The 61,246-nt window shown below is 42.4% G+C and overlaps 2 protein-coding genes across 2 annotated transcripts; one reads left to right on the forward strand and one right to left on the reverse strand.

Moving 5' to 3' along the window:
- The first annotated feature begins 29,556 nt into the window (after positions 1 to 29,556).
- eral1 (Era-like 12S mitochondrial rRNA chaperone 1) lies at positions 29,557 to 35,626 on the forward strand. Its single transcript, XM_080040551.1, has 11 exons — positions 29,557 to 29,770; positions 30,577 to 30,735; positions 31,278 to 31,405; positions 31,512 to 31,589; positions 31,688 to 31,734; positions 31,820 to 31,881; positions 31,999 to 32,111; positions 32,511 to 32,810; positions 32,912 to 33,061; positions 33,462 to 33,542; positions 34,865 to 35,626. Exons 1-11 carry the CDS (start codon positions 29,665 to 29,667, stop codon positions 34,985 to 34,987), a joined length of 1,347 nt encoding a protein of 448 aa, XP_079896677.1. The 5' UTR covers positions 29,557 to 29,664; the 3' UTR covers positions 34,988 to 35,626.
- A 5,580-nt stretch (positions 35,627 to 41,206) lies between these two features.
- LOC307260800 (flotillin-2a) lies at positions 41,207 to 60,423 on the reverse strand. Its single transcript, XM_080041122.1, has 11 exons — positions 60,232 to 60,423; positions 56,099 to 56,180; positions 52,772 to 52,862; positions 49,064 to 49,187; positions 48,111 to 48,229; positions 46,626 to 46,739; positions 46,379 to 46,498; positions 46,082 to 46,296; positions 45,233 to 45,416; positions 44,969 to 45,118; positions 41,207 to 44,200 (listed from the first exon to the last, which is right to left on the reverse strand). Exons 1-11 carry the CDS (start codon positions 60,278 to 60,280, stop codon positions 44,150 to 44,152), a joined length of 1,299 nt encoding a protein of 432 aa, XP_079897248.1. The 5' UTR covers positions 60,281 to 60,423; the 3' UTR covers positions 41,207 to 44,149.
- Between the last annotated feature and the right edge of the window lie 823 nt (positions 60,424 to 61,246).

The raw sequence follows: 61,246 nt of genomic DNA on the forward strand, positions 1-61,246 counted from the left end.
GAAGGGTGGCTATTATTGGTCACTGATTTTTTTTTTTTTACATGTCGGACATTTTTATTTGTAAATGTTGAGTTGTTTTATTATTTTCACTGTAACAGATGAAAATAAACAAGTGAGATGGGAACATTTTCGTTGTTTTATTTAGTTGCAGAATAATTCTGCATACTAATAGTTGCCTAATAATAGCAAAACATATATATATTCTCGTAAGAAAGACAAAATCTCACCTTTACTTTCGTAAACATTCAGGTTTAGGTTCTTTAACATGTTGGATTGACCGAGAGCACTGTAGTTGTTCAATAATAAAATGAATCCTCAAAAATACAACTTGCCTAAAAAATTTGCACACAGTGTAAGAGATCACTGTAAAGGCAACCTGCAAACCAATCATTACCACCTTTTCAACCAATTACAGAACTGTATCAATTGGTTTACATTTACTGATTGATCGAGTAACAAGAACAGTTTAATAAATTTAGAAAATATGTGTTAGGTGCAGCATATAATATTTTAATTAGGCTAAATTAAAAATGGGATATTTTGGGGGAAGAATAATCCGAATGTTCTTCATATTTTAATTCCTTATTCAATAAATAACAAACTTAGTCCATTAACTTTAGTTTTCAGAACTTATGGCAGAGACTATTTAAAAATTGGTTCCACAGGTCAAGGGAGGTTTTTGCAATTTCAAAATCGTATGTTGGCCAACTGTACATTTACATCCATGCTCACGAGACCTGCGGTAATTTGCGCAAAGTAATTTTTTCTTCATACAGTATTGTTGCAGGCGTTCTGGTTAATAAACCGCGGGTATTAAGAGTTGTACCGATTGGCAAAGGAAACGTAGGCTACTATCTGCGATTGATGGGAGGATCGGCAATAGTTTTTATCTAGCTGTCAGAAAGGGAGTGCAGTGTGGAGAGAAAGAAAGTGACAGAAAGAGACCCGCGTCTCACTCCATGAGCTCACGCTAAGTCAACGCGACCTGAATGAGCTGAATGAACGTCTGATGAGCAGCTATTTATAAATATAGATACATAAACATTGTTTACTAAACACAATCAACGTGTTGTGTGATTTGCGACAGTAGCCTACCTATATCAGCGGACGGGTGGTTGCGCACCTACAAGCAGCGGCAGTGTGTGGTGAAAAAAGCCAGCCAGTCGTCCTCCCTCCACCTCTCACCGAATTTATAATAGCTGGGCATGCATTTCGCTGGGTCGTTCTCTCCTTTTTTGCTCTACCGCGGCCGACTTCAAATTCGAAAGAGGGGAACACACATTCTTCTTCTACGTTTTAAATGCGGTACCCAGCCTCACACGGCCGTACTGCCTCTAGCGTAGGTGTCGGACTTGCCGGATATCTTTGAAGTAGCCTATAAACACCGATAAAATAAAAACATAGAAATCTAACAATTAAACTAGAAAACTAGAATGAAACCAATAAGGCAAGCTCATTAATTCTGCCCCCGAGTAAATTTAATGCCGCCCACCCAATAATTCCAGACTTTTTAAGACATTTAAGGCCTTGAATATTGAAACTTAAATTTAATGACTTTTAATGCTTTTCAAGATCCGCGGCAACCCTGTGAATGTGTTCGACCAGCTGAACTTGTATTTGTTAACCTCTTCTGGGGAGGGGATTGAATGTCTTTTATATTTTTTGTAGGACTAACAAATTAACATCTACTAAATATTGAGGGGGACATATCGCCTGCATACACATTGCCCCGAAATCTACGCATATGCTACTTGGGCTGTGGTGAGAAGAAATGGCTAAACAGGGCTACAGCCCCATTAAAGGACGGCCAATAACTGCAATAACCCGACAGAAAAGAGAGAGAGAGAGAAAAATGTTAGCCATGCTCCACTTGGCTTACTTCTGTATTCAGAAACACCACAGATGCTTGCTTAATCAGCACCGGAGAACAGTCAGGGAGCAAATTAAGTCTACAGCTTCCGTGCCCTCCCCCTTTCGCTGTGTGGCATCAGAGGAGGGCGGTGAGAGCGTGTGCGCACAGACAAACAGCGTCTATGAGAGAGGCAATTACCCACAACACAACCTTGGCATGCCTGTCTGCCGCAGGGTGACGGCTTAAAAGTGTCTTCCAACCCCCTGCAGCGAGAAGAGAGAGACTAGTGGAAGGAAAGAGTGACAAAGCGAGAGAGAAAGGTGGGAAAAGAGAAAGACAGGGTTCGGTGGTGGGGAGCTGAACTTGCTTTAAAAAAAAGCGTGAGCTCAAAAAGGTCAGGGTGACAGCTCATTTAAATCCTCCCAGCAAGAGGAGGGAAAAAAAACAAGCCTTAATGAAGCTGCCACTTTCTGCACAGATACCTGAAGAGTGTTGCCCCTTGGGGTGCTGCAGGGGGCAAGGCGACAGCGTGGGGAGAAAGGCTAGAGAGAGATTGGAAGGACTGGTGGGTTGGCTGAGCAGCAGTCTTAAAGCTATTAGTGCGTAACTTCTGTTGCCCCCATGAGTCATTCGGAGTGATTACAACAACACCGTAAGCGCACCTACATGAGGTAAGCCTTCGGTGATCCCACATGGATTTTGTAACTTATGCTGCACGTCCAGGTTTTGTTATTAGCAGTAGAATCAACAACTGAAAAATACTGCTTGAGCTCCTGCGCCGGTGTCTGAGAAATACAGAAAGAGGTTTGTTTAGCTGATAGGCTTAATAAAGTTTGCGTCAACTCATTTGGCAATGGCTCAAATGTAACCAACATTCATATCTATGGAAAGGTTACGCACTATAGCTTTAAGACAGATCTGAGGTTTTGGGTGGTGTTTTGTACCGCTAATGCTGCGTCACCCTTTCTGTTGCCCAGCCTTCCCACTCATCTCTTCCTCCTCCCTTTTCCCCTTGCCTTTCTGATTTACAGGCTGGACCGCCATATGGCAGCAATCCCTGCCCTCGATTCAGCGTGTCACCATGCATTAACTTTAATTGGCCTGATATGTTATTCTTTTCCCTCGGCTTTGGAAGGGATTTTAGGTACATAGCGCCTTGATGTCAGCGGGCAAGGCTTCCGGCACTCTCTCATTTATTAGGGTGCCAAGATTTTTCAACAAAGATAACAGCAATCTCTTTGACAGCAGGCAGGTTACGGGGTTGGACGAATAAAACGGAATATCAAATACACAACAGAGTGTGTTCTTCTTGGGATTTCAAAAGTGAAACAGTGGCAAAAAGAATGAAATGACGTGGCAGGGCATGGGGGTGGGAAAACAACAAGACACCAGCAGAAACTGTCAGTTCATTTGTTATAAGAACACCACACTCATCAACGCACACCAGGCACAAAAACAGCCAACAGGCCATCAGCTCGCCCCCCCTTCCTGCCTCCCCCACGGCGGCCCTGAATGTCAGAAAGCGGTGCAGTGAGTGGGGAGTGCTGCGGCAAAGGTCAGCCTATGGTAATGCCCCAGCTGACACACTCTGCTTTGCGGGCGCAGAGCAGGAGGAGATGAAACTCAACAGACAGAAAGCCCTGACGTCTACCGACTCGCCTATCAGCACCGCTGCCAGAGCGACTTCAAATATACATCACACGCCAAAACGCTGGCGCTCACTACAAAGGCGCCTGCCCCCACACACACAGGCTTTTTAAGCACATGGGACTATTTGTACCAGAGGAGCAGGATGACTCCACCTGATAGAGTGTCCAAGTCCATACAGGGACTGAGCTCTCTAAAGTTGGATGGTGGCACACCTCCCAGGTCTTAAAAGGTGCAGTCAGCGATTTCGGAGAATGATTGTTGTCAAAATCACTTTGGCAAAATCAGTGAATTTGTCCTTACGATCCGCTACTTGTCCGTACTGTGTTCGCTAAAAAACTGCGGTGATTATACAGAGCCTAGGCTCTGTGCAACTAGTATGTTGCTAGCTACTGTGGGTCCCCATGGTTAACACACCCTTTGTTGACATACCCAGTTTACAGAGCCTAGACTGTGTAGAAACACCAGCACACACACAGTACAGAGATATGCACAGATTTTGACAAAATTATTTTGACAACCAGCGTTCTCCAGAATCGCTGACTCGACCTTTAATGTCTGCCCGTGGCTGGCTCGGCTGCTGACTTCAGAGTCCTAATTGCCCTCTGACACCACCATACAGGGGGGCTTAAGTCTGCTCTGGACTAGGGGCTTGACTCTCCAGCCATCCATCCAGGCAAAAAGGTGTCCATCCCCATGGCTTAGTAGCCTTTGTGATAGAGCGACACACAACCCCTCCTGTCCTGAGTGGAAACAGTGGAGGCAGAGGGCGATTGGAGCCGAGGCCAGCTGAGCTGGCCTGTGGAGCAGGGATTGGCATTGGTGGAGTTTAGCCAGGCGTCTCACACACTATCAGCCCCATGCAGACAGACACCGCGGGGTTCTCAGAGTATTAGAGGGGGGCCCCTGTGACTCGGCAAGTCTCCATCTGCTACTTATAGAACTGCAATAAAAGTGTGTACGAATAACTGTGGCTTTCATTATAAGTGAATAGAGACGAGGCACACAATGGAGGGACTTGAGCGAGTGATGCACACGGCTTGTGTCATGTGTCAAACTGCTCCCATAAAAGATGACCTATATTTTCTTTTCATTTCTCTGTGGAGAAGGAGTAGAAAGCTATCTAAAAGTTAAAAAAAAGGAAGCTTAATCTTTCTATCAATATCCACCCTACAGTAGTTAGTTCATTTGTTAGAAATATGGGATTTTGCATCAGGCTAATAACGTAGGAAATCCTCTATTAAAATATCCACAGGCGGAGGAAAAGTGTGGGGATTGCACACCAAAAATAAGCTCATTAAAATGAGACGTATACAACAATATTAGTGGAGAAAAACAATAAAGTATCTTTCTATTTTTGTTAACAAGGTGAAAATAGCATGTTTGGTTGCTGGTTTGGATATTAGCAGCTTCTCTTATACCAATTAAAAGCACAAAGCAATTAGGAGAACCAAGTCACCATGTTGTACATTGCTTGTGCTAACGGCAGAGGGAGAGGAGGGGGGGGGGAAAGCAGGCTGCTCCTGTTATTTTAATTGCATGTTTACCCCCAGGTTATGGGTCTGACATAAAGCCGGGGAAAGAAATGTTGCACTAGGAAATTCAATGCAACTTCACTTTGTTGATTCTCTCAGGGACAGGGAGTGAAATTACTTTTTCTTTTGCGAGTCGAATCTCTGAATGGGAGGTAAAGAAAGAGAAAAAAGGAAGAAGGAGAGCAGCTTTTTACCCTTGAATGCCAAGGCGGAGCGTTCTGTCAAAAGAAAGAAAGGGGGGGAGGAGGAGGGGAAGCCTTGGCTCTTGAGTAGGTAAAGAAAGAAATGACAGATCAGTATGGCCTTCGTTAGCCCATCATGGCTTTACAAACAACATCGGTAGAAAATATTTTTTTGTTGTTGCTAGAGGAGTGCCACGGGCATGTTAGGCTACAATAAGACAGGCTGGTTTCACAGTCCCACACAGAAGTGACAGACTCTAGCACACCCCCGAGGCGTTTTGGGACGTTTTGCTTCTTTGTCGGCGAGTAGAGAGACCCCCCCCCCCCCCCCCCATCAACACAAATTCAGAGTTGGTGACGGCCCACGATAGTTAGCGGATGGCGAAAACAAAGTGAAGACAACCGACCCAAGCCCAAGTGGCACACAAAATTGAGAGTCTGTTAAAATAGTGGCTTCCCAAGTTGCGAGACACTCGGCGGTGTCAGGGATAAAACTGTCAAAAGAAACTGCTGCAGTACAGTGTGGGGGAGAGAGAGGAAGACAGCTACTTGAAAACTACTCTTCTCTTAGAGGCATGGGGAGGGGTCGGCAGGAACAACTGGGAGGCTGTATGAACGCTCAGTAACTAACTGATGAAAAAGTGACAGCTCCCCCGAGGTGACGTGGTGGATATGGAGCGGAGAGAGAGAGAGAGAGAGAGAGAGAGAGAGAGAGAGAGAGAGAGAGAGAGAGAGAGAGAGAGAGAGAGAGAGAGAGAGAGAGAGAGCAATGCCCATAGAATAATGCAAAGTCCACACACAGCTGGACACGCTGAAGCTTCACACACGTGTGTCAGATACGGGAGAGTTGGTCTTAAAATAAGGACACAGGCTCTTAGGAGTAGCTGCGTAACCATGAAAGTAAAAGGAGAAAGAAAAGGAAATATACTTCCAAAGCCCTTTTCGGAGTGACCTCATTCCTACACCCGTATTCACATCAAAAGCCCGGTCTCTTGGATGATGCCCACTGTTCCTCGCATTGGAGAAAGATGACAGTGAGATGAGAGGATGTCGGGGCCAGTGAGTGAGCGTCTGGGCATGGCCCGGCTATCTCTGACAGAGCTATGTCATGGCCATTACCCGTCCAACCACGTCAGAGTCGCGGGGAGACAGCCAGCCAAGGGCCCATTCTTCAACTTGGGGTCAGTTTCTCTAACAGCCACTTAAGCCCACTTGGCTTACCCCGAAGAGCTCTTACAAAATGTGGAAGGTAAGAGAGCTAAGTGTGCTCAGGCATATAGAGCCCCGGCCAAGGTCAGGAGGGGCCAGTTGGAGAAGGGCTGGCAGAGTGGCATGCGTGGTGTCATGAATGCCAAAAACCATGGAGGGCCCCTCCCTGGCTGTGCCGTTTGACAGACATGTTTACACCTGATAGAAAATGCAGTGTGGATGGCCTGCCAAAACGGTGGGGGTATCCAAAGTGAGGGGTGCCAGCCTAGTTATTTATTTATCCGCTGTAAATCCATGCGCAGAGTGCAGCCAGAAGTCGGGCACGCCTCAATGAGGAATATGCCAGCCTGCTCTCAGACATGACAGTCTTAAACCACTGAAAAAAAGGAAGATCTGTCATATAATAAAAGAAAAGGGAGAGCAAAGTTGTCCCGAAGAAACTCCTGAAGAGATTTGATTTGATTTACAGACTTTTAAAGGTCAGCCATTCTGGAGAAGGCTTGTGGTCAAGATCACTTTTTTTGTCAAAATCAGTGAATATCTGCTCACGATCCGCTACCTGTCTGTACTGTGTGTGTCATAGTAGTTGATTTTTTTTCAGTCCGGACTAAAAGAGTGACATTGCCATCCATAGCCACCACGACACCACACTAGCTTGGTGAATTGGATATTCCACATGAAACACAGGAATGCGAGTGAGCCCCATAGAAGAGACTTCTTCATAGGCTTTCTTCACTCAAATCAAGAGACGTCACTCATGCATACGGGAGCAAAACTACTCCTTTCATCTCCTCTGTGGTGCCACCACATCTGTGTTATCTTCTGACCAGTATCACACCAGACAACAATGTGCGTAGTCACATGCTGCCATGTCAGATGCCTGGCTGCAGGGTTTGGTACAGGACCAAGACTGCATGGTAAGAACAACAGAGATATGCAGATACCAGGCTGCGAGTGTGTGTGTGTGTGTGTGTGTGTGTGTGTGTGTGTGTGTGTGTGTGTGTGTGTGTGTGTGCATGCGTGCGTGTGTGTGTGTGTGCTGCGATAGAAATCGTCAGATTGCAGGCAGCTGGTTTGTCAAGTTGCTTGCTTGTGTGAATGTTCGGTTATGGATCGCATAGTTTCTGGAACAGGCAAGATGAAGAAAACATAAACAAACAGATGAGTCTGTGCTGATCTGATCAACCTTTCAAAAGGACAAGGAAATATTATGTATCCACACTTATGAACTAAATGTCCTGCTCTGTTTTCATAAAAGACTAGGGCAGAGTATTTCTGACAACAAAATTCCCCTGCTTGTACAAAATAATTGTTCTGAAAATACACTGTGGCTAAGAGGACATTATTTAATTAGCCTTTTACATTAAATTCCTTTCAGGTCGGAGACAGAAACGGGCCCAGTTGTCCATCGAAGGTTTAAATGCCGACTTGTGAGCCTGTTCTCAGTATTTGACTGTAGAGTCAGCCAGGCCTTCTCCCTGGTTAGTGGGGAAATAACTCAATGTTCTGAGAGCTAAAGCGCCGCAGCATTGTTCCAGCTGGCGGGGCCAAAAAATGGGAGAAATGAAGATGGAGTGGTTTGATTTCACTTGTTAGCAGGTGCATCCATTTTGTGTTCTTCCCCCACACACCCACCTCGCCTCTCTCAGTCAAAGCGCTTATCAGAAATTGGACACCCCAGTGACAAATTGAGCCTGCGATTAAAGGGAGAAAGAGGAAAGCTTTGTTAAGTGCTGCTGATTGGGATCCCAGGCTGCCCTCGCACATCAGAGATGTGTGTGTGTGTGTGTGTGTGTGTGTTCATGTATGCTTGGTACAGAGCCAATAGCAGAGCTGACACCACCTCCTCCTCCTCCTCCTCTCCCATGTCCCCCTCTCTCCAGGTGTTCCCACGGCTTACATTTCTGCTCAGAGTACTCAGCAAACAAAACCAAATCAATGCAGCTGTTCTACCATCCATCTCACTTTCCCTCACATACAGACGCATATATGTTAACATTTATAATATACATATACTTTACTATACATATACTAGTGCATGGCAATTCATTTATACCGACATTGAGATCCTCTAACCGAACGTAATCTGGCCCTATTTAGGTTTCTAATTATGTTAATGCTTTTCCCACTGTGTGTTCATGTACTGTCCCCTTAAAGACATCCTGCTGCATGTGTAGTTATTTGCAAATGTTCACATGGCAATTTTTAAGATTATTCATTTAACATGTATATATAAATACGCACAGTACATGAATAGGAAACTTCACACTATACACCAGTGATTTCGCTCTGCGGGAATAATGACCTCCATTTCCAGTATCTTCTTATTGACTTTGTACGCGGTGTTTAACAGAAAGAAAAAAAAAAGTAAAGTCCCAGTGCGTTTGTCCCACACAGACCCATATTATTGACCCAGCATTAACCAGCCCTGGCCTGTTTGCGAGCGCAGCTAGGCTGATTTAAGAGGCCGGTCAGAGGGGCTCTGCTAGGCAGAACTGCGCGAGCGCTGACTCTCACAAATCATCCTAAAAGGGCTTAACGCACAAAAACAGCTTCCAGTGTTACACAGGGCTGCAGCTAGAGATTTATCCACTGTACCATTATACTAACTGGCCTCTCTCCCATATGAGCTCTATACATATGCACCAATTCACACACACACAAAGAGAGAGAGAGAGAGAGAGAGAGAGAAAAAAAACTAATTCGACTTATGCCTGGTCCAACTCTGCAGGGGGGGGTTCACTCACACACAAAATCAACCTTTTACTATTCTACATTAAAAAACACAATCATTTACCCTTCCTCTTAGTCTTCATTGTTAACCGATGCTCAAATACTGTTGGTTTAAACACCTTAAAGTCTTAACTGTGACTTGTGATAAAATAAAAGTGTGAGTTACTACATCTATAAAAGTACTATCGACTTATAGAATTTAGATGCTGTGATAAACTCTGGGCCATTCAATCACTTATGAACATTTTAGTGAAAAACAGCTTCATCTTTAACTATGCCATTTAATGCAGTTATCACTATGTTATTTAATGCAGTTATCACTTTTTATGAGAGTTCATGACACTCCTCCTGCAGCATGATTTTCAGATGCCATGTGTGGACCTTCACAATACAGGTCGAAGAAAAGCCTCTCATTTAGATTCTATATGGAGGCAGATTGGTTCAGTAAGAGTGGATTACTGAGATACGCGTCTGGTGGTGTTTATTTTTTTCTTTTGCTCGGGGAAAAATATCCTGCCGCATTGAGAAGTGCGGCTGCACAAGTCTAAAACAAATGCCTACTTGCTGATTCTAAACCCCGCTGTGTGCATGTTCGATAAAAAAGCTGATCCGGTGTCTGTGAAAAGGTTGGTAAGGTCAGCCGCCTCCGTGGCAGCTCTGACATTCAGTCCAGGGCCTCCAGCGAGACCAAAAGACCAGACCCCCCCCCCCCCCCCCTCCTCTTCCCCCTACCTCACATCTACAGAGCGGGCCGAGGAATAAAGGGGATCTTTCTCTGTGAGATGTGCTCCCTTTTGCCCCTGGCGACACGCGAGACATTTGTGGTCGTCTCCCTTCATCTCCTGTGTGTGTGTGTCAGAGCTTCTCTGGCCACAGCTCTTTCCCCCAGGCAGACGCCGGCTCAGGGGGCCAGGCGCCGGGCAGCAGAGCATGGTGACTGTGTGGAGAGAGCCAGGCAAACACAGGCCCGGCATGGCAAACATCTCACCTCCGTGTCTGCATGGGAACATCTGGCCCTCCAAGGCTCACAGGGCCCTCTGTCTGTCTGAGTGCCTGTCTGTGGGCCTACAAATACTGTTACTGTGTTGGACTGCTGTTGTCATGGCACCAGAATTTTATTTGACTCCTACACAGGTACTAGGTTAATATACAAAAACAATCGCTGCTGCAGTACCAAAGCAAACAAGCCACTTCTCTCCTGTGTTCAACATGTATTGAATGGTAATAATGAAATAAAAGAACCTTGAACATCACAAGCACTTCTATGAAAATCAAACTACTGATTTAGGAGTGTTACTCGCATCTTTAGTGCAGGCGTTCTGATATGTTCCAATGTCTATAGCTCACTTTAAATCGAACATACAATCATTTATCGCTGAAAGGGTTTTTTGTACAATTCTTTAAGGTTAGGCAAAGTGTTACATTTGGAAACTTGGAGGGTTAGGGGTTAGGGGTTAGGTTTGTTTTTCTGTTGCTTATTCATAGTAACACAACTAGTATTATGTGTGGCTAGTGCTGGATGCAAAAAGCCTAATACAGACCGTTCAATCTATTCTTCTTCTAGCCTTGTACCGGAGCCATAGAGTCAGATATGAGTAATAGAGTTGGCCCCAGATGATAAAAACTCCTTATCCTATCGCTCCCCCCCCCCCCCCCTCTCTCTCTCTCTATCTGGCCTTCTTGCATCAGGCCCTGCGCTCATACAGATCTCCTGCGGCCGTCCAATGATTCAAGACTGATGAGGCATGCTCAAAGGTCTATGCCATTGAGCACAGCATTAATGCACCCAGCAGCAAATTTTTTGCCATCGACCCCACGTTCCCCTGCAATAAGGACAGAGCCATCAATCAGGCCCAGATAGCCGACACCAGACACGGGGCTGATGAAGTAGGGTGGGGGGGGGGGGGGGGGGGGCGGACTTTGGAGCTAATGACAAATGGATCTGTGAGATATGGCCACAGTATACGATGACAGTCCCGCCGAGAACACTTGACCTTTTAGCTAAAATCCTGAGACACGGTTTTGCCAGCACTGTGCAATGCAATGCAAAAAAGAGAGAAGGAGAATATGCAAACTGATGTAGCAGTTCACAAAGTGTGGTGAGGGACGGTGTGAAAAGTCCAGCTGAGAGTTAGCGCATCGTCACTTTCTCAGAGCTTCTCCTGACCTGGCCCAGCCCCTCGGAGCTGTTCCCACACCAACAACTCTGGGAGTGACCTTCAGGAGGCTTGCTGCTAGTCCTGCTAATTGGGGTCTCTACAGAGCACACACACACACACACACACACACCCACTGCACTGGAGGAGGGACTGGGGCAATGGGAGGTAGAGTTAAGCAATGTCCTGTGTTGTCTGCTTGGTGGGAACCAGGCAAAAACAGTGGGCTTAAAAACTGAACTTTGAAATACAGAATGAAACTTGGGCTGCACCAAACTAAAAAAAACTAAGGGGAACACGTGTGCTCAGTATGTATGAGCTGGTCAAAAGAAACAATTATGTAACATTGGCTAAATGTATTGAAAAATAGGACGTCAAGTTGTCTACATTGTAGTATGCAATTAAGTTGATGGATTGCTTAATATTGATGTATTAGAAATGCATGACCGCAGTAACAACTGGGACAGATCATTAATCAGCTGATTTGCTTCTTTATTTATTGATCGTTCGTTAGTGTCATAACAGACGTTTGAATAAATGCACAAGGAAAGGTCCCAAAGGCCCTGAAGTGAGGTCATCAGATTACTGCCTCTGTCTGACCAAAGCACTATCAAATAAGACAGAGAAAGGCAACAGATCCTCCCAGCTGAGAAGCTGCAACCAGTTTATTTCCGGCTATTTTGTTCCAAAGATTTATTCAGCTCTCTGGTTACAACAAAAGAGCAGTATGTGGCTGTGGTGCTGTGGATAAATGTGAGGCTGCTGTGCCCTGACATTAAGATCGAAGATGATATCGGCAAAAACCACCAAGTAATTAATCATTTAGAACATAGATAACCAAATGATATGAGTGAAGAACAGCCCAAATAACATTAGTTCAAACAAGCTAAATAATATGGGGGTATTTGAAAAGGTGAAAGGCACAAAGTGGATCATGGGTTTCTACAGGGGGAACTCGGGTCAGCCAGGTCAATTGAATTAGCGGGCCAACAGGGTCTGAGCTCTGCCCTCAGGAGCACAGTGAGGAGACAATGACACAGGTAATGTGGAGCAGACTCAGCCCGGCTGCAGCTGTGTGCACTGAGCCTGCCAACACATCATCGTATCAGGCCCACTTCCTATCGGTATGATCAGCACTCTGAATAAAAGGGGAAGAAAATGTACAGGAAGTCATCCTGTAAAAACAAGATACCGAGAGCCTTTATGTAGACACAGAGTCACCCAGAGGGTTTTTAAGAATGCTTTGAAAGGCTAACTGAAGGAGTTAAAGGGCATACATTGAAGCAGTGGTTACCATTTCAAAAAAGGTTTGTGTGATGGATCCAGTGAATGAGACTTTTGAGCAGGGAATGGCCATGAATAGAAGGTCTGCATTTAATTTGCTAATCCATCATTCCAATTGTACTGGGTAACAAAGGAGGGAGGGAGATTGGTGGTGGGGCATTGGAGCATGCTGAGGGGTGCGTGTGTGCTTCTCCATGGAGCCAGAGAGGCCGTGGCCCTTGGCCTCTAAAAGCCCCGGCCGGCACTGGGGAGAATGGGATCTGATGAGCTCAACGCAGGCAAGACTAATCCCTCCACGTCCAAAGAATTGTTTAACTATGTTTGACTGATTAACCCTCAAGCCCCTCGATTCCACTTAAAATCTATTTGTTCAATCAAGTCTCCTGCACTCATCTTGAGCACTGCAGTGTGTGGGTGGTGAAGGAGAGAGGGAAAGAGAGAGAGAGACAAAAGAGGGCTGCAAAACAAGCCTTTTGGAGGATGCATACAGAAGTCAAAAAGACAGCCTTTTAGTTCTACTTGCAACTCTCCAAATGCACGTACGCAGCACATGAGTTGCTGCGGACTTGCTGTCGATAACATTTCAAAAAGGTCAGAGAACTCTTGCCTTGAGAGATTTGGTGTAGAAAGTCGGCCACGCTGGCATGTAGGAAAAAGGAAATTTAAAAAGGCACTCTCTCCCCTGCGTGGAAAAAGAGGTTGCCAGGAAGATTAACCCAGCTTCCTTTTATAGCCTCTGACAAGAGGTTAAATAACACATTACTCTGCCTGAAATGTCTGCTAGTAATTAGATCAAGAATATTACTCTCTCTCCTCGCACTCGCAGAGCGCAGCTGATCAAAGCCTAATGATGGTGTGTCAGTGCCATCGGCGGTGCTGGCTGGCTAAATCTCCCCATCGGGATGGCAATCTGTCAGGGCTGCGAGAGCCGCTAAGCAGCACAGGACATTGAGTACAATGGTGCTTGACACAAAGTAGACTAAATGAACCAAATCTTTTACCAACAAGCTATCCATCAGCGGTGCACCATTAACATTCAAAGTAATGATTATTATACATGTCTTTGTTTGGAGTCTGGGCCTGCGTGTGTATATGTACACAGTCGGCTGAGATGTATACAGTGGGAGAGATGAAGAAGAAGAGTGGGAGAACAGTGGAAGCCACCACAGGCATGTCTGCCGTCTGTACATCCATGCCAGAGCAGATCTAAGCAGCACCTGGTGCCTTGATGGGGTTAGGGGGCTACTGGCTATTAATTACAGAAAGCTGACACGCAGCGCAGGCAAACCCCTCGCAATGAGACCCTGGGACGTCAGATATACGGCAAGACGAATGCCTCTCTGTCACACAGCAACATGACCTGCCTCAGGACTCTTTACACACACACGAGTACTTTCAAGTGTGCCTTTCAAAACGCAGCCCACCCCTTCTTCCTCTGCCCCCACCCCATCTCCCTCTATCTCAATCACATTCTGTGGATGTTACACTACTTCAGGGGATATTGCTCTGACTAATGCAAAAACGCTTGTGCAGTAGCATGATAAAAGTTGACATTTTCCTCTTCCTTTGTAAACAACCTCGCATTTTTAATGTGCGCTCAGGCTATGCGAACACGTCACACACATAATGGTCAATTTCAGAATTTGCACTCAAACTCGGTGGCCGCAACACAAAAGGTGGAAATGGCACAGGAGATATGCCAATCATACAATCATTGAAAGATATCCGACAAAGGAGGCCACCTAAAAACCTGACAGCTTTTTTCTTGTCCACATCATCCGGCTCCTGAAAGAGGGGCCCCCAGACAACAGGCTCCTGCAAGAGTTCTGACCCCAAACTTAACCCTTATACAGGTGGCACAGCGCTAACACAGGAAGTAGGAGTGCTATTCAACAGGACGCAGAGAGAGAACCCAAAGACTGGCTCTCAGAGATCATTAGGCCGACACAAAGAATGTTCAATGTGAGCAGAGTGTATTCTGACAGGCCGGACGGGAAGCAAGTCTCCTTAAAACACTTCAATGGTACAATGGTAAAGATTTGTTTTTTTAGGGTAGACTAAAAGCATCTGGCTAAAGGGGGGGTTTGAGAGGCACAATGTTAGATACAAAACTCTACAACTGGGTAGTAGCGTTGTTTGTATTATGCTGTGAAGGCTGGGTATCTTGAAGTGTTGTCAGAATTCTAACAGTTGTGGTTCAAAGTTTAAACAGCAAACTTTAAACCTCTTAAATGCGGAGTCAACAATTCTGTAGCACGCTTGTTGTCAAAATCAGTGAATATCTCCTCACGATTTGCCATCTGTCAGTACTCTGTCTGCGCTAAAATGAATCTGGTGTTAATACTCAGTCTACGTTCTGTAAACTGGTATGTGTACAGGGTGTGTAAACAAAGGGGGGTCCACCATAGCTAGCTATGTGCCTGTTTACAGAGTCTATGCTGTATCAACACAAGTTTTTTTAGCGCGCACACATAGCGGACAGGTAGCGGATGGGGAGGAGATATTCACTCATTTAGTTGAAAAGTGATTTGGACAACAACCTTCTCCAGAATCACTGACTTAAAGTGGTATGAGAAATGTAACAGTTGAGGTTCAACGTTTAAACAGCTAACTTTAAACCTCTTAGTCTTAATGGAAAAAAAGGACATGATCCCATTGAGTGAGCATTGAGCATGTAATCTTCACGATAGAAAAAAATGCTGTGAAGATAACCAGTAATGTCCACACAGTGCTCCTCTCTTGTTGAGGACAATAATGTGACTCCTGTCCAAATTTGCCGAACAGTTGAGTCCAACTACAGAGCCGAACTATGAACTGTGATTGCAGCCAATATCCCCCCCACCCCACCCCACACACACACAGAGTGACAACTGCATCTCTCTGCACATTCCAGGAAACGCGGCCAGCCGAAGACAGCAAATACACCGGAGAGAGAGCAGGGCACATAAACAACGTGAGGCTAGTTTGAGAGCCGCACCGATGTTTACCGTCTCACTAAGTGCATTTCATCCCAAATGCTTTCACAGCAGCGGCGGTATTTCAGCGTGCACTATACAGAGATGAGGGCTGCTGCTGATGCCACCGGTCTGTGTACTGAGGGGCTCAGTCACAGGCTGGACCGACTGTTTGGACAATGTAGGTGTCAGACACACTGTCTGTGTTGAATCTGGGGCGACTGTGGCTCAGTTGGTAGAGCGGGTCGGCCGATGATCAAAGGGTTAGAGGTTCGATCGCCGCCCTGCCACCTGTGTCATAGTTGTTGTTGTCCTTGGGCAAGACACTTCACCCACCTTGCCTCGTGTGAATGTCGATAGTTAGCCTGCTATCGGTGTATGAATGTGTGTGTGAATGGTAACGTGTAAATGGGAAAAGGTCTCCCTTGCAAAAGAGTCTTCGGACTCAATGGGATATACCTGTATAAATAAAGGTTAAAAAAAAAAAAAAAAAAAAAAAAAAGAGAGAGAGATTCAGCTAAAGGCGCTACAAAGCACTGTCTGGTTGCTTTATAGTGGAGATTCAATGAAAAAAACTAACTTGACTGTTTTTTGGAGTGTATGTGTTGAAATCTTAAAATGGAAATGTTGCCTTGTTTGACTTGGTACATTGCTATCAGACGGTGGAAAGGTCTGCATTCGCTTCAAACGTCCCAGTGAATGACATGCCAGAGATTAGCCTCTGAAGGTCACCGTCTTAGCCTATCCTTTCAGCCCCGCTTTTCACAACACAACCCCTAGGCCCTTTGGAACAACAGGAAGAATGTCATCTGGTGGCTTTTCAACGCAACGCAGATAACCATTCACTGTGGCCAACAATGGCTGCAAACAGGGACCAGAGGGGTTAGGGAGGTTAGAAATGGGCCCCCATTCCAAGCGCCGTTACATCCTCCAGCCCATTGAAAACACACGCCCACGTACTGGAGGCCTGGAGAAGTGGTGCGACCCATGGATAAACTAAAAGGGAGGGTCATGGCAAAGTACGGTGCACTGACCGCTCACTCCAAACCAAACACAGAGCTCTTAACACCCATAACAAGCCACTGTATGATAACCTAAACGCCATCATTCAAGTTATTGTGTCTTGCCAAAGGTTACAAAGAACACACAAATCTTTGTCACTGATTGTACACATGAATGTTGGTGTATTCATATCACAAGAGATGTTAGATAACGAGGCTTCAAGGTGGAGTCGGCGATTCTGGAAAAAAATGCCTGTTGTTGTCAAAAAAAAAACAGTGAATATCTCCTCACGATCTGCTACCAGAATCACTGACTCTGTCTTTAATAAAGTCAGCGCAACAATGAAATATAAGTGAAATTCTGTCATACAAAAAGTAGCATTCCTCTAAAAAAAAAGACTATACCTTATATGTTCAATGAGAAAAAAATTGGAAAACATGTTATGTAAAGGGGCTTCTATTCAGGTTGTAAGGCTTGTCCCAAAAAGGCTTCGAGCTCAGCCAGGCCCAGAGCTGAAATCCACCACCAATTTAGCCTCTAATGAAGCCTCCGACATATTAAAAATAAAGCCCAATTAGCCGACAGCGTTTCTTTACATCTCCTAATCCTTTGGAAGCTTAGCCTTATTTAATGTCTGTGCCAACTATGACACTTTGAGCCTCCCTCTCCCCTTCACTTGATACCCCCCCTACAGCTTTACTGCTGTTTTGTTGTGGCATTCTTCCTGACCCCCAAGCGACCGGGTCAGACTCCGAGGCTAACGACCGTGGCCCTGATACAGTTGGCATTGGACGTTGGAAAAACTTGCAGACATAACCACGCACTGACATGTTAATGGCATCTATTAGGATTACTTCAAAGTGATATGGGACTCGCCTGGCCTCTTTCCACAGAGAGAAGGCTTGGTATATTGAAGGGGTGGTGTGGAGAACGCGTCAGGGGAGGGTCAGTGATCCGATTGAGACGGCCCTTATCTTGTGCCATGAACAGATAACAGTATGTATATCTGCCCTGCTCTTCTGCTGTGCTGTGCCTGGGAGATGGAAGTATGGATAAACAGGGCCCTGTCGTCTCTCCAGTGTGCCTCTAAACACTCCTGATCAAACCAGATGCTAAAACAAGCTTTGTTCCTCCTCCTGCTGCTGCTGCTATGACTCTGCTCCATTTTGCCGTGAATGTCACCGGCAGGGCTTAGATCTCTCCACGATTGGCCGCAAGCCGAAGACACAACAATTTCAGCAAAAGCCCTTTGGTCTGGGGTGTTTGTAACATCAGGTTAGCAGCACTCCCTGGCTCAAGGCCGTGCATGCATGGCTTTGCTGATTACGCAAACTAGCAACCCAGCGAGAGCAGCAGGGCTTTTTTTTTTGTTTGGCCCTAATTGGACCTGCCGGCTAGCATGCAAATCCACAGAGAACACAAAGATGTAGCCAGGAATACACAAAGTTCATCTTTAAAAAGGTAAAATGCGTCACTTCTGTTGAGGAATTCTGAGTAATAACAACAATACTGTCGACACATCGACATGAGGTAAACCTCCGATGATTGCACATTGATTTTATACCTTCTGCTGTATATCCAGGTGTATAAAAGTTACGCACTATATCTTTAAATCAGGCCAATTAATTTCGAGTCAATTGGCGGGACATAAAACAACCCATCATGTTAACCAACCCACACACCGTGTACGTCCCAGCTGACCCACAGGTCAGTCCCATGTTTTCAGAGGTGTCCAAGAGTTGCCCATGATGTCCTTAACACCTGATCCGGATGTATCATGTGGCAGCAGTTCGTTACTCCCAGCCTGACCTGCGTTTGACCCTCACACACTGGGGTCTCTTCTTGCCATCGTCATAACAAAAGGCCTACCCAACATCTGCTGCCTGTCTGAAACCAGACTCACACAACTGAGGAAGACATGGGGTGGCCTCACAGAAAGGCTCCGAGTGGTGGGTGGCAGAGTGGGTGTGTGTGTGTGTGTGTGGGCTGCTGACAGCTGAAAGGTGGAGCAGGCTGGCAGATCATTGGTACCTGGGAAATCTCTGCCCTGCTGTTCTGGAGTGTGTGTGTGTGTGTGTGTGTGTGTGTGTGTGTGTGTGTGTGTGTGTGTGTGTGTGTGTGTGTGTGTGTGTGTGTGTGTGTGTGTGTGTGTGTGTGTGTGTGTGTGTGTGTGTGTGTGTGGTGGGGAGGGGGAGTTGGTGGAGGGCCTCATTTAGCAAATGGATGAAATTCAACAAATGGCGCTCATCCAAAAAACGTCAGAGGTGCTGAAAATAAAAACCCGCTATGCAAAAAATTCACAGAAAACACCTGCAAGGGTAAGGGTAAGTGTTATTTGTCACATACACAGGCCCCCCCACCCCCCCCCCCCCCCCAGTGGAATATAGAAAAAGGAGCAAATGTATTGAATACATTGGGAAGAGGAGTGTGCCAGTTACTCATTTCCAAATCAAGTGCTGAGTCTAAAAACGCAACATCAAATGACCGGCTTTTGAATGAACCAAAACGAGCATCAAGCCAAGTGACCCGTTCCAACCGTAAAAATCACTGCATCAAAAAAAAAAATATGCTGGTTAGCCGCGCCATTACACAGCCAACAACCACAGAATCCGGACTGTTGCTAATCGATGTATTTTAATGAGCTCTAGTCTCCGTGACTCCCGACAACAGCTGAAACATTAAAGCCGCCCAAGTTATCATGGTTCACTCTTCTCTTGCCTGTACCTTGTGATTTGTTATTCACAGTTTTGCTGGGAAGTCTCTCTGAAATAACGCTTGCCTGCTTTGATGTTATCCTCTCACTGCTGCTGTCTGAGTCAAGCCTATAATGTTGGGAATCAGATTGTTTGGCTTGTCACGTGGGAGACCTTTTCCTGCAACATAGAAACACCCTGGATTCAGTGGAAGGCAGCTCTCACTCACCAATATATATATGCCCTGCCATTTGCTTTTCAAGACGAACATTTTTCGACACAGTGAGGTTAGGTTAGTAAAGAAGCTGTGTGGGAGTGCACATTACATTCACGCTGCACTCTTCTCACTACTTTTAAAGCTTCCACTCAAATCAAGCTTAAATACGTAGGTGTGTTATGCTCTCCACAATATGCGTTATTTCTGCAATAGTTTAACCTCTTTCACGGGTGGCAGGTTATAGCGGCCAAGATGCTAACACACACACACAAGTATTTCAGAGAATATTACCCTCCTCCTCTTACCACAGTGTGAATCAATACGTTCCAATATTGTTGTCGGTGGTTGGCTTGAAGAAAAAAAAAAGCAAGGCAAACTGGCTTTCCTGTCAGAGCGCCCTCAGCAAAAGCACTGTGGGTTTTGCGGTGACAGGTCAAAGAGTCAGCACATGACTCAGGGGCAGAGGAGAGGAGGAGGAGAGCTGCTCTTTGAAAAAGCCACGCAGAGATCTAATTAACACATGCATTCAAGTGCTATTTCAATTTGGCAGAAGACTGTAATTTCCCCTCAACGCTGACCAGCGTGACATCAACTAATGAATCAGGGGCTCCTGTCATTCAGGCTTAGGTGCTGGTGCCGGTAAGAGTAAAAAAAAAAACACTCACACCATTTTCGGACTTTAACAGGAGAGAATATACATGATCAAGAAGAGCGCACGCGCACACACACACACACACACACACACACACACACAGGCGCACACACACACACACACACACACACACACACAGGCGCGCACACACACACACACACACACACACACACACACACACACACACACACACACACACACACACACACACACACAGGCACACACACAACCACTACCCCAAAGCCAAACTTTTACCTCAAAATCTAAGCTGTAAACTACCGAGAGATGTCCCTTTGCATCCCAAGATTGTAATCTCACACAGTAACTCTCAGAAAAAGCATTTTACTCTGGTTCGTCCTCTGGGTATCCGTCAGCGTGCCGTCATTAGAGGGGACCTGCCTTCTTACAGATGGGGAAAGGCCTTACAGTCATTTGTTTCTAAGACCTAATTAATCTTCATTGTGCTGGGAAACATAGCACCCCGATGCAAAGAGGGCTTCCTTCTTTCTACACGATAATTGCACTGAGTCTGGGGGCCTGAGTTTCCCAGACAACAAGGACTGAAATTTAATGATCTGCTCTTTGGAAAATGTAGGGGCTGTAAGAAAGCTATACGTTGCAAAACTGCACTTTTGGGCGAGTGTGTAATGGTGGGGGGTGGGGGGGGCTCTTGTTTGCGTAAGGCACAGGATATCACTGAGCACATCCTTCTCCTTGCTGTCAGCACCCAAACAGTATCACAAATGCTCTCGGGCTACAGGAAAGATAATAGATATTTTTTTACATTCAAACACTATATTTTTTACTTGAAAATATTCTAGCAAATGTAGGAAAAACAGTTTGCTTCTTCTTAAAATCTCTCGACATGTCAGCTGTTATCTCCTTACCATGTGTAGAGTGGACCCCGATCACTTCCATTATAGTCCAGTCAGCCATAAGTGTTGCTTTACTGCGGTGAAGGTTTTTCTTTTTTTAAATCATATCCATCGAGAATCCATGACATTACAGACCGACTACTAGAACAGTAAAGGCAGACTCGGAGCAGCCAAAGACAACACGGACAAGGCTGTGGCAACATTAACATTCCGCCGTGGAGGGGGAGACACGTCGATAGGATCCCATTAGTTAAGTGTGCCCTTAGGATACCCGAAATTTGATCAGAGATAGACCCCTTTTCCCTTCCAGACACGCACCATTAAGATGGCAATAAAAAGAAAAGGAAGAAAGCTGCTCTCCTCTCCTCTCCCTCCTCTGAAACTACTCCTCCTCCTCTTTCTCAGTGGTCGAGGTTGTGCGGCAGGATCAGGATGAGCCCGGTGACGTCAACCTTTTGTTATCACCTTTAACACTTTGCCTTTGCAGGTGGGAACACTTTCCTATGGTGTTACGTCGTGAGAGAGAGAAAGAGAGAGAGAGGCGCCACTTGCAGCAGATGCGCCGGGCGAACGAACAAGGGGGAGCGTGCGCAACATCTGTATCACCACCGAAGACTGCCTGACGCGCTAATCTAAATTTGGATAAATGTATGCGTGTCCTAATGAGTGCATAATCGGATACGGGCAGTGGGAGACAACTCAGTCACAGCTCTACCATAGCCTACTTTTAAAGCCGGGAATAGCACACTTCCAACTTCATCCACAGGAACTTATATTTTCTCCTGAGTGGTGGCACAAAAACTATATGCACCACCATGTTATTAGTGAAAATCACAATGATAAACGAAAAAGATATTAATCATGACGATGTTTTAGCCGAAGAAGATGGATGAATGGAGCACCACTTGCCAAAATCACAACAACTAGCTAACAACAGAAGCCCCAGTTTCATTCAAAAAACAGCTCTTCAAAATGAATTTTTCGCCCCATTAGTGCGCAAATAAAGTAGTCTGAGCCTATAAAAGACATTCTGGCCGCATCTGGTTTGTAGCATATAGGCCTACAGACACACACGCACACACAGAGCATACAGTGGACCAGTACAGGAGCAATAAAGCTGTATGTTGCCAGTCAGTGTGCCAGCTGACTGCCCAGAGAGGCTCCTGGCTAGCTAACCTAGCCAGTCAGTCTGAAACATACACAGTCCCATTGTTGCCTTCTCAACCTTCCCCCATAACAATGACACAATTTGAGAGGATGTCACACAGCGTCAGGTGGCAGGCGGGTCATTAAGATACAACTACTTACTCTCCGTGTACCTCTGCGAAAGGCATCGTTTAGTAAGTCGCCATGGTTTAAAGCGGACAGATTTTCCTCCCGTTGCCCTGCGCTGCCGAATCACTGCTGCTGCTGCTGTCTGCGGCAGCAACTTCTGGCGCATGCGCAGTAAGCGGGACAGTTCCAGACGGCGCTCGTGCGCTGTACAGGACAGCCGAGAGGTTTAAAGGGACAGTCATTTGTGAGACGGAAACGTCAAATTAAATACCTTTACGACGATGTGAGAAGGTAAAAATAGTGAAATGAATTCATGTCATTTTTTCCAGATGTACGCTATCAAAATTACTCTGTTTTAGCTGTCCCACAGTCTGTTAAAAGTGTAGGTTAAAAAGCTCTGTTGGAATAATTTTAGGCTATAAACAAGCTAATACAAATTGGGGTGTTAAGGGGCCCTCAAATTATCTTTGCATTTGGCTAAATTTGACCAGTGTTGGAACGAAACTTAACATATTTAATTATAGACAATTTTTTTAAATAGATTAAATTAAAAGCATATTTATATTTTATGCTGGCCTACTTCCATACCACTATATTTAAGAGGGAAATATTCTACCAGTGAGTTAGCCTACTCAACGTCGTTTATTTGACAGTTGAAGCAAATAATTGGGTTTCTTTAAAACGTGAGATTTCACACAACACAACATGAGTTTATAAAATATGATGACATTCTCCATCTCCACAACGTATGACATTGAAATGTTGTGTAGCCTTCATGTTAACACTTAACAGGCCCGGTTCTAGAAAGTCAGGCTTGGGTGGGCCTGTAGAAATTTTAGGTGGGCACACTTTTCAGGGAGGCCGAAGATGCGCGCGAGCCGAATTTTTTTGCCCTTGTAAGATCTCCGTGTCTGCTTTTTGGCACATTTACTGTGCATTGTGTAGAACACAATATGCAAATAAACTTTGAGTGTTGCTGTGTGGGAGATTTGATTCTTGCATGTTTTTTTTCCAAAATGTTTATGAATAACATATAATATACATTATATACAACATAATGTATCTATTTTTCTTAATCGCAGTATTAACTGCAAGCAGTCTGAGCTGATTGCAGAGAAAGCTTTGGGACTGGGCAACCTGGATGGTGGTAGTCCAGAGCTATATACTATACACACTACTTTCCAGTATTGCCTCTGATGTCCAGCTGGGTGAAAATAGTAGCCAGCCGAGGTCACGACCCTGCTGGGGGGGTCCGGGGGTATGCCCACCCGGGAGATTTTTTTACCTTTTTAAAGAGAAATGCATGAATCTGGTGCACTTTGAGAGGAAGATTAAGAGGCTAAATCTGAAGAATTTTGTGTGAACAAATAATTTAGAGACACTGGGTCGGATGAATTAGAAGCTATTGAAGAAAGACATGGATTTTCCATAGAAATATACATTTGAAATAAAATATTATGCAGGGTCCTCTGGGATGGGCTTGGTGCTCTTTTTCTTTTACGGGACATATTTTTCTGTAATATAATGAATTAATTTAAATGCAGTGAGAGGAACGAAGCAGAATAACTCTGTTGTCCAGTTATCTTTTTTTCCACAGACGAGGCTGAAATAGACTACAGTATACACAGTGCATGGGCAACTGAGGGCAGCCCCATTTTCAAATATTTTTAAATAAACTCAATACACACTGTGCATGCCATGGACTTGAACGTGACGTGATCAGTTAACCTCGGATTACCTCCCAGATGAACTGATTCAATTATTAAGCTATTAACTATCTACCAAAACATTGTATTCCTTTAATTGTATAATAATTTACATTTACATAATATGATGTTGATATCAAACACACAAACTAAAAAAAAAACTAAATAAAAAAAAAATTGGGGGGGCCCCCCTGGCAGTCGGGACCTTAAGCAACCGCTCATTTAGCTGATGCCTTGGGCCGGCACTGCTGACCAGTGACCACTATAAGCGGGTGGGTAACTTGGAGGCAGGCTGTCCTGCCCACCCAATAATACAATTAGAAGCAATGCATGGTAATGGTATATTCTTTAGTATTAATTAATTGTCTGAATTTTATTTGACATTTTCTTGGACAGCGAATGAACAGGTCCGTCCGATAGTGGGTCTGGACTTCCACCTAAAAAAAAAAAAAAAAATGTTTTCTTTTTTTTTCTTTTTGGGATTGGGTGGGCACAGCCCACATTTGGGTGGGCACGGCCCACCCTGGCCCCTGGCTACCGCCGGCCCTGACACTTAATATAATGCAATATTATAACATTCTGAAAGAGGGCATTCTATAATGAGTGCTTTAAAATTGTGGCACTTTCAATACATTTCAATGCTTTAAATTGAGCCAAATTTAATGCATGTCTTTTCCATGTAGGCTAAAGGAATATTTTATTACAGAACATATCGTCCGGACCTAAACACTTATTCCCCAACTGAATGTGACTGTGATTTCAAGTTATATCACCCAAAAAACTTAGGCTATACTTTAAAGTTTTAAAGTAGTAATTGTAATGCTCATGAAAAGAGTCAGAAAAATGAATTTATTCCTGATCAGTCACTGCACAACTCTTTGATATAGCGATTTCAGAGTAATCAATAATAATAGACTGACCTATTTAAAAAAAATAAAAATGTTTAAGTAAAAGTGTCTTAGTAAAATACTGGGCACCATGAGCATCCAATGCTCTTATCATAGATCAACGTAATTCAAGTTTCTATTTAAATTATAATCTAAGGACTGTTTTCTAACATTTCACTCTAAAATCTCCCACAGGTGTTTATGGAGATCTGGTGACTGTGAAGGTCACAGCATTTGATTCATGTAATTTACATCCTCATCAAACCAATCAGTGAGCCATCGTGCCCTGTAAAGTAAAGTCTGCATTCGTTTTACACTGATTTATTCAGGTTTCTCCTCTGATTGTACACCAGACCACTGTATATTTGCTTAGAACTAAGTCATACCTGTAAACAGTGTATTTACCAGGGTGAAATGGCAGTACAACAAACACAATTCATTCATCCATTCACTTTCATCATTGGGTTGTTGTTTGCTTAAACCACAGCAATTAAAATCAACACTGTCTGCATGACTAGATTCCAGCAGGGGGATGTGAAAATATGTTTTTTTGTAATTTGGGTGTTAAAGTTCCCAAACCGGGGAAAGTAACCTCTGAGGAGCCACTAAACGTGTGGCAAGGATGTCATGAATCTTTTACAGTTTATCATTTAATGATGACTATCACTTTTTCCCGCATCGTCATCTTCACTCTACCTTCTGGAGATACAGTTTGTCTATGCATTTGTCTGTCCCAAATGTACTCACGTGACACACTGGTGCAAGATGTGCCTTGAGCTTTATTACCCCTGCATTTTGCATCGATGTGCCATTCACACATCGTGTTATGAATCTTCTTGGGGAAGATAAAACACAGCGAGAAGACTCCACACAGTCAATAATGTCACATGCTTTGTGATTTGATGAAAGGTTTGTGTGTGCCTGTGTAGCCCGATGTGTATGGCTCCATAATCAAAGACTTATATTTCTGTGACAACTAAAATAAATTACTCTATTACAGCCACCCAGCTGCCCTCTCCCCAGTATTGATGCCATTATATTACCAAAGAGAGAGAGAGAGAGAGACAGATGGACAACACTGAAGATTGTGGCAAGTTATGGGAACGCTGGAGAATGTGCTCTGCGCTCCTGGCAGCTTAAAGTCATGTCAGGTTAGAACCAAAACAAAGGTAATCAAATCAGATGACTAGAGAGAAAATGACACCTGTTCAACCCCACACACATTTAAAGGATAACTCCAAGGCCCGAGGTTCCAGCGTGGACCGGACTCATTACAATATAGTCCAGCCAATTTAGGCCTGCAAGCCTCACTTCCCTCATCAGCAAGTGCATGAGGGGAGAATTTGGCTTGAAGAAAGCCCAATCACACACAGCGCTCCCGAGTTCAGCAGGTGGCGGAGTAGCAGCGGCGGGCTGCATCAGACAATAATACAAAGTTAATGATGCAGAATGGTGTCTTTTTCCCATACCAAAGAAGACGTCAATGCGGGATGTTTAAGAACGCTGTTCCTAATTACGCTTTTTAAATTCAACCGCTGACGTGATTGATGATTTCAAAGGGAGGCGTTATTGATCCACTTCACAGACAAGTCACATCGATTGCAAGTCTAGAATGAATAACAGTTTTTTTTCTCCCCCCTCCTTTATCTCCCCCACTGGGAGAGAGATTGTACAATCAGTTACATCAGTGTGACCTATGTTGGGTAGTTTGGGAGCTAAATCACCTCCTTTAAAAAAAAAGCTAGTCTGAGCGAGGACACACGCTATGGGAGCAGTGATTGCTGAATCCAGGGACCTTGGAGGACCTTCAGGGCGTCATGTAGACGACGGTAACGGGTAAATCTTACCGCTATCACATTTGTCAAATGGGCAAAGTCATCCATCCGTTCATTAATCTGTGGGATTCTTTACAAATAGGCTATCTGCTTTTGGAGTCCTCGTCGGGGGAAAAAAAAAAGTTGAGGAGCGGCTGTTTTATAGACAGTCAGCCAGCTGTGCAGCATCTCGCCTCCCACTGCAATCAGCTGAGATGGAGTGATGGATGCTTGGACCCACTGACAGATTGTTTTTTTCGCCCCCCCCCACCTCTGCTCCCTGTCGACATGCCCCATGGATCCTGCTTATTATTATTCCACTGACTTTGTTATTCTTCATGAGCAAGCGAGATCTCACCGGAAAAAAATGCCTCTTCCGATATAAGTTTAAAAAACAAGCTAAAGGTGTATTTCACTTGTAATCAGTAAAACAATCTGCCAATGGAAATGTCCTTTTCTTGAAATAAGATGCAATATTTAATCTCTGAAAAGTGTTATGTATTATAATAAGCCTGTAATGTTCATAAGCAGTATTCTTCCCCGAACTTCATTACTGTCAATCACTTGTCAATCACACATGGAAATAAAATGATTTAGTTATATTTTAGCATTTTAGGATGAGATGTATTCTGAGGTTAGCTAGGAACATTAAAATTAGTTTCTAGCAATAGGAAGAGTTTTTGTGTCACAGTTATCCAGCCTTGTAATTCTCTTCTTAATTCAAGCATTTTGATCTTACAAGTAGTCCCTATATCTCACTGAAATGTTGCTTGTATCTTTACTAGAAATGAGACAATATACCTAAATGATTTTACATTTTTGCAGTGAGCTCCCTTTTAATCCAGAAGTTGCCAGTTACTGCACGTCTAAATGGCAAGCCAGTACTATCAGTAAATCAACAAGAAAGGGTTGCCAGAGCGCAACCTGACATTGCAAAAAAAAAAAGTGTGTGTCTGACACCGCCCTGGTTCGGCTGCAGAGAAACTTCTGCATATTCAGGGAGATTTGACCTATTTCCTATCAAACACAAGGCGTTCCGTTATAGGATGACGCAAAACAAGATTGATTAGGAAACAACAGCACGCTGAATTGCAGTAGAAGAGGGAGGTTTTCCATCACAGCATGCTGCGTCTCATTGGCAAGTGCACTTCAAGTGGCAAAGTAGGCTATACAGCTTATGATTAAAGGGTCTGCAGGCAAAGCTTTTTGTCTTTTTTTTCTTTTTGAGAGAGAGAGAGAGCTTTTTTCTGAAGGCCAAAGTTAATGCAGTCATAGAAAGAACTCTGATACACTCCCACGTGAAATGGCCATGTGAGGAAAGCCCGGAGGGAGAAAAGGCCTTGAATGAATTTGAGAGGGAGAGAGAGTGGGAGGGAAGTAGAGAAAGAGAGAGAGAGAGAAAGTTCAAACATTACTGATCCTCAAATATCCTTTTGGTTTCTGGTTCAATTGGAATCCGGCAGTAAGTGTCTGCTAAAAGCTTCCATTTTTGTTGCCCTTCCATTGCTTGCGGAGCTCTTAGAGTTAGATGATGACAGATTGTGAGTTACCTGATATCCTTCATCATCCTCCCCCAGTGGAGGTGTTTGTTCCGCCCCGAGCCAGTCCTGGAGGACTTAACAAACAGCAGGCGTGTTTGATGGACTATGGGGAGACATCTGCTCTGCCTGGCTAGCTCTACGCTGTATACAGAATGAAAACAATGCCTTACAGTAATCCATCAATATGCAAAATGTGTCCTTTTAATCTGCTGATTAACCTTACACACCGGTAATCAGTTTCATTTTGTCATCACGTCACGATGAATCTAAGAGTTGAAAGGTGTGAATATGCAAGACTACTTAGTCTTTTAAGGTTGGCATATATAAGCAATGAATGCTGGATACATCCTCAACAACATTGTCACAACTGTGCTTCATGCGCCCTTAGGGATGAGCTCTGTTTTTGTGCACTCAAGGGACAATAGCGAGAGAGAGAGAGAGAAAGAAAAAGTCTGCACAGTGCTGCAATCTGATTTGTGGTTATAGGCACACCATCCCTCACAAAGTAATCTAGAGAATAACACCAGAGCCAAAAAAAGGGTCCCTTTGAGCGCTGTCATCTATTTTAAAACGGCAAGGTTCTCTCATGCAGGCAGATGTGTTTGTGCATTCATGAGCTCATTTGAAATTGCTGATTTTTTGGGGATCTAAATATCCTACCTTCTGTGGACAGGTGGTTCCCAATCTAGGGGCCCCAGGGGTCCTATGGGAGTTAAAGGGGCTTTGCTGTGCTATGCAAAATGAGGCATGACTTTTGGATTGAGTCGTTTTAAATATTAATGTACACGTAGTAGCTACATGTGAAATAACCATGTAACCTAATTATTGCATGTCAAAATGGTTGCAACTTGAATGATTTCTTCTCTCTACACAATTGAGTTACTCTATATTGAATGCTCTCAGGTCTCATTCCTTAGCTCTCATTTTGACTACATGATCATTTCATGGTCATGCAGACCCTGATGTGTCATTTTTGATATTTGAACAGAAGCTTATGCTACTGGTGCAGTCTTTGTTGGGTCACTCCAAATGGGAGAGAAGGTAAAAACATATTCACATTGTGTGTATAGGCCTATACATTTCCTAAGTCAGGTCTAATCAATGAAGAGACCTTCCTTTGACCAAACCTATTTAGAGAGGCGTCCACGGTCTAGTTGGTATAAGACTTAGGAAAGCTTTGTTTGCCACCACTTTATAGATCAAGGAATGCAAGTCCAATAGTTAATACAGTATGTAGTTGACATGCTGGTCGCTAGGGGGCGGTGCTGCTTCTTCACAGACCCGGTTTGAGGTTTGAGGACGCTCTTCAGATCGGAAGACGTTTCTCTTTGGTCAAAGCAACATGGTGTCACCCTGTGGGCAATGTGAATGTAAACAAGCGGCTCACCTCTGCGACGAGAAACGTTTTGATAGCCGCTGAAATCGAAATAGAAGCTGTTACCTGAGCTCCATGGCTCTGAGAGCGTGTGCTCGCGCTGTCGGAGGCTCCGCCGCCCTCTCAGCACGGCTCGTGGGCTCCGCTCGACAGGAAAGTGCGTCATGGCTTCTCACGGCGGGTCAGTCCAAAACACGCTTTTTTAAACTGCTCATTTAGGTTTTGTTCTTGAGCAAGGAAACATATGGGGTTACTGGTAAAGCATGGGGTTGATATTTAGTATTGGAAATATGTCCTTCAGCTCAATAACGTTAAACTGTCATTTGAAAGAAGCGATGAATCAAAGCAGAGCACAGGCTGTAGGCCAGTATGACAGATAAAATAAACCAAAATGGCGTTATGCTGCTTTTAATTGACCCCAAAAAAGCCTTCGTCATCAGAGACTACAGTATATGTGTGGAAAGGCAGACAGAAACATCATGGCAACATAAGAGGGGGTAAAGCTGTGATATAGCCTACTCATTTGAATAGGGGACACCTATGACTTCCCTCATGTACCAACTGCCTGCAACACACCCACCAGCCACCAGTATAGACACACAAGTCATAAACATGACATAAACATATTTATTTGGTCAGTGCACACAAAGTACGGGCAGGTAGCAGGACCATGTGGAATTGTTCTGATTTTGGCAAAAAGAGATTTTGACAACAAGCATGCTCAAGAATTGCTGACTCCACCTTTTATTTGTTTGTGTAAAACAGTGAAAACATGCAGAGTAAAGTTTATTTTGTTCTTAAAACATTACTCAATCGGCACAATCACTTATTAGTAGGAAAGAGATGGTGTGATTCATTTTCTGAACGAGTTAATAAGGAACACCATGCAAATGCATCATTATCAAATCAAAATGTCATATATTAACATCCAAGTAAGCAGGATTAGGTACCTTTCTTGCAGTGATGTTGATGTCCATGTCCTTACAGGAAGCCCTGCCTGTGGCCGAGGAGGGAGGAACGGATTTGTCATCACTCCCGCTTGTTTTATAACATCAGAGGCATTTCTCAGCAGACTAGTTAAAGGAAAAGCAGCTGAGTCGGACAGCGCTCTTAATCGCATTCCAGCCTCAGTTCCATCGGACAGCGGTAAGCATACCATGGCCTCAGACACTTACATCCATAGGCCCTCCCAAACAAATGGCTGGGCCCCTGAAAAGGTTTAGTCAATGGTTCCCCCTTCACGCTTTACTCATATCAATGCCTGTGCATGCTCTCATTCCTACATAAACCCATACATGTATTTGAGAGACAAGGGTAAAGAAACCAATGTGAAGCCCTCAAGATTAGGCTGTTCTCACCAAGCTAGCTGCTAGTAGCTTTTGCTGACTAAAAATCCTTTCTTAAAAACAATGGTATGTTGGCACCCCAATTTATGTACAGGTCCTGGCATCGCTGAGAAGTCAATTTCATGTTGACTAGGTTAGCTTGCTCATTGATACATAGCAATATAACGCTTGTTTGGTCGACCTTTTGACTTTACAAGTAAAGGTTACAATGGAAAAAAATCTGACTCATACTTATCTTAGGTTTTCAAGATGAATAGGATATATTTTACTGACGTTACAATAAATAATATGTTTCTTTATCTTCTGTCTGACGATTGATTTTATGTATGTGTGTGTTTACAGGTGATCAATTATCTTTGTTACTGAGACATCCAGATCAGCCCGACAACGCAAAGGTTTTGAAGGTGGCCATAATAGGAGCCCCGAATGCCGGGAAGTCCACGCTATCCAATCAGCTCCTTGGCAGAAAGGTCTGTCTTTTCCAAACCTGCACACACACTATGACATGTCTGTGTTACTGAGGAGGTGGTGGTGGGGCTCACTTTGTAACACCAATGATTATTTATTTTGTTAAAGGTGTTTGCTGTGTCCAAGAAAGTCCACACCACGCGCTCACGTGCCCTGGGCGTCCTAACAGAGGGCGATACACAGATAGTAAGAGTGCCGCCTTCACATCTCTTCTGTTATAATTCAATAATATCATTCAAAACCCACTGTTAAAAGTCATTTTAATATGTGTGTCTTTGTTGTAGATTTTACTGGACACTCCAGGTCTCACCACTGTATCCAAAGTCAAAAGGTGCCTTTTCTTTTGAGATTTTTTATAGTCCACATTCAGCATTATTATCAATGTGATATATGAATGGACCGTCTTGTTTCCACAGACACCAGCTGGAGAAGTCTTTGCTCCTGGATCCCTGGAGCACAGTGAAAGAGGCCGACCTAGGTATGATATGAATTGACTATTTTGTGATGCTTTAGTTGGAACAGATTTAACAGGTAACAGTGCAGTATAGTAGCTGATATTCAAGTCCTTATCGTTGGCCCTTTGTCCATTTCTCAGTGGTGGTGATGGTGGATGTGGGGGACAGATGGATGAGCAGCAGGCTGGACTTTGAGGTGCTCAAATGCCTGGCCCAGCACCCTGACACCCCTGCTGTCCTGGTCCTCAATAAGGTATTCCTTTGTCAGAACAGCGCACACTGGCTTCAAGATTGTCAGGCATCATTCACACCATCGAAAACATGTCATTTTTGTTCCACACTGAAATAGTATTGATTCGCTTACACTTACAGTAATCACATTATTTTCACAGAAAAATTCTTGTCTGACTAAAATGAAACTGAAAGATAAATCTGGTGTTATCCACAGCCTAGGCTCAGTAAACTGGTATGTAAAACAAAGGAGCCCACTGTAGCTAGTATGATGCCTGGTTACAGCGCCTAGGTTGTGTATTGACACTGGATTTATTTGCTACATACAGGTAGCAAAGCATGAGGACAATTCACTGATTTCGACAAGATCAAGCACACAATCGCTGACTCCACTTTTTACTTTCACTGTTTTATGTTTTAGGTAGACCTGGTCAGCGCCAAGGACAGGCTGCTGGATATCACCGCAGAATTGACATGTGGCATGGTGAACGGACGCAAGATGCGGATCAGGCCAGTGATCAAGCCTCCGTGGGCTGATAGGAGGCCAGTGAGAGAGACAGAGTCGTCACTGGAGGACACAGAGATGGAGGGCAGCGACGATCCAAACTCTCTCCTGAGCCGAGAGCAGCTGAAGGCACTGAGGAGCCAGCAGGGATGGCCTCACTTCAAGGACGTCTTCATGCTCTGCTCCGAGGACAGAGAGGACACGGACACACTGAAGGTAAGAATTGTCAAAACACATCATCATTAAACCTTTATAATGACGGATAAATGAATGAACCCTACTGAAATTACCTTACAAAAACCTTCTTGTTGTCGTAGACCTACTTTATGACTGCAGCCAAGCCCGGGTCGTGGCAGTACCACAGTGAAGTCCTGACTGACCAGAGTCCAGAGGAAGTGTGCACCAACATCATCAGAGAGAAGCTCCTGCAGTATCTGCCTCAGGAAGTGCCCTACTCCATGACACAGGTCACTCACTCACTAGTCACTACACTACATCACATCTCACTGCATCAGTTCTGTAGCTCACTTCTGCCCTCCATACTCACTTGCATCTGTTTAAAAACCAAAAATCCAAATCAATCCAAAAATGGATCAAGCCATAGTTAAAATCTTCATTTCATTTTTACAACATATTATTGTCCAAAATGTTTACAGTACATATTTTGGATGCAGCCTTTTTTCATTTGATAAATCACAAGTACTAGTACGCACACGTCGTACAGGTCTTAAAACCCTGCATGTCTTGTTCCCTGCATGTTCTGTAGTAATGGCCACTGCACTGAGCCAACAGCTTACATCTGTAATTTTTACAAACTTTTCTAGAAGTCAGCACTGATTGTTAACCTTTGAATGTCTCTGTTTTTAGTCCATTGAACTCTGGCGAGATGGGGAAAATTGCGAGCTGGATATTTCTGTGAAACTTTATGCCAAGAAAGACGCTCACATGGTAAGCGCTCTCTACACATTTATAACTTTTTGAGACATGCGTCTTGACAAGTTTTTAACAGGGCTAAGAACTATACAGTATGAGCTTTGACTTTGACTGCAACCATCTGTATGTCCAGCTGAGTAGGTGGAGATACACGTATTTGCTTTTTTATTTGATTTGGCCTTTATATTGTATTTAGTAATGTACCTTTTGCATATGTTGTAGGTTTTGTGTGACATGGCTGCTGTTACACTGTGTGGGATTAATAAAGTACTCTATCTGATTGATATAAATAGGGTTCATTTCGCATTCACCTGATGCCTTAGTGATTAGAATGTAAATTTAGCACAAACACACTACTTTGTTACAAATAGAACAGTTTGACTAATTCAAGATGCAGGTTGCCCTTGTCAGGTCCACGACTGGACGAAGAGAAATCTTTCCCCCAGTTACTGACACCTGTAGCGGCTCTGATGGCTTTTTCTGATATTTGTTTGCCCTCCGCCTGACACCTCCAGATTTCCTTTCTTCCTTGTGTTTTTACCTTGTAAATATTTAAGCAGCCTTTCTAAAGCATGCATATTTGATACCAAAGAATATTTGAAGCTACGCTGAAACATTTCAAGGCCGCTGACCTCCAAGGAGAGTGAGTCCAGACCAGCCCCTTTCATTAGCTTTTCACATTCACCAAAGGGACTGACTAAGGAAACATGGGTCGGATAGAACTCTCAGGGACGACTGACCCATCTTTCATCTTTTTTTTTTGCCTGAATAGTTCCTGGTACAAAAGCTCTTTTGTCCAGTTTTCGTTTTAGGAGCCTGATGCATTACTTTAGCTGAAAAACCAAACTAGCTGAGGGGGTTTTACATCAAATCATAGAGTTTGTAGGTATTCAAATGAATTATTAATGTTAGGAGGAATTCGTAATGGACTGCAAACTTTTCTTCAAAAATGTTTGAATCCTTGCTATTTCCTTGGTTCAGGGCCTTTCTTTTTTATATAGAATTTCTGCACTAATATGCCTGTAATCACACTGTTCTAGAACTTGCTGGTATGAATAAAACTAGGAAATATAAATATAATAATTTTTGCTATACAGTGTGGGATGAGAGGGAGCCAAAGGATATAATTTTTTTTTATTAAAGATGCATTTCACCATCTTAAACTTGAACAACTAAACCTTCAAATATCTTGCTACTGTTTCCCTCTTAAGTTTATTCAGTATTTTAATCCTTCATTACCTCACTACCAATGGGACTGTTTTCCCTCTGCAAAGTAAAACTCTTTGGCCACGTGTGTTGTACAGTACATGACGTCGCTCTATTTCTTGTGCCTACAGAGGATGGTGATCGGCACAGCGGGCCAGATGGTGTCACGGATCGCCAGAGAGGCAGGAGAGGACCTGAGCCAGATCTTCATGAGGGAGGTGAAGCTCAAGCTCTCTGTCAAGCTGAAGAAATAAGAGAGGATGTGTAACGGTAATGGTGGAATTCCCAAAGAGAAGAAGAGGTAGAAACTGAACGTTTTGGGAGACATGTTTTTTTCTCTGCCAAGGACAGACCTGCAGAGTGGAACGTAGAAGAAGATTCTCATCATGAGTGGGACCCAGTGGAGCTGTCCCAGAGCTCCTGTTTGAAGGAAAGAAAAATGCACATACATTTTGACTTTTTTTCTTCTTCAGTCTTAATTCCTATGTGAGGATGTTACCATAGACTGTACCTTGTCCTAGGTACCTGTTACCTAGAAGACGCTCTTATTGTGAAATTTGAGTATCTACTGTAAATCAAATAAGTGGAGAATATGATTATTTCTATTAAAGGCACTGCAGCATATACAAGCTGCAGGATAGACTGTAATGAATTATTGGCATTATTTTAGCAAACACAGCCTGTCATCGGACCTCTCGACATGAGTTTGACAGCGTGTGCGTGACTGAGCAGGTGTGGCGAGCCGTGAAAAGGACCGATGGTTTATCTTTGGCTCTCAGAGCTTTTTTTTACTTGGCGGGGCCTAGTGGAACCTGCACAGTCATGTTCACTCAAACGTCCCTGATGCTCCCTTCCACTCCCACATCACTTTGGCCTTTTACACGCATTTAAAGTGTGGCCGTCCATCCTTGAGACTATCGCTTTTTCTTACATTGCTTTCTTTCCTTTTTTATCTCTCCTTCACACACACACACACACACACACACTCACACTCACACTCACACACTCACACACACACACACACACACACTCACACACACTCTTCTCCCCTATGTTTCTTAACTCTTATAAAGCCCAGCTCTGCCCCCAAGGGCTGAATTGTCTCCCCTAATGGACAAGCGAAATGGAGCACTAACCTGATGCTAAAATGGCTCAGATAATGGTGATTGGAATCATTCGCGCTGCCTTTGAGTGAACTCGACGGATACTCTATCCAGGGCATCATGATGAATAACCAGCTAGTGGCCTGAAGCAAGGGCAATGGGGGGAGGGGGAGGGAGGGAGGGAGAGGCCTTGAATGTCTCACAGAAGTTGTGTCAGCCCCTCCAGCTCTCCCTGGCTGCAACGTCTGCTCTCCAGTGATTAGACAAGCCGGTTTGCGCGGCAAGAGATCACCACTTAGACAAAGCCAACGGCTGTTTGAAAACTATTAGTGGTTGATGAATATCGGCCAGCACATTAAAGCTATATTGGGTAACTTTTTCATACGAGTTTCATACGATTTCTAAGTATGGCAGCGTTTACAAACTGGTGTCAACCCCGTCAGTGGCGCAGGAGCTCAGACAAATCTCAAAAAGGGCCCAGCTTGGCACAGTTGTTGATTCTACTGCTATGTAAAAACCTACATAGCAGAAGGAATAAAATCCATGTGCGAGCACCAAAGGCTGTCCTCATGTAGATGCGCCGACAGTGTTGTTGTGTAATAACTCATAATTCCTCATTGTGGCAACAGAAGTTACGCACTATAGCTTTAAAGTAATCCTTCAAGCATATGGTATTTAGAAAAGCTGACGCCTTTGCTTTAGATTTGTTCAAAAATAATAATGAGCCACTCATATGTTTGGGAACCATAAGCTTTATTTCTTCACAAGTACATACATCCCTTTACCCAGAATCACATGTATCAATACATCAATCGCCATTTGTCTTCCATCCTCCCGGTCCAGATGACATTGAGCGAGGGCCATATAACCCTTACCATTACTAAAAACTCAGTAATGGTAACGGTTTGACGGCCCTCCTCTGTATGTGTGTGTGGATGCAGTCGGCCTATCACAGGCTGTCAGGCGCGTGCGTTGGCAGATAGTGCCGGAGGGGGAATGAAACCCTGGATAGTACATCATCTATACTGTAGTGTCTCTTTATTAAACTTACAGTATAAGATGATATCCTGTCCAGGGCACAAGACAGAACTGTATAGGCAGCCAGAGATCCAGCCGTATGCTCGTGATCTGGAAAAAGGCAAAGGGAGACAGACAACCAACGGAAATGTGAGTCACGTTGTAAAGATTTAAGTGTATCATAAAAGAAAAGAAATATCACCCTTAACCCCACACCAACAACCTGTCTGTCAATGGCCATGCTCTCCGCGGGGCCATACTCACCTCTTCAGTGCTGCAGTTGGCGTTTTTTTGATGGCTTCTCATATTTTATGGCTGTTATGCGTCCCATGTCTGTTTCTTACAGGCTCCTTACTGCTCTTCTGCTTGCTGGGGTTTGACACTTAAAGGCCCCCCTTAGGCTCATTAGCATACTGAGATGACATCTGTGTGGACCAGACAGCACGAATAGGGCGGGAATGTGTGTGTGTAGGGGGGGGGAAACTTCTCTTATCTGGTGCTTACCTGATAACTTGTGTCCAATGTTTTGCCCCCCACACCCTTATTCTGACTGGCTGGACTTTACAGAGAGATTACACATGGATCCTCATTTTTAATTTGACTTGTTATTTAAATTGAACAAAAGCGGGCAGACTGGGGGGCCATTTTGGAGTAAACTTTCGTTCATTCATTTAGGCCTACCATTTCCAATAGTTTTGTAATGTCATTTTTGTACCAGATTTTACAGAAACTCGCACTTTAAAGTATGTGGCTGTAGGTGTGGACCTTTTATGGTCTTTACAGTGAATGAATGGACCAAGTAAAAAAAACAAACAGCAGTAAGCAAGACAGATTTTTCTGCATCATCTGTTGAAAATCTTTCAGCTTTATCTCACAGTGCCCGACATACATCTAACGTTACACGCCCGCCATCTCTTTTAATCCTCCGTTTTTCTTCACGGCCTTTGGATTTATGTGCGATGGTTTCACGGCTGCGAGTTTAATATTGCGATATGTCAGCCCGGTGTCATGCTATCTGACTTATTAAACTCTTTCTCATACGCTCAGCTAGATTTCCAGGATACGGAGAGAGCTGAGATGAGTGTTTTTTATTATTATGTGTCATGGCGACGCCGCACATCAAACTTCCCAGCATCAAATCTCTGCCTGGACTACTGTGATGATGAAGCAGGTCGTATAGTGTGCAGTGGTTTGTCTTTTAATCCCTGACAGTCTGTCTAGCAACCTTTAAAAATAGTCTTTGTAGAGAAAAATCTGTCTCGGTCGGGGGAGACTTTGGCGTCCTATACCTTCTGCTGGAAACAGTGCAAGATGTAGTGGAGAACAGGGTAACATGACCCACTTTTTACATTTGATGATTTTATGGAAAATGTAAAGTGTATTTGTTTCAAGTAATAGCTGATATATAGCTCAGATTGTTGTGTACTCTTCATAATTAAAACAACTTATATAATTATTATGGGTTTAGAACAATGATCAGTCAAAAAAAGGTGTGTGTGTGTGTGTGTGTGTGTGTGTGTGTGTGTGTGTGTGTGTGTGTGTGTGTGTGTGTGTGTGTGTGTGTGTGTGTGTGTGTGTGTGTGTGTGTGTGTGTGTGTGTGTGTGTGTGTGTGTGTGTGTGTGTAAGGGTGTGTGTTTGGTGAACTATGACTGACCACTTTCAACCATTGTCTCAACTTGCTCCAACATCACTGGCACATTTGGCCCCACAACCTCCATTTTGACAAAACTGTTTCATGCAGTCTCTCATTTTATTTTTTATTTTCTTAGTTTGTGGTCACATGATCGTGTTAGCTATAGGGGATGGCTCATCGATTTACCCTGGTCTCCCCTACACAAGAATACACAATAAATCTCTTTTTCAGTACACTTCTCAAGATCGATGTAGGCTACATGCTCCAAAACCAAAATCATTAGTATACAAATATTCACAGAGTTCTCACTATATAAGGTCAGGTTCATCCATCACTGTTTGTGTAAACGCACACAGGGAGTGGGATTCTTCTTTTTTAGTTTATTTTTAAACAAAGATCCAATAATTCAATTCAGTAAGCAGGCCTACGCCTTTGTTTATGGATGATGTATATGAACCGCGACACGTGTTTTTCGAGGAGGGTCCGGGGTTAGGTGGGACATGGCGGTTACCATGGTAACACTCCCTAGTTGGGGTGTGTGAGCCCGTTTTCAGGGTGTGAGAGAGGCCTTCCTGTGGACACAGATAAAGATGGAGGTAGGACTCTCTGGGTGGGTTGGTGTCACGCCAGCTCCTTATCTGCAGCAGGGGAGCCGCATGCTCTCCACACTCTTGCGTTTGCGTTCAGAGATAAGTTGTTTATTCTTCTCGACACGTTAGGGCAAGAAGGGGAGGAAGCTCTCTAAAACCCCCTCCCTTTATTTCTTTACAGCACGTTTTATAGAACTATTCCAACCAACCGTCCTAACATTTTGGGTCAGTGACCACAAAACATAAAAAAAAATGCTGCTTAAATTGTAATGCATCAGTGTTAATTGAATAATGGCATTGCCTAATAATCAGTTATCCGTCAGAGGTGACAGTGTTGCTGAATCAGTTATTGCACTTATAAAACAGTGGGCTTTCCCCCCTTCTTGTGTAGGCCTATTTTGACTAGTTAAAAAGAAGTAGGCCTACCTTTTCCACCGCTAAAGATATTTAGGTTTTTAGCTTCTATGTAGGGACTATAAATGTGCATGTGCTATAAAGAGTATAGGGGATCAGGTCAAAATGTGGATCAATTTATGATTTACAAAATAAAATATATACAGTAGTTATTTTTTTTTCATTTGAATAGTCTAGGAATACCAGGTAAAATCTGATTTTTTGGAAAAACGAAAGATTATGTTTTTCCAAAGAAATCCGCTGACAGTACAGCAAATGTACTCAGGGCAACAACAACAAAAAAATCATATTTTAAGAAGAAGAGTCATTGTTCATGTTCTAGGTAAAAGCATGTCAAAGTCTTGGCTTATTATTAATATAAAAATGTATTTGAAATTATACATACATTGAGATTAAAGCACAGATTTGGATTATCTCGATAATTTCTGTTTGAACAGACCTAACCCTTTTCCATCAGCCATTGTCTTCCATTCATAATTTTACAACAATGACAATCCCCTCGAAAAAGACTAGAGACACAATGAAGATCACAACAGCTTTTATTGTAATCAAAGTGTCATTATATAATTGTGGCAAAACAACACTATGTTTTAAAACATTACAGCTAATATACACACTGGGATACATTTTCGATTACCATTCCCAGGTTCCCAGTAACTTCAATATTGATTTTCCTTCTGTGCACAAATGATGGCATTGTGCCATCATCGGAAAACAGTTAACAGTATTGTAAGGTAAAGCGTCTCAGACATTACTAAAATAGTAGTATCAGAAATATTGGTAGATTTTGTTTGGTTGTTATTATATTACAGACAGCAGTATTTGAGTTGTTGCTGCAGTATCTGTGTCCTGTGTTAGCATCTGTAAAATGACTGTGACTGCCCTCTTCAGGTTGAATATGAAAGTGTCTCTGGGTCACTCATGGACACTAAAAAGTGCCTCCATTACAGAAGACTGGCAAACAGGCCTTTTCATGGGACAGCGCAGGGTAACATCAATCAGTAACATCTGTAAAATGTACCAGCTAATGTTCTTGTGCTATCTGGCATGGTATTCTACAACTAATGAAGTGACAGATTAAGAGTAACAAGTAGGCTACAGTAAGTAACTACATTTGTACACATTAGCGTTTTCAGAGTAGCATTTTCAGCAAGTAGACCTCTTACCCAGCAATAATAGCAAATCCTGATAGAAATCATCTTAAACCTGCTGTGTGTAGAATTTTGGGTTTTATTTCTTAGCAGATTTTGTAGAAAGTAATTATAATATCCATAAGTACATTTAATTTAGTGCATAATAGCTGATTTTTTTTTTAAAATTATTATTGTTTCCCTTAGAAAGGGTCTCATATATGTCCATATTTCTGCATATTTTGGACCAAGGCCTAGTGCCGCCATCTTGAAAGTGTCATAGTTGGAATGTCATCAGCTGCATTGTTTAAAATTTAGAATTGTTCTTGTCCTTGAAGGCCACTGTAGCTTCTGTTATTATTCAAAAGGGGTGGGGTTACCCAGGGAGTGTTGCATTCTAGAACTTTGTAGAACTTTCTTGATGATGTCATATTACACACTGCACCTTTAAAGTTAGTAAAAAAAAAAGTCCGATAATGAACACTTAAGAGTTTATTATTTGTGGCGGGCCTTTTCAGTGCGAGATGTGGAGTCAAGCCTTCTCCATTGAATATTGTGTGACAGACAGACAGCGAGGCCAACCGGTCAGGAAGTGGTACATTTATTTTTTATAATAACATTTATTATATGGTGGCACACAACACAGAATAACAAGAACACATGCTTACATGAGAAGATGAATCCACAAAAGGAATTTTTCAATAAAGATTATTTCCATGATAAACAGGTGGACATGTTTCAGATGAAGACAAGAGTTAAGGCATAGGTCTATTAATGTTTGGTCTTTATCCACATTCTCCTCTAAAATGCCACTTGGGTGTGTCTGAAAGTTGCCTCTATTCTGATTAGTTGTTGCAAATGAAGAAATTGTTAAAAAATAAAATTGGCACACAACATAATGGCCAGAACAATAAATGTAACCATAGTAAATGTTTTAAAATGCTATTAAACACTATATTCATCATTATATTTATGATTTCCCTGGTACAATTGCAGCAAAGAATGTCAGAATAAAGTATATAAAACATTAAAATACAAATAGTGAATTACAGCTGAACATTATACATCTATAAAGCTCTCATATTCTATATTAAGAATATACTTTCTATTCAAATGGGTCAGGTATGATTTCTCACCTTAAATGTTCTCCCAAACTAAACTTGGTCTGTAGTTTTTCTACTCTAATTACTGCCAGGGAATGCTACAGCCTTTCCATCAGGTGTACACAGGGTACCTGATGTCCAAGTGAAGCCATATCTGTAAACCATATATTGTGCAGCATATTTAAAAACTACCATTCATGGCCTGACCAGACCTCACTGTAGTGTGAACTGTTGGAGGGCTCTGCCAGGCCTGCAGCCAATGATCACAGTCTGAAAATGGGGCAGTGTATGTACGTACGTTCAGGTGTTCTTTGTCAGGTTCGAAAGACGCTGTTAAGCACTGTTAAAACATACTGGCCGCTTTAAATAACAGTAAAGATTATTACATGAACAGTTGTTTTTGGAGCAATCCAGGCAGCTTTTATCCTAGAAGGTAAAAGAGTCGCAGAAACTCATTACAAACCAGAGAGAATTTAACATTAATGTCAAAAAGAGAAACAAGAGTAAATTTGCTGAGACCAGACAAGTCATACGCCTGATGTTTATTCACAGATAGAGAAAATGATGGGATGACGCTAACTTCATCAAAAGGTAGGCAGCAAAAATTTAAAGAGAACATTTGAGGTCACAGACTGTGAGAAGTGGTTAATGATCATTCATAATGCGAGTTACCAGAGGGGTTCATATCCTCATACGATCCTGCCATCTAGGAGGCTGAAATGTACAACCTGTTGCACACTGTGTCCTCAGGCCACACGTGATGATCTAAAACCCTGATCCACCACTATGGACAGTGGCATCTGGTTTATAATGGTTGAATGATTGTAACAGACTACATGTAGTAATTAGATTGACCACACCAAGCAATTAAAAAAACATACACATGCTCTAGCAGAAAAATTAACTGGTCCAACTTGTCCACGTTACATTTACCCGGCTGAAGACCACCTGAGAACAAACACTAAGTGTTTACAATATGATCACGTTCATTTCTTCCAACTTAATAACATACGGACCGACTCTATATAACTTTAAATTCCTGCTTTGTCATCACAGAATGGGTGTGGTCAGATATGCAACACAGAGGCAACTTTTAACACACAGGAGGTGTTGGTTTACTCTTTATAGTTACAAAATATATGCACCGTCTTCAAAAGTGAACATTTCAAACAACCTTTAAGATACACATTGTCACATCTGAGGAAGAGGGCCACTAACAGTTCAGACAAAGAGAGAGAGAGTTAGTAACAAAATGAGTTAAAGCTCAGACCCTGAACGTCTACCATATGCTACATGATGATACAAACAAATGTTCAGGAAGCTTGGCAGGCGTCCAGAGAGTCTTTTAAGGCTAATTTCTTCTAAATATGGCTTGGTTTTGTGTTTGCGTAGCGTTTTTTCTATCTGACTATGTGTCCAAAACACGTGAGAATAGTGAAGAGTAAACACTACTGGTAGTACAAGCAGATGTAACGAGAACAGGAACGATATCTAAACATCAGCCACCTAATACCACAGTGATATACTTGGACACAAATCCAACTAAAGCCTAACCACTGTCCTAAGGTTTGGGCACTTGAGTGGTGAACAGGCACTGCACGTCAGAATCGAGGAGACAGGCAACATGACCTTATACCTTGAGGTAAAAATTATCATACGAGTGATTCAAATGTCACTGATTTGTAATATACTTTACATTTTAGTCACAGTGGGGGAATATCTGGTAAAAGTAACAGAAGCCTGGTAATCCATCATGAGTAAGAAATACAATTAAATAATCTCTAAATTAATTTCAAAAGAAAGCAAAGTTTAAAAGCAAAGCAGAGTAAATAAAAGATGCCTATTCTACATTGTGCTCAGTCTATAGAACACTACTTCTGCTCAGAGCATTAGACCAGCTGGGACCCTTGGTTCTGTCCTTACACCGGACATGGAGGTGGTGTCCTCCAAACTTCAGGCAGACCTTTAAACAGCTCTGGAGAAGAGAACAACATTCAGATTGGTCCTTCTCCTGGACTTTTCAAGGGAATGCTACTGAAGACTTTGGTGTTTTTCCCCTTTCTGCATATAATGTTTGACAGTGGGTCAACTCGAACATACCCAACTCTGCTTTGGATCGCTTGTCAGACTGAACTGGACTGGCAGCATACAATCCTGTGGATAACTAGTGCAGAGTGATAGGAATCAATGTGTCTAAAACTAAAATCTAAAATCAACAGATGATACAAACAGGCTGGTCCTCTAGAAGTAAAGCCCCAGCTTGTTTTCCTTTAGAAAATTAAAAACCTTTTAAAAATAGAAAAACCTCTTGGTGTTCCTGGTCAAAGGCAGTTGCATGAGGGGTTAGAGGCTGAAAAATGATTTTCCATGCTTGAGGCAGAGGTATGTGGAAGGGTTTAGAGCAACGAGTCTGTGGCCTGATTCATCACATGGCTTCTTGGCACTGTGGGTTCATCATTTTCTGGAGCAGAGGGATCTGTGGGATCAGAGGACAGGGGGATGAGCTGGTTTTAACAGGGGATAATAAACAGAAAGGGCCTAGCTAACAGTGCTGTCACATACTCACAAACAGAAAAGTGAAATGAGAGAGGTATTTTAGTATTATTATTATTATTATATTCCTCGACGCGGCCCTAATACTCTGTCGAACTATGACAACCTCTCAACCAACCAACTGACTCAAATGACAAGCAAACGAAGCATGTCCTCATTATTTTCTCTCTTTCAATCTTCATTTCAGAATGCCATATGAAACAAGAACAGCCATTTTCTGTTGAAAATAAATATAATGTATACTGATGAGCATTGAAGCTCGTATAAGTTGACACGTGTTTTTTTATGGACATATAAACACCCCTAATGGCCAATCCTGGATAAACAAGGCACTGATGAAAGGCTGACGGCAGTTTTGGGAGGATGTGTAAATAAAATGATGGCCAGTCATTTTGACCATTTATATCATGTTTGTGTAACACCAACTGTTGACTGAATGTCATCAAATCTGCCGCAAAAGAGAATACATGTGATGACAGCATGTCATAAACATTGCAGAATTACTCTCAGTCAGTGTATAGGTGTTGACTTAATTAGGTTGCAATTGCCTATGCCTTTAAACGTTACAGCTAGCAATTATAGCCTCCCTGTTGCTTTACACAATAAATAAACTGAATATGTCATGTACAATATCTGGTAAAGATAGGATAACATTTGAGAACATATGAATATCTGTTGAGTAGTGACTCACCTTGGTCAGATCCACCCCAGTGAGGGCGTTGACGGACACGGGGAGTTCGGCTAGTAGACGGTTGACCTCTCCAGTCACTCGGTTGCCTTCTCCACTCAGGATGACTATCTCACTGGTCTTGCCCAGCGGGGCAGACACTTTAGCAGCGATCTGTCAAATCACAGTCAATACAATCATTTGGTTTTCCTCACAGAAACAAATTTAAAGATTACTTTAAAACCCTCAGTAATTAGACCAAAAGATGAAGAGTGTATAGATGTTTACCAAAGGCAGAGCCTCCAGGACCAGGGCGATCTTGGCAGCGTCTCCGTACTGTTGGTAGGCTTCAGCCTTCAGCCTCATCTTCTCAGCCTCTGCCTTCCCCACAGCTTCAATGGAGCCGGCCTCTGCCTCTCCGATGCAGCGGATCTTCTCTGCCTCAGCCTGCGCCATCAGAACCTTCTTTGTCCTGGGGTTAGGGGAGAGATGCAGCAACAGGACCGTTCAGTTTTTTATTTCATATGCCAGCCCCTACTGTTCTGCAATGTTTGCTATTAAGTCATTAGTGTACTTTCAATTAATTTACTATAAAAAATCACAGGTCTGGTCTTATATATGTATACTATACACGTTAAAATTGCAGGTAAAATCGAAGCATTTTCTCAACTGATTCCAAATTAGAAATACATTTCGGTTTTACTGCTTAATTTATTGTAAAAAAAAACGTACATTAATAAATAAAGTGTGCTAGTTTTCTAGTTTTAGAAAAACTTTTAAGTCAGGCGAGAGTGCATGTTGGAATCGTTTACTTAGTGGGGTCCTTTTATCTACATAAAGCACAGTGTCCTTAAAGGCATGTTTTTCAAAAATGTAATGTTTCCTTCCCGATTTACAGATGAAGTGATTTTCAGGTTATCTCTGAGTAAACAGCTTGACTTATGGCACGAGGGACATAACAGGCTAACCATTACTTGTGGTCGCTACATAATTCCTCAGGTCCCCGCAATTGGGGTTAAATAAAATGTTGAAGACTAAATATAAAAAGGCAGTGACATCCGAAGAGACATGAAAATAGTTTTTCATGTCTCCCATTACATATGCGAACATTTAGGACAGAGATGAGGATGCACTCACTTCTCTCCCTCGGCCAGCTGCTGCATCCTATAAGCTTCAGCCTCGGCCGGTCTCTTGACAGTGGCGATGAGCTCATTGTCCATACGAAGGATCTCCTTCTCCTCAATGGTGATCTGCTTCTTCCTCTGCACCACCTCGATCTCTATCTCCTCCAGACGGATGTTCTGCTGCTGTTTGGCCGCCTGCAACTGGTACGCCAGCTGAGCTTCCGCTTTCTAGAGAGGCAGAAAGACATCACATTAATACTTTCCTCTCATCCTTTAATGGACATTTAATGTAAGCCACACGACTCCATACCTTTGTGTTCACTTCCTGATTAAAGGACGCCTTTTGCATTTCCAGTTCTCGTTTGGAGTCAGCCATTTTTGTGTCAGCCAAGAACTTGACGTCCATCATTTCTTTTTTACACTCAGCTTCCTGTTAAAGAGAACAGTGCAATGAGATGGCATAGGGTCAGTCTATTGGTTTCCTTATGTTATAGCTAAAAGCTATCAGAGTATGGATGTTATTTAATGAGTCATTTGTAGTTTTAATCTGCTCTTACCCTGATGCCAGCGTCTCTCTCTGCCTCTGCTACCCCGATGTCTGCATCCCTCTGTACGGCAGCTGTCTGGGTTTTGCCCAGTGAGCTCAGGTACTCTACTTTATCATACACATCCTGTCGGGAGAAGATTAAATATGCGAGGAACATTGTGGTAAGTAATTCAATTATTCTAAATCAAATAAGAAACAGGTATGGAAAAGATGAATGTAGAATGAGGTGAACGTGATGTCTCCATTAGGGTTGCTGGACGGGTCCCGGGATTTCGGGATTCCCGTGAAATGAGTCAGTCCGGGAGTACCGGAAATTGGCCGCGGGACCCGTCCTCCCGTTTTTTTTTTTTTTTAGTTTTTTTTTTAGGGGGGATATATTTTTAAATATTATTTAGACAGGCAGGCATACGAAATACCAGCGCCTCTACAATACTGAAAGTGCTGTGTCCGAGGAAGAGTCTGATGATACCCAAGAATATGCGTATCAGCCAGAGCCAAGCGAGCAGACGATGACCCAGAGCCTTACTGCACATCTGCAGCAGGCAGTCATTAGCCTCGTTAGAGATGTCGCCGTCTTGCTCAGACCTGCGCAATTATGACGCTCGGCTTGCTGAGCGCACAGCATTTTTGTTGTGCGCTCAGCAAGACGGGCTTCATAGTTGCGCAGGTCTGAGCAAGACGGCTCCAAGTCGAACGAGGCTAATGACTGCATGCAATGTCCCGAGCCAGACCAGAGGTATGGGAATGACCTCCACAAAATAATTTCAAAAGAGTTTGCGCTCTTCGAGGCAACCAAAGAGCGACCCAAACGCCTGCAGCAGCTCTCTGCACTTTCCACCATACAGCCGACGTCCGTGGAAGAAAGAGCGTTCTCGGTGTCAGTTCGTGACAAAGCTCAGAAACAGGCTGAGCAGTGTTTCTTGAAGTCACACTTCATGAAAATAAAAGAAAGGAAAGCTGGAAAGTAATCTTGCTTAGCGTGTCAGTTTGAATAGGCTGTTAGTTCTGTCATGTCTTATTTCACACGTTAAGAGCAATCGGTAGTGCATTTTTTGTTATTTGCCTATCCTTTGGAAAATATTCAATTTAAACTGATTTCGTTCATAGAAATAAAAATAGATTGTTTGAAATACATTTGTTCGCCAAACACCGTTTTTTGGCCATGTTTTGATATTGAACCTCTGTGAAAATGTTTTCGTATTTTCTTCATAAAAACACCGTTTTCAATAGGCATCTTCTGGAAAATATTTTGCCTAATTTGAATGGCTTTTCTTCATGTTATTTAAGTAGAAATAAAACGTGATGTAATATAGCGTTGTTCTGCTGCATTTATTTATCTATTGGCATTGATTTAGTCCCATTAAAGTAGTATTAAAGGGCAATAATGGTTTCAACGGGAAATCCCGGGAAATCCCGTGAGGAGCTCTGAAATCCCGGGATTTGAAAAGGGGCCATTTCGGGAAATTTCAGCAACCCTAGTCTCCATGTCTCTCACCTTGATGGTGAAGCTGAGGATCTCGATGCCCATGCGGCCCACATCGGGTGATGCTACCTCTCGCACCAGAGCGGCAAATCTGTCTCTGTCTTGGTAAATCTGCTCGACAGTTAGGGTGCCTGAAAGGATGGGAACAGTGGTTAGGGCCTATTCATTCAAATTGTTACTTCTACAGTCATTATCTGACTAGAACTGAAAAAACCCTGAGAAAGATGGTCGATATGTCAAGAGAACGGAATGGCCAAATTACATACGTCCTTATTGTTATCCATCAACCATAGAAACAAAGTAATGATTCAAGATACAGTTCAGACAGATTTCACACTTGGCAACACCTGCCGTTTGTTTGTTCAATTTAACGTATGTCCGTAGGGTCATTCTGTCTTCTTGTGCTCACTTTGATCAAATTGACCTTTCCTTGTTCTTGTTTGAAACGAGTAATCATAATGAGTTGTTGTTTGCATGCTGATGTCTGCTCTACAACATTAGACACCTGTTGAGCACATAATGTGTTTTCAACCACATTTTTACCAGAAGGGAAACGAAACTGGAGCAAGCATTCAGTAACAACACCTGCCTCTTGGCATAAGCTTCACAACCATCTTTCTGACAAGACTGCTCCACACTCAGTCCCAATCATCGTGAGGTTCTTACCTGATCATATGTAATACAATCGGCTTTAATAAATAAAAATAACAACATATCCTCAAAATGTATCTATTTTAGGAAACATAACTCTGGTAATTACAGTAATTTTCAATCTTTTGTTTGGGAAATATGTTATGATCATGTCACTGGTGGATGATGTTGCAATAATAATAATAATAATAATAATAATAATAATAATAATAATGTGTGTGTCATTCAAACACTCTCTTTCTCTACTTTACAAAGAAACATAAGCAGAAAAATATAACAAGGACTGTCCACATTTGTTGCGAAAAACTACCCACCCAGGATGGCACGCAGGTGACCCTCGAGGGTCTGCAGGATGACACTCTTGATCTCCACCACCGACTTCCCCAGGAACTGTTCACAGGCGTAACCCAGCAGCTCTCTCTCTGTCATCACCTTCACCTGGTGCCAGCATGGACAAATATCATCAGCTGAACACACATCCACAAATACAAATACAGGCAGATATAGTGGTAGGGACATCAACACACTTCTATAATTTAACTTATATCTAACAAAAAGTGTTCAATGCAATGGTGACACAGCTTCATGAAGGCTGAACTATGTTGAGGTGCATCAAACTTATGGTCATGCATCATTGCTATTGATTTGGCAAAAAAAAAAAAAAACTTGCACTGTGATGAATTGCTTTAATACTTCATTTTACAAGAAAAACACATGACAACATCTACAGCCCGGGTGATGGAGCAGCACACTAACTGTAATATTGTAGAGTGTCCTCTTGACTTATTAAAACAGATGAAGGAGTTCAATCTAAATGGCCAAATACTTCATCATCTATTACTAGTTAATGTTCAAGTTTCTACTGAGTTTACGTTTCTCAAAAAAAAAACTACAAGTGCAGATTATACCATACTAGCTCTGCAGTACAGAGTATCAATACAGGATCATCATCTCATTGAAATGATCACTAGTTGCACTGTTTGTGTGCCTTCAAATTGATAATGAATTACACTGTAGATAATGCCAACATCTAAGCTAGACTCATGGTAATGCAGTGCTAATCAGAACCCAGCAAATTACAGTATGTTTCTATTGCAAGGTCAAAAACAATGTATATACAATTATAATTATATAAAATTAAGGAACTTAAATCAGGAAAATAAATCACTGTGGGATCATTTACAATAAAGTTAGAAAATAAAAAAAGACAATGGCAATGGCAATGGCCTGAGGTTTACAAGAGAAACACAAGGGCAGTCAGACAGTAACAATAAGAGATCATTTTTACAGCAAAAAATTAAAAAATAAGATGTAATAGAGAACGTTTGGGGGTTGATGTAATCCACTGGAGCTGTAAGAAAGAGAGTGAGCTGGGTCCTTAGGCGAGTGGTCTGGTTTTGTTTTGCAGCATGCACTCATACCACGAAAGAGGGCAAAACAAAGTCAGGGAAGATGGTTGTCATTCCAAGGAAATACATGTCTGAAAACAGAAAAAGGCTGAAAGCCAGTCACACCACCACAATCAGGCCGGCTCAAACTGTCAGCAGTGGGAGCATTGCTATGGCTGAGACTGGAGTGAAGACTTGTGTGCAATGGCAATGGCTAAGCCTTTAACACCTGATCCCTCACCCACCTCATGACACTACGCTTCCTCCCACAGCTCCTTCAAGGTACAGGAAGGAACAGGAAATGTCATAGAAAAAGAATGGCATCCAAACTTTTCCAGACAACTATGCATAACTCATGTTGTTCCTCAAATGCAGGACATTTTTTTAGAAAGGAGATAGATTTGTCAGTTTCTTCTATTGATGTGGTTTACAGCCAACTGAACAGTAGGCTGACCATGACAAAAATACATGTCGAAATGGAAGAGTGTGATTTATATCCAACTGGCATGGTGAAGTGAAATAAATTAAAATAGCCTTCATCAAAATGATGTTCTGAATTTCTTTCAATCAACTTCTCTCAGTCTAAGGTGTCTCTTTAATTTAGGGGAACAAACAACTCATGTCGCCATGGGAAACATGCTCCACAATGGCTTTGGCTTAGGTTAGACCAATGAGAGAGTAGCTTGATAAGCCTCTCTATGAAGTGAACTGTGTGACAGTGAGGGGCTGTTCAGCTCCAAACAGTGGGCTCATTGTCAGCATGCATGTAGAAACACACAGAGGAGAAGAACACTGGTGTGACTGTGGCTAAAATAAAGAACTGATAATGAGAAATCTTCATTCCAACATGAAAAGGAATACTGGCATGCAGACTAGAAAAAGGGAAATGAATAAAAGGAAATGGATATGCAAAAATCATAGTAAATTGTGTTCTCAAAGAGAAAATCCACAATTATAAATGCCCCCTTTTATGACATTCATTTAGTACTCAGTTAACACTGATTTACAAGAACAGTGAGACTAAATATCCAAAGTCAGGGACTGCTAGCAAGAGGTCAAGATTCAGGATTGTTGCTTAAAGACACAAACTGGACTGAGCCAAGAGTTAACAACAGCACCGCTGTACATACAGGTTTTGATTTGTTCTTCAGTAACTTTGGCACTGCAACACTAGACTGATGCATTGCACATGATCAGGCTGCATCATGGCTTACTCTTGCCCACAGTAATGTTAGCTTCTTTAATTCACTTTTTGTTAAGAGACTATTCCCATGTATTAGAGAGAGACACTTGCAGAGAGCAGAAGGTTTGCACTGGAGATTTTTTTTATGTGGGTTACTGCAAAGCAGCAGATAACTGAGCCAAGTTCTTTAATGTGCCTAATGTTGATTTGACTATCAACTAGCTCCACCAGTATAGGAAACAGGAAGGAGAAAACACAAGCAGCTGAAGCAGGCCCAGTTATTTGAGGAGGTGCACAAAACGTTATGGTGTAGCCTATAAGCGTTGCTACAGTTTTCTAGGGCAAACCTTTTATTTTCATTCAGTCCTTTTTTCCCCATGCTTGTATCTCCTAAAGGGGTTATTGCTATAATGTGCATTATTCTGGTCTGAGCTGGAGAAATATAACCTGAGTGAAGCTTGTCAGAATGCTGCTGACCGAAAAGACGAAAATGACTGCCTGTCAATTAGAGTAGCAGATTTTACTGCTGGTTTTTAAATCTTTGCGTCTTCATGCAACTGCTTTAGCTACAGTTCAGTTATTTTCATGTCTAGATAAAAAAAAGTATAATAATATTAATACAAAATATATAAATAAACTATATATTAATAGGTATAATTGTTTGTGTTGTGTAGTTACTACACTGAATTGTGGAGTAGATATACAGTGGATTTCAATTCAAGGTGGATTTTCTCTTTGACATTTCAGAGTTGTGTCTTTGACCTAAAAAGTTAATTTTGGCAAAGAACAGGATCAACCAACCAAACAGGAGACACTCAAACACACACACAAAAACTAAAAAGCAAATAGAAAAACTAAACAAATAAAGCTACTGGTATAAACAGTGAAATGCATATCAGGCTCTACACAGATGGCCTCTCCTTTCACTAAGACCAGGTTCAGAGTGAAAATGACACAGTCAACAAAATGCATTGTTGTGGACATGCTGTTAGAGCTACCAGTTAGCACATGAAATATGAAACCAGGAAGTCCAGCTTAAAAGGTTTTTGAGACAGAGTGCCAACTGAATTGTGCCAATTCTGTGGTCTCATTGAAATGAATAAGAAGCTGCGTGTTGATCCTGTGCTTCTTTCAGTCTGAATGTAGGCTTGGCCACAGACGTCTAACTAGTAGTATTCTGACTAGATATGAAGGGAATTCATGCAGACAACAATTCTACCCATCATCATCTGTATGTATGTATGAATGAATGAATGTACGTATATGTGCATCTATCTTGGTTTCTTGATCAAAACTACAGTACAGGTGTGTATCTTGACTTGAGCCCTCTGTATGAAATAGCACCTCTCCTGTGTTTATGGGGTGTTGCCAGAGAAAAGGAGACTGGGAGGGAGGGGTGTGTGGGTTAGTGGAGTCTGAACTGGCATTCCTGGTAAAGTGTGGTGATTTACCTGAGCCACCCCAGTGACCGTAAGAGCTACACCCTCCGCTGTCTCTACATCCTCACACTTGGGCATCACGGTCATAATCTCAAGCGTTATCCTGTGAAGAATGTGGAAAAATAAAATAAAAAATTGACATGTTCGGAGGGAGAGCAAATGAAGGGACAGAACACAAGGGGAAAAAAAACAGGACAAAGTGAAACCATTCACCCAAGGACTCCAGATCACAAACAACAGAGCAAAATGAGAGGCTTTCCAGAATTCAGATCTTGTAGGATTCAAGTTTTGGTCAGAATGATTTTCAAATGCAGCTTAATTTTTTTTCTTCCAATTACTCAATTTGTATGTAAATTGAGTTCATAAAATCCTCTTTTTAGCCATTTCTTTCAGCCTTCATTAATTGACCTCGCTGCCATAGGTGACTCAGGAGTTTAGCTCTATGGCGAAGCCAAAGTAAGTGACAGCTGCTCGTCTTCCCTTCACTGCAGAAGAAAAAAGCCATAGAGATGAGAAAAACAAACACACATAGACGTTAACTTGGTTAGTTGAACCATTTTCCTGAGTCTTCCTTTGGCCTTCAGCAACAGCACCTGCTTTTTTTGGTTTTTCTGTCTTTTGAAATGCATTACCTGAGCCACCCCTGTCACCTCCAGGGGAACTCCCTCCGAAGTTTCGATATTCTCACAGCGACAGAGGATGGTCATAACTTCCAGAGACATTCTACGCAGGAAGGCAGGCGGGCGGGAATAGCAGAGGCAAAACAGTAAGTTGGACAACAGCTGTTAGGAATGTCAGTAACCAAGGTCAAGAGGAAGAGAGGGGAAGGGGAGGGCCCTGACCTCCGCTTTCATTTATGATGTCACACCTATCACAACACCAGAACCGTCACAGCTGCAAGCCAGACTCTCTTGTCTCTGGAAATATTTCAATAAACTCGGACAAAGAGCAGGAGCCTTATATAGAAACTTATTTTTCATTTGTTTCCATCACCTCTCCAAGACTACATTTGTATGGAGAAATTACACAGAAATGTCCTTGACTAGCAATCATCATCCTCCGCTTCCATACTAGTACAGCTGCATTGCTACTAAGTGTGATAACGTTTCGGAGTTGCTCTGTTACGATAAATACTGACTCTGATCTGTTGCTGTCAGAGTCAGAGACATTTGAGGCCGATTACAGCAACACTGGACAAGGACACTCTTTGGTTAACAGCTCCTCCTCTTTCCAGAAGAATAGATCAATGAGTCACAGGCCTGGACATTAACATGATTACTGTTACAAGCGGGAAGCGGAACAGCCACCCCCTGTTTTTGTAATGTTGACAAGCTAGCTTATGATGACTGGGCTTTTAGCTGAAGTGCTCGCTCCTCCAGAGAGGAGCAAGATCAATCTCCACTGCTTTTATCATCTAAGAAAGCATCTGATATGTTGACCAAACTGCACATGAGTAAAATACAGAATATAAATAGTCGAGATAGATTCCTAGGACAACCCGTCTCTAAACGGGGATTTATAAATCCATCCATGCATGAACTGTATTTGTTGTCAAAGTCTACCATTACGTTCCCTAGCAACTGGTGGCAAAGAGCAGCTCTTAATGAGAAATGGGTAACCTGACGGAGACACAGTAGGGCCGAGACGGGGTAGGAACATCCACGGCAAAACAAAAGCAAGGCAGGTTGGTTAGAAACAAAGAGGCAGGCAAAGGCAAAACAAACATGGAGACCAAAGCCAGGCGCTCCAGAGAAAAGGAAGAGATATCACAGCTCAGTTCATGTTCATAGGATTACTATCGCTTACAGATCATTTTGAAAAAGAGATGTTTTTGGAAAACATCTCACGCAATTAAGGCTTTTAACTTAGATAAACACCGTTGTGCTAAACCCTTAAAAAGGGTGAAAGCAAGTAACATGAGATCTCACACTTGGACTCTAGCATTGCAAACAGAAATTGCTTCACTGACGTTAAATCTGTGAGTTTGAAACCAGTCCAACAACTCTGACCTTTTACACATGCTAGTGTAGGTAGCTTTAAGCTTTTAAACAAACCGTTTGCAAATCCACAACTCTCCTCTGTGTTTCCTCTCTTGGTTAGGACTTGCTGGAGCAAGATCGGACTAAAGATTTTCTTTAAAGCTCTGGCAGAGAGCGAAAACCCTGATTCCATTTTCATTTGTTTATTGACAAAAAGCATGCAAATTCTTTTTGCCTTTTTTCAATTCAGTGTCATTGTTCAGAATGGGAGTTCAACACACTATAAGGCTAACAAATCATTTTTGGTATAGTTTTGTAAATATTATGGTTTTAACTTGGACTGACCTCGACATTATCTAGCATCTGTTTATCTTTCCAGCATTTTCTCAGAAGCCTGTTTGTTGAAGCTGCATTTGAAAGCAGCGGACAGTGGTCACACGCTATGTAAAAACATTTGGAAAACATCTAATTTTTTTTTTTTTTATGTATTGATGGTCTTTCCCTTAAATTTGCCATTAATACATTGTTTATATATGCAACTGAACGACAGTTAGAAAAAGAAATCATCAGTTCTTGTATCAATGAAAAGTAACATTTTCAGAGTATCTGCAGTTTCCCAAACCTCGTCTTAAAATATTCACATCCTTAACATCTACCAACAAATAAAATAAAATATTTTCAAAATGCTAAAAAAAATTCAAATGTATAAGAATAAATCTGGAATTATTCTCAATTGATGATATTTTCAACAAACCCCATCCATAATAATTAAATACTGAATTTCTTGGAAACTATTTTCAGCTGTGAATTTAAATACAATTGGCATCCTTAAGGGCAGCAGGACAATGTCTATGTGATTGACTCCAAATAAACTACAGTGCCCATGTCCATCATCGTGATGAACCACACCCAGTAAAACAGTGGTCAAACTGCTTGACAAATTATGAGTGGAACTTGTTCGACACGTTGAAAAATCTAACTTAATAATGATATTAGAAAGGAGCCAGTCAAGGTCACTAAAGCTCTAGGAACATGTATATTATCATTACACATTTAAAACAAATGTTGTGGCTATTCTAAATGGAAGAATATTGGCTAGGGTCGTGACATGGAGGCTTATCGTGTTTAGAAACAGATATGTAAAAATGGAATTATAAACAAGTGCCTGCTCATTCTTTATTGTTTTTATGATGCATGAGTGGGACCTCTAATATCTGCATAAATCAAAAAATGTCAGACCTGTGAAGCTACAGATAACCCTGTTCTTAAAAAGCTTCCTAACCGAGTCATGTCAGACTGAAAGGCTCAAAAGAATAAAGACATAAAGCATTTTCTTTGGTCCAGGGCAGACAGGTCTTACCTCTGGATGTCAGTAATGAGCCACCAGGCCCAAGACCAGCCTCCCACAACATATGCCTTCTGATCTGAGCCACAGCAGCCACCTTTGGAACAACAGAGAGGTCACATGGTTACAATCAACACAGAACTGAAACTGTGGTAGCGACAATAATAATGATAGGAGAAAGAATAAAAGAGAAAAAAAAAGATCGACAGCCCAAATTCAAAACAACGGTAATTTAATTTGGATTTTTTTTTAACCTTTAAGGAAGCTTCAACAGACATTTATTTTACACGAGCAATGTAACACTGGGACAATTGGAAAGGGGTCACTTATAGAGATAAACCTACAAAGAATGATTTCAGCTGAATGTGCAGTTCCCCTGGCTTTAAAGAGCTTTATAGTAGGTTTCAGCTCATTGTTTTGCCGTGCTGCCCACAGCGTTACTGTTCTGTTGTGGTTCCCACTCACAGCTACTATAGTGTTGTTTTCAGCAAAACAGCCCTAAAAGCCACTGAGTGTGTACCCTTCTTGCTCAGCACTCAACAGCAGACAGTTAGAGAATATGAAGCAGATTCATAGAGAAATAAAACAGGACTGAAATGAGAGTGATCACTGGTCTTAAGTTTGCCAGGCAAAAAAACTACTCTAAACAACGTTGCTCCGTAAAAGCTGGCTGTGTGTGTATGTACACAACCACTTAAGGATATTATATGTCAATGCTCTCAACTTAGTTCCTATTCACCGGTGTTTTCACCAGTGACACATATTAAACATGGCCCAATATGTAACACCAACATGCTGCACTCCGATTTGACTTTAACCTAAGGTAGTGTAGAGGTATTGGGAAAGATCTTTCAAGAGAGTGACACAGTTCTCATATTTTGCTAATGATTTCTAAGGGAGATGATCTCTGTTCAGCAAGTGGTAAAAACATGCACCACTCTGCTGACCACAGCACCCACAGTGTTTGTTCTGCTGGCGCAGCGCTGGTAGCATTCACTTCATCTGTACTTTCTGCAGACTACTTCAATTGAATTATTTTTATTTCAGTCTACTGTATCACAGGAGTAAGTAATGACTGTTGATGACAAAAATCAACATTGCAGGGAAGATTACTGAGATGTTTGAATAAGGAAAAAAAATGACAATGCACATGGAACCAAATCCCCTTTTTTTCTCTGACAGTTTTTCATTTAGCTGGAGGGCCATTCTAGGCTTCATTCAGAACGTTTCAAAAGTGATGTGCTATTACCCTACCAACAAGGGCCACTGTAGTAATAATTATAGTAACAATATTGTTTACAGTGAAGGTGATCATCTTACAACTAATCTTAAATATGTGATGACTAAATTAGGTTTGGCAATGCCTTTTAGTCCCACTCATGGCCCCAGTCTGATAAATTAATCTCCAGTGTTTAGTGTGACATTCCCAGCTGTCACATGTAAACTGACAGAGGCGAGGGAGGAGGGGCTGGACTGTCTTTACTCACACATGCTCTGCAACAAACTAAAAGTACTCGACGGATGTGTATACATTTCACACACAGACTGCTGAGTTTTTAAGGTCATATTGGGCCATTTCAGGTCTCTAGGGAGAGAAAAAACTGTCTGACTGAACAATATCCCACAAGAAACAGTAGCATTGTCGTTCACACCAGGAAAAGGACACTGAGTAATTAAGAAACTAAGTAAACTCAAACTTGAGAATCAGAATGATGGGTCCTCCTCATGTTGCCACATTTCCCTCTGGTCTTAAAAAATAAGCACAGAGCTTGCCTTGAATATAGTGTAATTAAAAAGTTTTGCCTTCTTAAATCGTGAATACTATTGAAATATATATTTTTTTGGATAAGCTTATTTATGGAACAATATCCTTCATACAGATCAGAAGTGCTTGCTCTATCTATCTATTGAAGACTTATTCCTCTCCTCTTCCCCTCATCCCAGCTCTACCCCTGACTGTTCTTCTTCACAATAAGCATCACAAAGGTTTTATTAAGATGATGTTGACAGATTTTAGCAGCATGGTAGTCTAGGGGAACATGGCAGTTGCATATTTGTACAATATGAGATGAATATGATATCTCTTAGGCTTTGGCTATATTTAACTATTAATGCAGAAATCCAGGTACCTCAATGGAATTGGCAGCTTGTTATAACAGTTCTATCAGAACATTGCTACCACAGGTGTGCCTGACCTTTTGCATGGATGGAAATTACAATGGACTGAATGTGTATAAAATAAATACCTCATAGGGAAACAATTATTATAGCGTAAGCACAGCGATTCTGGAGAATGCTTTGGGTAGCAAACGTGCACAAACACACAAATTGACGGGGCGCTTGTGGTGTAGTGGTTAGAGCGTCTCCCCCATGAGGCTCAGTCCTCTTTGCAGCAAACCAGAGGTTCAAATCCGGCCAGTTGTCGTTTTCTGCATGTCATTCCCCTTTCTGCCTCATTTCATGTCTCTCTGCACTATTAATACAATAATTGAAAAAAAAATAACACAAATTCACACACATTGCAATTATAATAGTAAGATGTGGGTGGGAAAGGCTTTTCTTGATAAAAACCACTTGAATCCAGACAAAAGCCATTACCACCATTACCAGTGGATACTGTTTGAAGACCTACAAACATACTGGGATTTATACACCATTTTAGCCCCAGTGGCTCCTCCAGCACAAGCATAACTGACATTCCTGAGTGCATTCTGTTTCTCTGTGCAGTGGCCGGGGGAGGGGCTTCATACAAATGAATGAGAATTTAAAAAGAAGCAAAACTCCTGTCACATTGACTTTGGATGACTGATGCAGGTCATGTCATGTTTTGCCTTTCACAACAAGAAGTTGCTCATTTGAAACGCGACCTCTTCCTACATAGTGGAATGTTTTGACATTTGTGAAATAACTGTCTTGGAATCAGGATGTGGAGCTCTCACACCCACTCGCCTCGCTCTGTGTGGTGACTTGTGAAGGCTTTATAAAAAATAAATGTGTACTACACAATGGAAAATCCCATAGCGGTTGATTTTAAGTAAGTTGATTAACAGGAAAAGTGCCCAAACAGAGTCAGATAACAGAGGCATGCTGGGAAACCTTTGCTCAACTACACTGTCAAACTTCCAAATGTGACATTTATAAACAGAGACAAAGGTCAGTGATTCCCAAATCCTGAAATCTGACAGTGATCCATGATGTCAGATCAATGGAGAATGCAGTGATATAAGCCAATAGTTTTGATTTTACCATTACTTGACAACATAGAATGATTGATTCTTTGTAGATGAGAACCGTTCGACTCTCAGCTTTTGGCTTTCAGAAACATTACAGAGAATCACAAATGGTGTTTACCTTGTGTGAGCAGCACGAGACAGTCATCCGCGTCTGCACTGTAATTAAATTAATCTAGCTGTATCCCCACTGCAGCAGAGAGCCACCATATTGTACCGCCGCTGTTGTAAGGAAAAGAGACCTCGCCTCATATACTTATTGGCCCAGCTTTCCCTGCATTCCAAGCCCTGTAGTTAGCCCTAAAATGTCTGCATTATTCTGTTAACATACTCAAGGGAAGCAGTTTCACGAGAAAAACCCTGCATTTGAAACCAAATAAGAGCATATATATGCGGAACTAAGACTTAATTATTCCTAGACACTGAAATGTAGGGGAAAGCACTTGAACTCGCATGACAGCATCTCCACAAAACACTGTAGAGGAATATTTTACAGATGACAACAGGTGTATTTGTCAGAAAATTGCAGACATATTTCTGCGGAGACACGTAATTAAACCCTTATATATGGTGGATATTATTGCCTATTGCTCGTTTCTCGGTTTCCAGTTAGAGCCAAACAGCGCCCAATGTTTCCCAGATACGCTAACACTTTTGGGATGAAAAATAGGAATTTGCTAATTGCTACAAATTCTTTCGGGGTGTGATTGACCTGTCCATTATTTCAAAACAACGAACCTAACCATTTGTTAATAATAAGGTTTACTAAAGTTACACTTGGAATGAAGGCCAAGAGATAAGCATAAGCATTATAAGCATTATACACTACAGGCGCTCGAGCCAAATAGCCAGGAAGGAGCGCGAGCCCAACCCCAAGCTAGTAAAACACATCGTCGGGAAAGAGAGCAGAAACGTTACCTGAAACCACAAGGGCCTCGTTTGGTCCAACGGTGTGGCAGTTCCCCATATTTACCGACAGTAGAAGACGAGTATCCAAATCTACTCGACGCACACGAAAGAATTAAGCCTATAAATTATAAAATAAAGCCTGTATTTTCCCCACCAAGAGTGAATTATCGATGCTTTTTCTTCAAACCAAATCAAGCAACGGGTGCGTCAAGACAGGCCTAATGAGAAGCAGAACTTCCGGTTACGACTTACAAAATAAAAGTAAAACGAGTGTACACGCGTTCACACAGGTGTGGACCTTATCGTTTGCGTTTTATTTTGATGGGCAAACATGGGCAAACATGCATTGTTCATGTTAACTTCCACTTGACTCAGTTGATCAGATACCCCTCCCCCTATTGTGCCCCTCCTCCACAACGGAGGGATATATAATAAAAAGAAATAGGCGTGGTTGTTTAAATTTCCACTCACGCAAGGAACCTAAACACAAGTGTCTAATTTCCCAGAAAGAGACACATGTTTGTGTTCCTCAGCCTTTTGTTAAGTGACATGAGCACAGTATGTGCCCTTTGGTGTAATTAAAATACGCTTGGAGATTACCGTGATAAGTAGGCTATAGCCTATTGTATCTGTTGTTGTTGTTGTTGTTGTTGTTGTTTGTTTATTTGTTAGGGACAGTGCATATTCATTTAATGCCAGATTTTAGCAAAAATGCTAGATTTCATCTGTTGTCCCTGGCATGCAAAGAAATACAGGTTAAAAAATGAATACATACAAAAGCACAAATAACACAAGAAAATAAAAGAGTTTAAAAGTGGTCACAGACTTGGTTTTCTTTTATCCACTGTTTGAGGTGTGTTTTGAAGGTTGAATAATTGTGTGAGTCTCTTATTGTGAGTGGGAGAGTATGTCTGTGTCTGTGTATTATGTAGCCTATATCGGGCTACACGGGCAAGCCTACTGCAGATTAAAGGTGCGTTATACTGTAGAATAGACGCAAATAAAATCACACAGGAATATGGAG

The sequence above is a fragment of the Ammodytes marinus genome (assembly GCF_949987685.1).
Source record: "Ammodytes marinus genome assembly, chromosome: 14".
Lineage (NCBI taxonomy): Eukaryota > Metazoa > Chordata > Actinopteri > Uranoscopiformes > Ammodytidae > Ammodytes > Ammodytes marinus.

Excerpts from the sequence above, each read along its gene's own strand:
- eral1 (XM_080040551.1), top strand. The coding sequence starts at position 29,665 with ATGGCTCTGAGAGCGTGTGCTCGCGCTGTCGGAGGCTCCGCCGCCCTC. Across the intron at positions 30,736-31,277 it reads CTCAGTTCCATCGGACAGCG|GTGATCAATTATCTTTGTTA; the intron begins GTAAGCATACCA and ends GTGTGTTTACAG. Across the intron at positions 31,882-31,998 it reads AGTGAAAGAGGCCGACCTAG|TGGTGGTGATGGTGGATGTG; the intron begins GTATGATATGAA and ends TCCATTTCTCAG.
- LOC307260800 (XM_080041122.1), bottom strand. The coding sequence starts at position 60,280 with ATGGGGAACTGCCACACCGTTGGACCAAACGAGGCCCTTGTGGTTTCA. Across the intron at positions 46,740-48,110 it reads TCCTCAGCTTCACCATCAAG|GATGTGTATGATAAAGTAGA; the intron begins GTGAGAGACATG and ends TTCTCCCGACAG. Across the intron at positions 46,499-46,625 it reads AGAGAGACGCTGGCATCAGG|GAAGCTGAGTGTAAAAAAGA; the intron begins GTAAGAGCAGAT and ends TCTCTTTAACAG.